General features: G+C 42.8%; 1 protein-coding gene across 1 annotated transcript; it reads right to left on the bottom strand.

Moving 5' to 3' along the window:
• Positions 1–16958: 16958 nt before the first annotated feature.
• Positions 16959–68964, bottom strand: PCBP4 (poly(rC) binding protein 4). The gene is made up of 13 exons (XM_060240002.1): positions 68703–68964; positions 32195–32366; positions 30170–30193; positions 30050–30082; positions 27765–27881; positions 27200–27331; positions 26592–26720; positions 25606–25680; positions 24601–24645; positions 23569–23644; positions 22357–22409; positions 19400–19569; positions 16959–17723 (listed from the first exon to the last, which is right to left on the bottom strand). The coding sequence occupies exons 2-13, from the start codon at positions 32303–32305 to the stop codon at positions 17420–17422; spliced, it is 1269 nt and encodes a 422-aa protein (XP_060095985.1). The 5' UTR covers positions 32306–32366; positions 68703–68964; the 3' UTR covers positions 16959–17419.
• Positions 68965–70518: the final 1554 nt, after the last annotated feature.

The raw sequence follows: 70518 nt of genomic DNA, 5'->3' as shown, positions 1-70518 counted from the left end.
CAGCACCATCGGTGCTATGTCTCTTCCCCACCCCCCAGCTCTGTAATGAAAGGGAGCAATGGCCAGATTTTTTTTCTCTATGTGTTGAGTTGGGGGGGGGGGGGAGATGCTCCAGTGCCAGAAAGGAGTGCACAAACTCTTGAAATTGAGCACTGTAAACCCATCAAAGCAGTACAGATAGGGAAGGAGAGATTTGTGGCATTCATCCAGATATTTATGGTGAACATCCATAACCCACACAATTCGCTGTTACAGTAGTTGCAGTTGCAGGATAAACTGGATTTTACCAGCAAGCCAACACTGCCATTTGAGTGCAAGGAATATTTTATTCCTCCAGCAATTTAGGGGTTAGGTGAGGTAATGTTCTGTGGATCATAGTCAGACACTGGGTGTCCACCATGTATTCCCTATGCAAGAACAGTTTTGTGTAGAAAGAACCTAATATAAGGTGATTGCATACTATGACCTTTCTGTACTGCAGAGAGGGTGCCCCCCCACACCCATGTTTACCTGCAAGTGGAGTTTGGGTTCCATATAGCACAATGTATTCCTCCTAATAATCTGTTCCTATCAACAAGATCCTACTGTATGTAATTTGGAAGAAGTTTCCCTTTAGCAAAGGCTCTGTTTCTCTTCCTTTATTTTCAGTGGAATTAATTACTTTCTGGTCTCAGGGCATGAAAATGATATTTTTAAAAAATAGCAGTGGCTTTCACTGTCTACAAACTGAAAAACAGTATTTGAGCCTCCCGTCTAAGATATGACATTTACAACTGATCTATAACTATGAAGAGTAAATCAGTCGGTTTATGAGAGAAACAGAAATTAATTAAGATGGAAGAAGAAGGCGAAAAAATTGTAAATGGACAATAGTCCTAAGAAACTTCACTGATGCTTTCATTGTTGACACAGGCAACAGTTTTCAAAGTTTTTTTTTTAAAAAAAAATCTTTACAAAGTATGCATTTGGTTGAAATATTTATATATCTCTTTTCCTATTTAATTCAAGATAGCTTACACACATTACCACAAAGCCAAGCAGCACAAGTTGTCATAGTCCCACTATACATTGCATTGGTCAGGCTGCACCTGGAGAACGGTGTGCAGTTCTGGGGGCTTCACTTCAAAAAGGATGTGGACAGAATGGGGCAGGTACAGAGGATGATTAGGAGCCTGGAAACCAAGCCCTATGAGGAAAGGCTGAGGGACTTGGGAATGTTGGGACTTGGGAGTGCAGGGAGCTGTTCCTGTTGACAGCAGAGGAGAGGATTAATAATAATGGGTCTAAATTAAGGGTGGGAAGGTTCCAGCTGGATATTAGGAAAAACTTGTTTACAGTAAGAGTTGTTCAGCAGTAGAATCAGCTACCTAAGTAGGTGGTGAGCTCTCCCTCACTGGCAGTTTTTAAGTACCAGCTGAACAAACACTTGTCAGGGATGCTGTAGGTTGATCCTGCATTGAGCAGGGAGTTTGACTAGATGGCCTGTATGGCCCCTTCCAGCTCTGTGATTCTATTAGTCTATAAATTGAAAACATTGTACAAAATATAATATAAAGCCACAAGCTCCAAACACAATAACAAACAATGCACTGATTGCCTATCCAAAAAATTTGTTCATGCCTAATTGGGCCTTCCCTTGATATCACCTATTTAAAAAGAACAATCTTGAGAACTTCAGAAAAGACTCTTTCAGAAGGTAGCCATGTTGGTCTGCTCTGGAAGAGCTAAATTTGAGTCCAATAGAACCTTAGAGACCAACAAGATATGTGGGCAGTATAAGCTTTCAAGAGTGAAATATCTCATCATTAGCTACATTAGAAAAGAGCATCAAAGATGGTTCCTTGTTGGAGTGCCTCTGGAATTTCATTCCACAATACAGGAACAATGATGGAAAGAGTCCAAGATGCTAACATTCTAGACAAAAAAGGGAGATTGGCAGGAGACACTGTGAGGAATGAATAAGTGTGGACATTGTACATGTAAAAAATGTTTTTAAAACACATAAAGTACTAGAATGTAGCGGGTAGCCAGTAACATTATCAGGACTGTTAAAAACTGAGTGAATGGTAACTCCAGATTAACTGGCTAGTGATAATATAGCAATTGTCTATATTATCAGGGCAGTTTAAAGATCAGCATGTATAGCATCTTTGTGTATACATCCGGACTTTTCAAGAGACATATAAAAAAAAGCTTGCATTTGTTTTTCATCTTAGGCTAACTTTGAATAAGGGCATTGGTGAGGAGAACTGAAGGCCCACAGTAAAGGGGGAAAGACTACAGAAATATTTTAGAATCAATGCTGCTTTTTTTCATAGGGGTTTCCTACAGTTTCTGATCAGAATGTAAGAAGAGCTCTGCTGGATCATTCCAGGAGTCCATCTAGTCCAAGCATCCTGTTTCACTCAATGGCCAACCAGTTGCCCTGGAGGGCCAACAACAGGGCATACTGGACAAGGCTTTCCCCTGATGTTGCCTCCTAGCACTGATATTACTATCTCTGAATACAGACGTTCCCCTTAGTCACCATGGCTACTAAGGACTGATGGATCTCTCTAACCACCCTTTAAAGTGCTTGTGTCCATCACTGTGTCCACTGGTTGTACATTTTACAATTACTTGCCCAGTGAAGAAGTAATTCTTGCTGGAATTTTTTCTTTATTGGGTGCCCCTGAGTTCTGGTATTGTAGGACAGGGAGCAAGCAATAGGGAATCCACTCTCTGCCCCAGCCTACTAGCTAACTGAGTTAGAGTGGGGCCATAAACTGAATGATGGATTAGGCTACAGTTTACCTGGATGATGCGTAGAGAACAACTTTTTATAACCTGTTCATATGCACACTGGTAAATTCTGCCAGTGCCACTCTCACTATAATGTGGTTGGATATGGTTTCATATTGTCACAGGTTTCCCCAAAGAATCATGGGACTGAAGTCTGTTTAGGACTCCATTGCAATTTGAGAAGGAGTACTGCCTGGTGGTGACTGGAGATCTCCCACTAATTCAGCTGATCTCCATGTGACAAAGATTAGTTTATCTGGAGAAAATTGCCACTTTGGAAATTGGACTCTATGGCATTATGCCCCAATCCCTGCTCTCTTTAGCTCCCAGCTCCAAAATCTCCGGGTATTTCCCAACTTGAAGCTGGCAACTCTAGCTATCTCCTCTAAGAGGAGTAGCTAACACTCCTTTCCTCATTATCCACGAAACTTTAAATACAGGACAACAAGCTCAGTATGCCCAAACTCTAGCAAGATGAATAAGAATCTGGGAAACTTTACTAGCCTGCATGATGATTAAAGGCACCTGAGGAAGAAAGGAAGATGGAAGTATTACCTGCTCTGGGGCAGGTATAGTGTGAGTAAAGCAAGGGTAATAGTGAAGTCCCCTTCTATGAATTTGCCACCTGAGGACACCTTCCTCTGTCTCATTATAGAGCCAGACTTGTAAGGGCTTGAGAATTCTCTTGCTTCCTTCAGAACTACAGTTCCCAGGATTCTCAAGGAAGAGGGACTGCTTTTTAAATCAGGTTGATCCCATGGAGTTAATTTGCCTGGCTTTCCTGGGGCTCAGAGTCAGGAAATTCACAGAGTTCTATCTATATTCTTAATAGTGAGTGAGTGGCAGGTGGTCAGTGATGGTTTCTGTGGAGAAGAGTGTTTCCATGGCTGTTGTGTATAATCCTGGGATGATCAGAGCTAAGGGGGTGGGGGTAATGAGGAAGTCATCCTGCAAGTTTTGTTTCACCACTGAGGCAGAAAGAGAACCAATTAATTCCAACCAAGCAGAGCTATTTGTCTTCTCTAGCTGTTTCACTGGGTGCATTGTGACCTTGGAGTAAGTGCAGATGAAATAGACACACAAAAAGGTGATTGCAGAGATGTCTCACATAGTAGGCAGCAATGCACAGTACCTGCCTGCCCGAAGGCTCTTCCAGGGAGTCAACCTTAATCTAAAGTGAAAGCGACCTTTCGATTGGTTTGGTGTGACAAATACAGGCTGTCAGAGTAAGATGGAGGATTGTTATGCCAAGGTATTGCTTGGGACTTACTCAGCTGCAAGGAATAACTGAATTTATTTCAGGGGCATGCTTAAGAGCCCAGCAAACTATAAACAAAATAAATTACAGACTAGTATGGCCTGGCTGAGTTCTGGTGAGTTTCATACAGTCATGAATTTTGGAAAGAACACAAGAGAAGCCATATTGGATCATACCAGTAGATCATCAGGTTTAATACTCTGTGCCACAGAGTGGCCAAAAACCAGGTGTCAGGAGGTCCACCAGCAGGGCCTGTCTCAGTCAATGGCAAAAATTGTAATTGTTGCCTGAGTCTCACGAGGTGCAAACAAGTGGCATTCTGAGAATCACTTTCCTTGCTTCATACATCCATGCCTTCTTATCTAGGTACAAACGTCAGTGGCATTCACAGTGAGAAAATAATACATGTGCATTTTCCTGCTTGACTAGATTGGCTGGGAAGCAAATGAGGTGGAAAAGAAGGGTCTAAGGACCAGTGCTCCTTCTAAGCTAAGCTAGTGTGAGCTAGCTCACAGTTTTTTAGCCTCCAGTTCACATATATTTGTGTTAGCTCAGGAAAAATGGCCCCAAAGCAAACTAATTTATGCAGTAGCTCACAACTTGAATGCCAATAGCTCACAAAGTAGAATTTTTGCTCGCAAGACTTCACAGCTTAGAGGGAGCATTGCTAAGGGCCCGAGCACAGAGTAGCTTCTATGCTCAGTTCTGCTTCTTAAGCACTAAACCAATTGTGCAGAATGCCGACAAGCAGATATCTCATTCTCATAGCTTCATAGCAAGACTTCTGCCAGCCAACCCAAAAAGTTGCAAGAGAATGGATAAGGTAGGTGGCTATTCCCCTTCAGAACTGCAGGATTGTTGTGCCCTTTGGATCCATGCTCAAGAAGCTCTAAGGACATTTTATTTTGTAATTTTGAATCACTGGAAAATGCTTACCTCATACACACAGAAGTACTTACAGTAGGAGCAGGGAATGGTGGAAGGACATCATGAATTTGTTCAGGAATGTACTATGTTATTATATGGCAAGTATGTCAACCTCCGTATAGATCTCCTTCCTCTACATATTAGGCCATGTCCCCCTGATGTAGCCAATCCTCCAAGAGCTTAGAGGGCAGTTAGTACAGAGCCTATTGTAAGCTCCAGGAGGATTGGCGGCTACATCAGGGGAGCATGGCCTAATATGCAGAGGAGCTCCTGCTAGAAAAAGAGCCCTTTTATTCCACTCAGTGCTTTCCACTGAACCTTTAAAACAGGCAATCTAACATCTGACAGAATCACTTAACAGAAGAGAAAAACAAAAATAAACTTCCAATTTTAAAAAAATTAATCTCAAAGTATTGAGTGATTTATTTTTAGTTGAACCCTGACCCCATTCTTTGTGAAAGTTATTCAATAAAGAGAAAGGTACTCAGTTGGGAATGTCCCGTGACACATTTAAGTCACAATGACTTCACTCCTTCCATTACTAATCAAATTAAAAATTAGATAACAAAATCCACCATATCTCTGAGCTACAGAGCATCCCAACAGATCTGTCTGTGCAAAAGAAACTAAAGTGACAGGTGGTGGTGCCCTTGCATTGAAGATCTTCACTGCCAAAGATAGAAAGGGGTTGAAGGGCAGCTACAGCATGCTGAGGGCAGAGGATATAATGGGGTGGGGGGTGGGGAGGGAAACTATCTGTCACTTTCTACTCACTGTACATAGAATGTTCTGTGTGATTGGGTATATGTGTACTTCCATTTCTTTTCATACAGTTTGCCTTCCATTTATTTATTTATTTATTTCCCACCTGTAAAATATACATGATAAAACCACATTTAAAAATAATTAAAAACCAATCCCCACAACACATTTCTTTAAAACAATTAAAACAGAGTTAAAATATATACAAGACATAAATAAAGCAGTTAAAACATTGGTTTAGAAGGAGGCATGGCTGATGGAATGACAAACAAAATAAAACAAAAACATCTTCACCCTCTGCCAGAAGATGGCAACAGAAAGGGGCAGATGAATTTCTCTGGACGAGCTTTGGTGCCATGATTAAGAAGGCAGGACCGGATCTCTGTGTTTTTGAGGAGGGGCAAAATTAAAAAATGGCGTCCCCTTATGGGCCATTCTATCTTATGGCCTCATAGAATACAGTGGACTCCATACCCAATTTGCCACCCCCTCTGTTGGTGCCCGGGGCAAGCACCCCCCTCGCCCCCCCCCCCCCTAGATCTGGCCCTGTAAGAAGACCTGAGGGTGGAGAAACTATGGAGGCAGGCAAAGTAGGCTTGCCAATCCCCAGATCCCAGCGGGTGTTCTCCCGCTTTCCCTGGCTCCTTCCCACTCCCAGTCAGCTGGCTAGTGGGTGGGAGCCCCGCCCTCACAGCCACCATGTACCTTTCCACTTCCAGAGGCTTCAGACTCCACTTGGAAAGGCTTCCTCTTGGGATGGTGTGTCTGTGTCTTTAAGGCTGAATGGGGGCAGGAGGTGGAGGCAGAAGAACATGGCTGCTCCCAGCCCAGACCCTCCATTGGTTGCACAATCTTTTCAGAGGGCATTTGCATAGGAAAGGTAAACTTGAACCTTTGGTTGCTCTGTGTTACTTTGAAGAAGTTGGAAGTTCAGCAACTCATGAGTAGAGATGCCAATCCCCAAGTGGGAGCAGGCCCTCCCCCGCTTCAGAGTCATCAGAAAGGGGGGGTTGAATGTCTGCTGGGCATTTCATTATTCCCTATGGAGATCGATTCCCATAGGGTATAATGGAGAATTGATCTGGGGTATCGGGGGCTCTGGAGGGGCTGAGGTAGAGGCACCAAATTTTCAGCATAGCATGTGATGACTCTCCTCAAAATACTCTCCAAGTTTCAAAAAGATTGGACCAGGGGATCCAATTCTATGAGCCCCAAAAGAAAGTACTCCTATCCTTCATTATTTCTAAGGCAGGGAAGGCATTTAAAAGGTATGCAGTTCCTTTAAATGTAATGGCCAGAATTCCCTTTGGAGTTCAATTGTGCTTGTCACAACTTCGCTTATGGCTCCACCCCCAATGTCTCCTGGCTCCATCCCCAAAGTCTCCTGGATCCACCACCAAAGTCCCCAGATATTTCTTGAATTGGACTTGGCAACCCTAGGGCAGAGAGAGAGGGAGAGATGTGCACATGGACATAGCTGATCACACTGCATGTTCAGCACACATGAGTGAAAGGTAAATTCAAGACTCACTTCCACTTTCAATCAAGTATACACAATCTACCAAATCAGTGTGTAAACCAGCTTTTGTTTTTATTTATTTATTTGGATTTAGGGTGTAAGAGAAGTAACAGTGAATGATAATTACGATGCTTGCCATATCGTAGATTCCTTTTACTCCAATATAACTTCAAAGGCATGCAATGATGTCTCATACTCTGTCATCAGTTTATGCTTTCACATGATATGCTGCTATTTGGAGATCCCATGTCAGAGGAAGGAGGTTGTTTCTCCCCTGATGCCTTTGATTGTAAACAAGCAAAATTGCCTTCTCTCTCCTGCATTGCCCATGAAGCCTTTTTGTTCGAAGGGATTCAAGCAACATAAGTGGTTAGATCAAAGGGGTGCCTGGCTTTCATTCTCTCAGTGACTGCCGGTACATTTATTAAAGCAGAGTGTCCAAACTATTGTTAAGAGCTTGTAAAATGAACTCTTCCCAGGACAAACCATTGCAGAATTACTGTCATAGGATGATTTTCCAAAGTATAGTTGTAATTCAAACCTTTCTGCCTACAACTTTCCTGTGAGAGATGCTGTTGAGCAAGCAGCATCCACAGACCATTTTTTGACAAGCTGGACCACACATTTTGCCATATGCATTGATCATGCATTTACACTTTCCCTAAGTATTAGAATATTTTAAGACACTGCAGTGATAAATTCTCTGGTGCAGTATTGCACATACATAATTATGTTTCCAGATACCACTATCATTACTATCAAGCATTTTTTAATCATAACTGAATGGTGTATAGGAGATGATGGGCAAAAGTGCTTCTGCATTATACCTTGGTGGGAAATATATGCACTATCAGTGGAATTTCAGCATTACTGACATTATTTCACTAATATATGGTATATTCCTGGGAAAACTATTGAGAAATCTACAAAGACAGTATGCACTATTGCTTCTTTCCTCCAGCTGAGAGCAGGAATTGGGGCCTTCAGACCAGACCATATAGAGAAGCCTGAATTAAGAAATGCATTGGTTTTCCTCAAAAGGTGCTCCTCTGTTTGCTGCTAAGAAACAAGGAACTGGAGAATGTATTCCCTTGGCATTTCCCCTTCACTATATGCATTCCTCTCCAGTTTCTCCTTCTAAATGCCTTTCATGCTTTAGCTTTTTTCCCTCTTTTTGCCATCAAGTCACAGTTGACTTACGGCAACCCTGCGGGGGTCATTTTCAAGGCAAAAAATATTCAGAGATGGTTTGCTGCCATTGCCCGCCTCTGCAGAGCAACCTTTAAATTTGTTGTTGGCCTCTCACCCAAATACTAACCAGGGCTGACCCTGCTTAGCTTTATGGGAGCTGATGAGGTTGGGATAGTGAGTCAGGGCTCACTATAACTATATTACAGATTATTTGTTTATCCTCTCTCATTTCACTGTTTGTAGTAAATTTAGTTATGTAGAACTATTACTAGTTAGTGGGAGAGACAATTATATCTTTCAGTTCCAGATTGAAAGGAAGAGACTGCCTCCCATACAAATACAAACATACACTTAGGCTGCAATCCTAAATGCACCTTTGTGAGAGCAGGCCCAATTGAACAAAATGGGATTTACTCATGAGTAGTCCTGCGCTGGGTAGCCCAGGCTAACCTGATCTCAGAAGCTAAGCAGGGCTGCCCCTGTTCAGTCTTTGGATGGGAGACTACTTACTAAGGTATTCTAGAGTCACTATCCAGAGGCAGGCAATAGAAGTCACCTCTGAACATCTCTATTGCTGTAAGCCTAATTCAAAAACCAGAAATAAACCAGACTGGAAGAACAATGCTTAAAGTGAAAAGCGCAGAGTGAAGGAAAAGATAGGGCTTAGTTCTTGCTGCATCATGTATTTATTTAAGGTTTTCTATGGTGCCCCCCTTTCTCTTGAGTATCTTAGGACTGCAAGTAGATGATAACAGTATAAAAACCATTTGATAAAACAAACTGCAATTATAAAAACATTTTTAAAAACCAATCTAAATAAATGTTAAGCAGGATGTTCCATCTTTTCCCATGAGTTTTCTTGAAGAACTGTGTTTTGTAGCTTCTCTGGAAAGCCAAAAGGGCAAGATTCCCCTGACCTCCACTGAGGGGCTTTTCCAGAGGCAGGAAGCAGCAATGAAGACTCTGAGGTCCACAGTGCAGGCAAATATGCTTAGGTAAGGAGCGGGTGGGTTTATGGATAATAGACTTTGCAGAGAAGAACAATGTTACTGCATGGAAACATGCAGAGAGAGGCAGTCCTTCAAGTATGTGAGCCTCAGGTCATGAAAGGCTTTAAAGGGACACACCAACGCCTTGAGTAAAACCTGCTCTAAATTTTTGTTGTTTTAAATTGCTTATTTTATTAAAAATGCACCCAACCCTATTCACAGATGAACATACAGACATGTGAATAAATACATGTGGATCACATCTTGTCTAGTGAAATCCTGAATGTGCTTACTAAGGACTATACGCATGAAACAGCTGGACTGACTTCATGGAGTTCAGACAGAAGCACTTGATACAACACTTATTCAGTACATCTGTAAATACAAACTGCAGGCTTGTGCATCTTTAATTTGCTTTGGGGCAATGCAGGGGAGGGAGAAGGGGAATTAACTCTTTAACTTCCACTGTTTCACTGTTCAAACCAGTTTTCATGATCTGCTATTAATGTTTTAAAGAAGAAAGCAGGCAAATTGAGGTAGCATTAGCCTACAATTTGCATTTTGCTGATGGATGGAAATAAGCAATGTTATGTCTCCTTTTGCTTAGAATTTTACTGCAATCAGCGGAAGTATAAAGTGGCCATGTTTAGCTGAAGAAATGTCAGAAGCCATTTATCCCAGACTCAGTGAGCACCAAATAGCTTCAGCAGGGGCCAGTGTGTCCACATCATATTGGCCTAGATTGGAATGGGAGCTCTGACAAAGCGTCCCACAAAAGATGTTCATCTTGATGTAGGCCGCTATTGCAAGAACAGGAATCATGCAGACAGATGCAGCATTCCTCTGGGTTAGCTCTGGCCATGATCATTTCACTTTTCGGCTAGATGTCTGCTGCTGACCCTGTGAGCACAACATGCTGGTGAGTAAATACCCCCTTTGCAGTTGCTGTGGAAACCAGGCGCATAAAGCAGGGAGACCTCCCATGTTTCCCATTCACATAGCAACAGGCTGTGCTCATTAAATAGGGGCTGGCTTAGGGCATATCAGCTCATTGCCCTGCTAGTCCAGTTTTGCTCCTGCTGTATTTTCTTGCTGCTTCCTCATCTCTCCATCTTTTGGACACCAATAACCACATCATCATGATTCATACTGATGGTGCTCTGCTGAAATGCAGTGGTGGTTGGTGAATGACTCCAGGACTAACCCTTTGTTTTCTGGCTTTCATCATTTGCAACCTTGAGTCAAACTACATTCAAAATGCTGGGGGTCCACACCTGCCTTCTTGTTGATGGAGAAATTCGCTGTGGAATAGTCCCATTGCCATAAGCAGCCCAATTTGAGCTGAGGCAGCAAAACCAAGTCACAGGAGTTAGCTGCACCTTCTCCACCATGGTTTTTGAGATCAAAAATGGCCCTTCCCCTCCCTGGGGTGCTTTCCAGTAGAAAAAAGATGAGTACTATATTAAGCTTATCTTCCCTCTGAAATTTAAATATATAGCTTTCCCCCTTGGACTACAGGGATCACCCTATGCATGTCACAACTCTTCATGCTAGTATTTATCCAGTTCCCAGAGTGATGACAATAGCAGAGGTAGGAGCCACAATGTGAGCTTCTCTCATGTAGCTTAAAGTTTTTCACATTATCCAACAAAGTGGAATGGAGCAGCCCCTATACCACTGGGGAACTCAACACAGAGTCTCCAAGTCAGGTATAAAATTTCCAGCCATGTACAGTATTTTTCGGTCCATTGGACGCTCCGGACCATAAGATGCAGGTGCCTGGCAGGCAGACAAGGGCAAGATCGCTCCCTCCACCCCCACCGCAAACCAAGCTCTTCGCAGGGAGTGATCTCACCGTTTGTCTCCTAGAAAGGCACGCAGGCGCTGGCGTGCTTCCCCCGCACCTGTGTGCCTGGCTGGGAGACAAGCAGCGATATTGCTCCCTGCGAAGTGCTGGGTTTGCGGTGGGAGCGGAGGGAGCGATCTCGCCGCTTGTCTCCCAGCCAGGCAAGCAGGCACGGAAAAAGCATGCCGCCCCCTCCGCAAACCCAGTGCTTCCTCTGTGCCTGGCTTCAGCTGCTGCTTATAGCAAGTACTGGGATCGGAGGCTTGGCTGCCTCCGATCCCAGCCCTTGCTATAAGCAGCAGCTGAAGCCAGGCAGACAGGCACAGAGAAAGCACACACCCCCTCCGCAAACCCAGTGCTTCGCGAAGCGCTGGGTTTGCGGAGGGGGGGGTGCTTCCTCTCTGCCTGGCTTCAGCTGCTGCTTATAGCAAGTGCTGGGATCGAAGGCTTGGCTGCCTCCGATCCCAGCCCTTGCTATAAGCAGCAGCTGAAGCCAGGCAGACAGGCACAGAGGAAGCACCCCCCCCCCCTCCGCAAACCCAGCGCTTCGCGAAGCGCTGGTTTTGCGGAGGGGGGGGTGCTTCCTCTCTGCCTGGCTTCAGCTGCTGCTTATAGCAAGTGCTGGGATCGGAGGCTTGGCTGCCTCCGATCCCAGCCCTTGCTATAAGCAGCAGCTGAAGCCAGGCAGACAGGCACAGAGAAAGCACCCCCCCTCCGCAAACTCAACGCTTCGCGCTGGTTTTGCTGGTTTTGTGGGAGCTTTGCGAAGCGCTGGTTTTGCGGAGGGGGGTGCTTCGTCTCTGCCTGGCTTCAGCTGCTGCTTATAGCAAGTGCTGGGATCGGAGGCTTGGCTGCCTCCGATCCCAGCCCTTGCTATAAGCAGCAGCTGAAGCCAGGCAGACAGGCACAGAGAAAGCACACACCCCCTCCGCAAACCCAGTGCTTCGCGAAGCGCTGGGTTTGCGGGTGGGGGTGCTTCCTCTCTGCCTGGCTTCAGCTGCTGCTTATAGCAAGGGCTGGGATCGGAGGCTTGGCAGCTTACATATTCCTGAACCACACCACTGATAGCTGAGTTCCAAACAAGGCACTCAAACCAGACCTGATGGGCAGAGGGATCCATATGAACCTTAGCAATGTTGATCAACCATGAGATCAGATTCAGCAGCTCCCACATTTGTATAGCATCCTTGAAATAAACTAATACAAGTGAAGGAGGTAAGACTGTTGGAGTACTATGGAAGAGACTTGGGCTTAAATCTCTACTCAGCCTTTGAACTTACTAGTTGACCTTGAGCCAGTCAATGATCTTGCAGCCTAACCAACCTCACTGTACATGCATATCACTCCAAGCTACTTGGAAGAACAGCGGATAAAACTGTGATAAACAAACAATAATAATCAGCACCTAATGCCCTGATTATGACAAATGGGAGTCTAGATCCATTGTGATCCCATCATATAGCAAGAGGATGGGCTTCATTTTCTTTGAGGTTCTTTTGGCTAAATATTTATTTAGAAAACATCTATGTCTGTTCAATAATAATGTTAAGAGGGCTGTGGTTTTTTGTTTCCTTGGCTGAAAACAGATGGGCATTCTGGGGAGGCTGGGAGGCATTCCAAATCGGGACGGCTCAAAAAGAGCTGTCCCGGAGCCTCCAGACAGTCCCCACCGAAGTGGCCATGTCCGGTCTGTGAGGCGGCTGGGCGCCTCCACACGGAAAGGCGCCCTAGAAGCTGGATTGCCTGTTTGTTCCCTGGGGGGAAGCATTGGTGCGCAGAAGTGCACCAGTGCTCTGATTGGTTGCATGAAAAAAAAAAAACAGAACAGCTTGGGGCGGCTTGGCAGCTCCAGACCGCCAAGTTGCCTCCCATGTGCCCTTCCCCTTCCAGATGACGTTGAGACGCCTGGCGGCCGGCCCCAAAATTGGCTACCACTTCCAAAGTGGTAGCTTTTTGAGCTGGGTGCAGTGGCCTGAAGGACAGGGTGAGTGCTGGATGGGGATGCCCCGCAGATGTTGCTGTCTGCAGGGATTTTTTGGGCCGACTTCAGAGGAATCTCTGAGTTGGCCCAAAGTGCCAGTCTGTAATCAGCCTTTGTTTCTCTTTGTGTGTCCTGCTGTGATTCCGATTTCAAACCAAAACAACAAAGTGTGAGCCACTATAGAAATATTTTCCTAATTGCAGTACAAAGGAGGATGTTTTTATTGATTTGCTCTTGAAAAAGTTGGAACTGCCCTCCGGCGGTTGTTTGAAACGCGCAGCAAGCCAAGTCAACGAACGCATTGAGAGCTTCTATATTCATAGTCATGCTCGGAAGGTGGAGAGGAGAGAGAAGGACTGTGCTACAGTCATCCTCTGAACATATTTTCACCACTCTGTTCATGTTTGGAACTATCTTGATTTGACCACACCTTAGTGGTTTTTTACAAGATTCTTTGAACTTTGAGATTATTTGTGTGTTGCCTTGTGGCACTTTGTATTGCATAAGATGCTTTTGTATAGAAGGTTATTGAAGTAAATTTGTTCAAGATATTAAGTGATTTGTTTGGCCACACAGTTGCTTTGTTGTTTCGGTTTGAATTTTCTACTGTGTTCTGCTTTATTGTGATTCTGATTTGCCTGGCAGGTGTCCCTTTTTCACAGAAAGTCAGCAGGGGAACCTTTCTCTAGCATGCAATGCATGAATCTGGTGATTTCCTGCTTGATGTGCACCCATTAAAATCCAGTAGTTAAAAAAAGTCTTCCCCTTTCCTTTGTAATAATCTTATAACTACGGTAATTGGCTTTTTCCCCCTGATACAAATATACAAAATTCTAATCACAATACTGCTGAATTGACAAAGTTTACATTTTTATTAAATCAGTGATAAGTTACAAAGGAGAGAAAAAAATAGAATTATATATACAGCATTTTCAAAGACAAGCCAAAAGAGGGACCATGAGCAGTGTTCCCTGTAAGCTCATTTAGCGTGAGCTAGCTCACAGATTTTTAGCCTCCAGCTCACACCTTTTTGTCTTGGCTCAGGAAGGATGACCCCAGAGCACACAAATTTATGCAGTAGCTCACAACTTGTAATGCCAGCAGCTCACAACTTTAATACCAGTAGCTGACAAAGTAGAATTTTGGCTTACAAGACTGCAGTTTAGAGGGAACATTGACCATGAGGTATGGGGAGGGAAGTTCTTCAGAGCAGCACACAAAAGAAAAAAGGATGGGAACTTTTTGCCAGTGAGTGATAGAGGGAAACAAATACATTTGCACCAGCCCCACTTGAAAGCCAGGTGTTTGGACTTGCATGCCAGAGGAGGAATTCTTGTCTCCACCCTTTCCTTGAGGAATCAAAACACTGGGGCACATCAAGTGACGCCATAGGAATAGGTGGTCCATGAGTTCCACCAGTCAATAGCATTGCCTCTGTTACTGGGTACAACTCTTTACTTGCAAGTGATCGATGCCTAAAGTGGCATAGATTATCAGTAGTTGAGGGCAAATTAGAAATTAAGATCTCCTTGCTTTTGAACCTTTGCAAAGCTATTACAAAGGTCAACATTCCACCAACATTTCCCCCTTTCTTCATCCTGTATTAACTTTCCTTTCCAACTTTTGTATGGTAACCAAGAGCTGTGTATATGATGTGATTCCACAGGAGCACAGAAAAGTACAGAATGGGGTAGTGGGTGCAGAACTCAGCTTCCTGAGAATCCTAGCTTTCATTTTAAAAGACAAATTAAACATTTAGTCTTTAGGAATATAAAGATATGCCTGAAAGCATGTCACCTACGTCTGTTGAAATCTCTGAAACTAGAGAGATAGCTGGGTAAGATTTCAGTGTCTGAGGCAGGGCTTCAATGCCCTTGTTTTCCCCTTGACTAGCAAACCTGATTATGCAAAATAGAAAAAGGGAGAATAAAGTATGCAAAATGAGATAAATTAAGCACATACACTCATTTTGTATAATTTAGAATGTTTGGAATTTAGCTTCCACCTCTTTACTTTTTTTTAATGTTGTGTTTGGATCGACCGTGCAGATAGCTTTTGTTCATGGGAAGCCAACTGGTTGACCTATGGACAGGACAAGAGCCAACAGTCATAATCCATTTAATGCCTTATACAAATAAGTGTTCGCAATTAATTAACTGAAGAAATTCAATATGGTGGTTTATTTCAGATGGCAATCTGACCCACTTAAGTGGAGCTATAACTGGTTTACACCAGCAAGGAAACTGGCCATAGAGACCTTTGCTCTGTGTTGTTTAAGTTATTTGGACAATTACTGTATATAGCGATATGTGAGTGATATGATTTTGAGATAGCTTCTCTAGAGTCCTGTTCAGTCATTCAAATGTTCCAGCCTTGCATAGCATCCTATCCTCTATCCTTCCGATGGGCTTGATGGCCATCTATGTGAATAGGACAACATGCACATTTTCCAGAATTGGTGCACACAAACATGTGTGTTAAATGCCATCAAGTCACTTTGGACTTATGATGACCCTATGAATTAATGTCCTTCCAAATATCCTATTATTAACAGCCTTGCTTAGGTTGTGCAAACTAAGGGCCATGGCTTCCTTTATTGAATCAATCCATATATCCTCAAAAATCTGGATTTCCAGCTGTACATACCAATTCTGCAAAAAAAAAAAGTCACACAAAATGATCACCACATGTATCAAGAAGATCATATAGTGTGATCTCCCCTTATGTATGGCTGGATCACCAACATCATGATAACAAAATGCCAGAAGTGGGAGTGTCAGACATGCAGTGACCAATTAGAAGTCATTAGGATGGGCATCTGTCTCAGCCTGAAGTTTCAGGGTATCCTCTTTCCACTCATGTGTGCTTGTTCTATCTAGATGTGCCTTTATGATAATAGGGAACTTTCCCAAAGAACAAAATTTCTCACCGCTCAGAATTTACTGAGTGGACTCACTAAAGGAATAAAGGAACAAAATCACTGAAGACACCAGAGCATGAGAGCAAAGCAATTAATTTAAAGATGCTTTATTGGCATGACGGATATCACAGGTTCTGCCAAAATATATGAGAAGAATAGAGTTCCTGAGATATGAAAGAAAGCAAAACATGGGGGTTGCCAAAACCTGGTAGAACATGTCACTCCCCTATAAGATGACAAACCGACTGGTAACCAGCGCTGGAAACTTTAGTCCAGGTATAGGCCAAGAATATTTATGATTAGTCAGCATTCAATTTTTCAACTCAGAAAGTCACAAGAATGACCCAGATATATCACTGTGTTTGCAGTACTAGTTCCTCTCTGCTAGAGGGGAACATAAGATGAAAGTGAATCAAATGCTAGGAGTCTCTAAGGAGAGACATAACTGAATTCTGCATGACATTTGGGGCTGATACACAGTTTTAAAAACATCCCATCTATGTTCTTATCCATCTATAAGACCTGGCTGGCTTCCTATTAGTTACTTATTTATCACCTGTATTTCTTCTATCATGGTGCTTCTCTTCATATCAGAATGCTTCATCATTTCTAGGTCCTACATAGCTTCCAGTTCTATACAATCAAATCCCTTTTGCCAGTTTTGACCTTTAAAATGCAATGCACAAGAAACAGCAGCATAGCATATCCTTTAGTGTTTTCACCAAAGGTCTAACAATATCCCTCTACTACTGCAATCAAGATGGGACAAGTCACAAGATCAGTATAGTACAAAGAATTGGGGTGCGTGTGGAGAATAACTTTTCTTTAAGTAACTGGAAATAAGATGGTGTAAAGTTTTCCCCAGAAAACATCAGATAGATTTATGGAGGGCAAAGGAAGATAACAGTTTCTAGTGTGGGGTAGCAATTGCTCAACAGAGGTAAAAGCATGAGGCTGAGATAGCCTTGCCTACCATAAACATCTCCTTAGCCAGTGTCAGGTGTAACCTATGGAGAAGGACCAGTTCTCAGTCTGACCCTTGACTATCACTGCTCTTAACAGTTGTCCAGGTTGTTCTTTCTTCCATCCTCCTGCTTTCCTACACATGGCTTTTCTCCTCACATATTACTTAGTCTTTCCCCATGTAGTCTCACTTTGGAGTGAACCAATGCTGATGGCATCTTGCAAAGCACGTGAGGATCCCTAGAGGTTTCCTCTCTCTGCCCCAAAGCCCACGTTCATGTTTCAGTATGGGGAGAACTTCTGTCTCTCAGCCTTCTTTGTGGCATTGGCTGTGGAGATCTTGGTCGTGTAGGTGGCAAGGCTGCCATTGTGCCCTGTGGCTGAGGAAGGGGGCAGAGTCAAGAAGGGAACGGGTTTCAGGCCGATGAAGTTGGAGAGGGAGATAGCATAGGGGGCACCAAGCAAGGCTGGGGGAGGAGCAGCCACTGCTGTCAGCGTTGGGGCTGGTGAAGGAGTGAGGGACTGGGAGAAGGTCATGCCGAGGTCAACGGGGGGCGTCTGGGAGGTAGATTTGGCCGTCTCTAAACTGAAGAACAAGAAGGGAGAGAGAATGAGATCTGTGCATGCACACACATTTATGCAAATGCAGATATGTATGGACATATACTTGGATGTATATGCACTGAACTATGCACATACAAGCTTACACACAGAAAAACAGGGTTGGGTTTATAGGCACAATTTGCATAATGATTATACGTATGCACACCATGTGTATATGTATTTACACTGTCATGCTTAAAGACATGTTTAAAATAAAAAGGAACACAGAAAGACTGGAGCTGGTCATCTAAATAATTTCTGCACTCAGCATTCAGATAGCTTTCTTCCCCAGAATCCTCTCCCTTTTGGACCATCTGTTCTAAAGAGTTTTGGAGAACCTCTGCCATGTTGTACTGAGCGTGCTATAGTAAGGGCATAGTTCGATATTCAAGATTCAGTCATGGGCAGGTTCTGTAGGGTCAAACCACACATGATGCTGAGGAACAGCATTGACATCCCCAGACATTTAACTGGGCAACCCATGAGGTGACATGCAGCAGGTTTGGCATTTTTTTCTTGATTGGGCTTCAAGTAGCATGGGCAGGGAGATTAATGGCATTGGGGGAAGAGGTAGCTCCCTGAATGGTACCTGCTTTTGGATGGATAGATGGATGGATGGATGGATCCCCAACATCATGTGTGGATTGGCTTTACAATGTCTCAAAGTCACCTGTGTTTACATAATCATAGTTTTTCATGGCAGTGGGGCCAGACACGCCTCCTAGGTTTCTTGGATCATGCACTGTCCCTCTTTGTGCAGAAATTTGAGCTGTAACTTCCAGAAAGAACATCATATGATTGTTTATCTGTTTACTAATCTCAGAAGGAAATAAAGGATTTTTAAAAAATTCAGGAGCTTTATTCACACTTAGTTCAGCTCCTTGAACATGCAACACATCAGCCACTTACCAGAGTTCTGGGGTTATTACTTAAGTTTCCCTTTGGTTTTAGTGGGAAGGGTTAAGATGTCCCTTTCCTCCTGCCATCCTCTTTAAGTCTAAACAAAGTCATAATGTGCAATTCTGCCTTTAAAAGGTCTTTCAGTGCATCCTTGAATGATAATCTGGCTCTGTTGGAGCTTTCTCCCTCTAATGGTAGTAATTGTGAAAAATGGATGACTCCAATTTGTCCAGACTAAGTAAGCATCATGTAAATGCTGGCTTAAAGTACACATATTTATGACCACCTAACTATGATGATCTCTTATGTTACATAAAACAGTTCCACATGCTTAATGCTGTACAGAAATTCCTGCATATAATGGAGTGGTGTTTCTATGGCTTTCAGCTGCAAAGGAAATATGTGGCGCCAGCTCAAGATGAATTCTTCCCAGAATATCATAGGTAATAGTATTAGCATGATGAGCGCTCATAAGAGCAGCAAAGCTTGGAGGTTTTCATCTGAGCCAAAGACAGTGTGAAAGGCTAGTAAAGGAGCAACAGAAACACTGCCTGATTACCCTCCCAGTATGAAGCAATAGGTAGAGTTTTTGCAAACAAACAATTCATCCAACATGGCAAGGTATTCCCACTTGGTTCTTAAGGAACAGTCCATCTAAGGGCCCCATAGCTTGAATATTAGCACAAAGGAACTACCTTCCATATGTTTGGATAACTGTTGAATTCTTCCCCTGCCCCCAGCAGTCATAATGGCTCTTACCAGGCTGTGATGAGGTATTGAGCCAAAGTAATGCTGACTGGGGTGCCTGTGATGGTCACGTGACGTTCAGCAGAGCCTTCAGTCTGATTCCCAATCTTGATGTGTGCTCCAGACATCTGCCGGATCTCACTGATCTTGCTGCCCTGGCGGCCAATTATGCAGCCTATGAGCTGGAAAGGAGAAAGGAAATGTAAACCTTTGGGAAAGAATGCCAGTGGGCTTTGTGGCCTAGGAACTCAACATAGGCTAGCAGGGTTTCCAGCTTCCAGGTGGACCTGGAGATCTCCCACTTTTACAACAGATCTTCAGCTGCAGAGATCAGCTCCCCTGGAAAAAAAGGCTGCTTTGAAAGGTGGACTCTATGGCATTGTACCATGCTAAGGCCCCTCCCCAATCCCCGCTCTCTCCCAGATCTACCCCCAAAGTCTTCAGGTATTTCCAATACAGACCTGGCAACCAGGCTAGCCACACATTCTTTCTTTGAAAAAGTTGTTCTTAAAATTGTTTCCCCACTCTGAGCCCTGCTTAGCAAAGAAAGGAGCAAGATACAAATCTAAATAAATAAACTGGTGTTAATAGCTTTCTTCTGTGTATATGCTCTGGTATGCATTCTAAACGCAAAAAGCGTTGCCATGTATTAAGATATTGTTAAGAAACAGGGGAATAACTCAACACAATATTGTAGAAAATTGTCTGTTAGATTGTTATGCAAGACCTAATTTTGAGCCAGGTCTTGTTAAGGTTGAACCAACAATCCTTATGTCTGACTGAGGTGCTAAACATAATACTCAACACAGCAGCAAAAACATGGGATCAATCATAGATCCAGGTGGAAAGCTGTGTTAGCATATGGGTGCGTTCAGGGGTGGCAGTGGCACCTTAAACCACAGGCTAAACCCAAAAATTTGTCTCTGAACCCCAAGTTGGTGGGTTAAAAAAATTAATCAGGTCATGCAGTTCCTGGTTTCCACCACATTGTGGCAGGCAGGAACTGGCCTTTGTTAATGAAAGAATTGAGTTAGTTTTTAAAGAGGTTCCTTCCCCTCCCCCAGCAAAGACCTTGAGAACATTTCCAGTTTTCATCTGGGGCTGGGGAGCAGAATAAAGGTCAGTGTTGCTGTCTGCCCACTTGTTTCCTGCCTTCTGAGATTACACAACAGAGTCTGCTGTGCGCCTGGCTGCATGTTGGCAGCTGGGCTGACTGTGTGGGGGCACAAGAAACTCTAGTACATTCCTCTCTCTAGTGGTGTGGCATTCACCCTTTCTGGGCTGTAGCTCATAGATGTAGAGAGAGCTCACATGGTGCGGGGGAGAAACTCTGAAGCCTTTTCTTCTATCTGCTGATCCTCTGTTTGGGAGGACTACCCACTATAGCCCCCACCCCCTTTTTATTAGCCTTGTTTCCCCCATCATTTAGATGATATGAAAGGTTTTGTCTTTTTAATAATCATCATGTTAAAGACCCTGGAGAAGGGTTTGTATATAAGTTAGCAACTTTTAGTTTAACAGTGGGCTACAGCAGCTCAGTTGCTGTGCTTCTGATTTGCACAGTGAAGGTCCCAGAGTTTGACCCCTGCCATTACTAGTTAAAAACAATAGGTAATAAGTATCATGTGGGAGGGAAGGTGGCATAGTATATGGCCTCACTGCAGAAGCTAAGCAGGGTTGGTACTTGGAAGGGAGACCACCAAGGAAGATTCTGCAGAGGAAGACAATAGCAAACCACTTCTACTTCTTACTTGCCTTGAAAGCCCCTTGCTGGGGTCCCCAGCAATGACAGCATTTTATGCATCACAGATAACTAGGAATAAGGCCCATTGTGAAGAAAAATACAATGGGCTCTAGAAAGACACTCTGGGTGAATGCCCCCACCCTTGCTGTCTTCCCACCCACCCAAGTGAAGGCATTTACTCCCCACCCACCTCAAGGGAAGCTGATCTCTGCCATCTGGAGAGCAGTTGTAATTCTGAGTGATCTCCAGCCTTCACATGGAGATTGGCAACAGTGATTCCCCAGGAGGAAATGGATGGCTTGGAGGGTGGAGTGTATGGCATTGTACCTGTCTGAGATCCCACCCCTCAAACCCTACCCTCTCCAGGTTCCACCCCTCAAATCTCCAGGAATTTCCCAACTTGGAATTGGCAACTGCTAAGTCACACTTGCTGTCATAGGGGGTCTGCTGTTGAACAGGAGCAAGCAGCCAGGCCTAGTTAAGTCATGCCAGTGAGCCTGAAGATCTCCTGTTATCACAACTGAACTCCAGACAACAGATCTCTCTCCTCATCCTGGAGAAAATAACTGCTTTGGAGGGTAGACTTTATGGCATTATATTCAGCTGAGGGCAACACTGGTTGCCTAGCAACAGCCTTTGGCTAGCAGCTTCCCCAGTGGGGAGGAAGGAGGAAGGGAGTGAAGGAAAGAGGTGGCCACCATGGACTCTGAGGAAATGCTTCATGAGGCCACAGTGGAGCGGCAGCCCTTTCTGAGGCGGGTTGGCAGAGAGGACACAGAGAAGAGTCGGAGGTGTGTCTGTTTCTGAGGTAAGACTATTTTCGTGGTTTGTTCAGTGTTCCTAGGCCTGCAGTAGGTGGGGGATAGGGGAGTCAGTCAATGGGAACCTTTCAAATCAAGACTTTACATCACATACAAACAGCTATATGCAGGGACTTGGTTGTGTTAGCTCCTTTTGTGAGACAGATATCGGCCGCTGAATAAGTATCTACGTCAAGAAGTTTAAAGATTTTGATTTTGTATGAATAAAGTCACTCTATAATGATATTTGTGAATGTGGGCAGTGGAACAGTATGGGCGTGTGGTGAGAGTGTAAGGATCTGGCTTTCACCACAGAAAGCTTCCACACTAGTTTGAATCAGAAAGTATCACACTGCAGTGTATGCAGCTGTGATGTACCCCTTTAAAAGCCCAGCAAAACAACTCGGTCACCTGTTTTGACTTACATCATTGGGAATCAGGAACTCCTGAGAGCTGCTCTGAGAATTTGTGTCCAACCCTGAAAAGCCAGAGAAAAAGAAAATACAGCATGATGGGCTCTTCTATCTTCTCCTGCCTGGCTGCTTTCTGAGCTGATCTTTTGAAATCCTGCCTTCCCCAAAAGAGGAGGACCAGGCTGATGGGTCCACAGGGCACAGCAGAAACAAGATGTCCAGCCTCCAGAGACTTTTTTCCAAACACAAAAGCATGGAAAGAGCAGGGAGGACTCTGGAGGGATTGGACAGACTCCCAGCTACTGAAAAACTATCAGCAGCTCCAAGAAGAGGCTTTTGTTTTATGTCATTTAGTGTAGGTCACGTTACACTGGGCTAATTTTAGACAGTCCCTGTAGAATTCCAGACAGAGGGAGCCCATCCCCACCCTCCTCTGGCTGGGTGAGGAGGTTCCCATTAGCTAATGCTGCTCTTCTAGTGCTATAAGGAATAATCCTAGGGCTTTGAGATGACTGATAAACATGCACTCATTATCTACTTTTTTAACACAGAGATCCAGCTTTGCAAGAAAGATCCACTTTTTTAAAAGTCTCTTTCTTCTGCAAGAGAGTGTTCTATGTGGACCCAATATTTTATAAAATGGATCACTGCTAAAATAACTGTTACTCAATTATGCATAAAGAAGTTTGGGAGCTGCTAATCCACCATCCAATACAACCTTTTGCAATATGTTAAATTTTATTTGTGGCCTCTTTTTTTTACCAAATGAATCAATTCATTATTTTTAACTCCACTACATATCTTGTAATTATATAAGTCTGAGTAATACTGAAAATGGAATTTTTATGCCACTTTTTAAAACCAGCATTTAACTCTCTTTATTCCTAGTGTAACTTTTTTATTCCATACTCCAAGGTACACATTTGCTACACCTTGGGCTTTTCCACATCAATTTTTCTCCATTGGTTATGACCCAGCACTGCTCTGGTTATGGCCCAACAGAGTGCCATAAACAATATGGTTGTCTCAAGCAGTGACTCCATTTTCCTTGTTCCCACTTTGCAACTATTACTTGTCTTTGAATGAGGACTTTTGGGACTACCGGCACATTTTCACTGATCTTCTGGATATTAGCCCTGAGGTTCATTTTTTTTTCCTGCTGGGATCCTAGTAGCTTAAGTGGTTTTATGGATCCTGACTGAGGGATTGCAGTAGGTTCCTCACCTGCTACTATAGATGGAGTTTGCCCCAAAGAAGAAAATGAGACAGGGTGCCCAGAAAGCTGCTGTAACTTTGTCACCTGCACAAAAGGAAGAAGTTAGCAAAGTAAAAAGAAGCCCTGCTTCACTATCTCCCTGCTGGAGCTTAATGATAGAAAGCTGATGAGTCACCTAAACCTAGCTAGCAAGCAAAGCAAGAGCAAAAGGAAACCTTTAGCTTTCCCTAAATTTGAAAGGAGCAAAAGACTGCTATAGGTAACATCTGGCAATGAGGCAGGTTCCTTCAGTATGGATCCAGCCATGTTTAGGATACTAAGAATAGCAAATTTTGCATGCAAGGGAGCACAGAAGAAACAATAGTCTTCAGGATAGTGGGCACCAACTGGTGGATTATCTAGGATGCCAGATCTGAACCCAAAAAACATTTTTATCTGGCCCCTCGTGACTGAGAAAAAATGGTAAATTTCGCTTTTGAGGAAAAGAAGCAATGAGATTGTGCATACATTTTATGAGGAGTGTATTGCATTGCTATAGCATACATTCTGGAAAGAAAAAGGGATTGCAGCAATCTGCCTTGCTATGGGGAACTTTCCTGGAAACATTCTTGAACTCTCCCTGAACCCCTCTCATACCAAACTGATGACCTCATAACATCCAAGTGCATGTGATCTATACCTGTAGAAACCTTACTGCCAAGGATTGTCAGCTTTATTATAGAACCTACTAACCACACTGAAGGGTTCCAGCCTACAGAACAAGTGCTAGAGAACAGACTGGCCATGATAAACAGAGTAACTGAAGTTTTCTGATATTACTGCCTTTTATCATGAACTTTGCCTTGTTCTGTGACCTTGATAACAGGCAGCGCAGAATAAAAAGGCAGGATGGCAAACCCAGAACAGAAAACAGGCATGAGAAATGAGGGGTGGTGAAGGCCTGGAAGAGCTACTAGCAAAGGCCTAACTAACATATGGAACCACTTAGTCGTGTGGGTTCAAAATTTAAACATTCATTTGGACAGAAATGTTGGACTTACTTCAGCTTGAGACAAGCCACTGTACTGCCCTTGCATAGAGAATCCCTGCAAGAGAAAAAAAGGATTTCAAATATGTATACCAAAGAATCTCCCAGGAAAGGGGAGAAAGGCCCATCAAATCAGATAGAAGAAAGAGCCTATAGAAATCCTATCTGCTTCATCAAGCCTATAACATCTAAGCAAATGCTATGATTTTATTTATTTACTACATTTTCATCACATCCTTTCTCCATGGCATATATCAGCCTCCCCACCTTCATTTTATCTTGAGCAACCCTGCAAAGTAGGTTAGGCTGAGAGAGTATTACTGGCCCAAGATCACTCAGCAGACTGCTGGGTGTTGGGATCTCAGCTGAAGTCTCCCAGATCCTAGTCCAACACTTTTACCACCAGATTTTCTTCCTTTATTTATAACATTTGCTATAAAATACATAGTATAGACACAAATACATACAGATGTGATTTGATTTTATTCAGCCACTTAGTACTGCAATGTCTTTGTATATCTGCATCAACTCATAACATCTTTGACCATATGGTACAAAAGTTTTAATTTTGAACAATAGTGAGCTTCAGGATGAGTAGCAATATTCATTCTGCCTGACTTTGCATGCGCCATGGATGATGGTGTAGAACGTTGCAAGAACAGCACATTTCCTCCCCAAACAGATTCCACCCCACCTCCTACCACCAAGCATCTAATGAAGTAGCCATACAGAGGATGAATATTATCTAGCACAGACTCTGCAATAAATGGGGATTCAGTTTTGCTCTATAAAGATTAACTGACTCAGTTGTTCTTCTGCCTATTTTGTAGAAGAATAGAAAGGAGAAGCATGAATTGGGAGAAAAGAGTGATGTCTGTGGTCCAGAAATGTTCTGGCCTGGATTGGCTTGGTAATTTACATGCAAAGTTTGGGGACAAGGGCAGAACCAAAGCCTGTGGGTTCATTCCCCTTTTAACCTGAACAGAAAATTCTGCCCTGAGGTTTATGTGTTCCTTACCTGATTGGCTGAGAGGAGAACCGGTCCCAAGGAGAGGCCGGGATGGTAGGGAATAGTGGCTCCTTTTGGTGGTGACTGGAAGAGATCAAATGAGGAATATGTATGCTTTTAAAGAAAGGCCATCCATCTTGATACTCATTTTTAATTCATTCATTTTTAATGTATTTTATCCTGACCTTCCTCTAATGAGCTCAGAGAGGTAAATATAATTCTCCCCTCCTCCATGTTATCCTCATTCAAACTTGTGAGATAAGGTATGTTGACAGAAAGTAACTGGCCCAAGGTCACTCCATTAAGTTCCATGGCAACTGAGGATTTGAGCCCAGGTTTCCACAGTTAACCACTATACAGCACTGGAGTCATTAGTACTCACTAAAATATTTTTAGCACTCATAATTTATAGGATATGATAAGTAATGCCTGGAAATGTGTACTGTGTTTATGAAATGTCAAATCCAGAATCTGACTTAATTTCACTCATTCACAGTTACAGGAATAAACTAATAAAACACAGGTGTTCCTATAGAAAGAAGTGCAGATGTGGTTTAGAGAGTAAGGGTTGGCGGAATGGCTGGTGTGGTCACAAAGGCACTGTTTCCTGTATCTTTGCATCCCATTAGCATGGCCATCAGGATGGGCTACAGCTGACTGGGACCTAAAAGGAAGTGGGGAGGGTTAAAGGGAGTATGAAAAAAATGGAAAGTATAGCAAAGTCAATTGAGAAAGGACATCACCCACTCTTATGTCATTCCAGTATTGGTGATGGATATTCCAATAAGATTTATATAAAATCACAGCCCTAATTTACGTTAGTGAAAGTCTGAAAGAAAATGTAGGCCAGTCTAATCCCAACACAAACAAGTACCCAGTCACTAGGTTCCATTTCTTCATGGTGATAGGAAAGGAGGGCACCATTGTTAAGTGCTCCCTTTGCCTGGTGATGATAGCAAAGCAATTAAATGGAAGGCAAGGAATAAGAACCATACCTCTAGGATAACAGCACATATCTGTCGCACACACTGGATGATGGCATCTGGGACTCCTGAAACTGTCACAGCTCTCTCAGTGGAGTTGGGGAGAAGGTCTCCAGCCACCTGGACTTGTGCTCCTGTGGTCTGCAGTGAGAATGAGGCCAGAAACAAACCCTTAGTCTGTGATGGCAAACTTTGTCCACATGGAAATATACCCAGTCAAAAACACCACCGAACAAAGACTGATCACTGTAACAACGGTATTTTAAAAGCCCATCCATTTAGTCAGAAAATCTAAGGACTTCTTCTTACATCACAATTCCCTACAGAAATTAATACAAACACAAATGAAACAATTTGATCAGACTTGTAGTTTACCTGAAATTCCAGCTAAAGAAGGAAGAACACTAAAGTGGAGTAGTTTCCAGAGCTCAGCAGACAGAGGGATAGTTTTTTAGTATTTTATAAAGAGAACTTCTGGTAGAGTTGAATTAGCAACTATGAAAAAGTGTCATTATACCAAAATCAATATAAAGGACAGCAATGTTCTTGACCATGCAAGTAAGTTACAGAGAGGAATGCAGTAACAGGAATAATTCCTAAATGGTATCTGAAGTCCTCACCTCTCGAATTTCCTTTATTTTGGCTCCTGCTTTGCCAATAAGTGAGCCACACTGGCTGGCTGGGATGACTAGCCTAAGTGTTACAGGTGGTTTGGATATAGTGCTCCCATTGGTAGGGCTTGTCCCCAGGTCCTGAAAGAAAGCAAAATAAATGAAGTGAACTGTAAAAAATGGATTCTATCACAATCACCCTTCTCTACAATCTTTCCATCACAATTCATTACAATCACTGGCATGTTAACAGAATTCTATGTTGTGCCTTCATTTAGATACTTGATGATAGTTAGTGGTCAGTGCTGTGCTGAATTCCCTTTCAACGATCTGGTTCTTCTCTTGTAGATCTCTGCTGTTATTGTTTGATTAATCACTAGACTAGGAAAAACAGTTAACAATATTCAGGCTCAGAGCACATATCACATTGCCAGAAATCCAAAAATAGTTAGGAGTATTAATTGGGTATAAGATACAATACTACCCATCTATTTTGTTTTCATCCAATGATGGAGAAAGGAGAATTTCACTCAATTTTGTGTTGCACAGAAACAGGATCTGGTGGTTACTTTACCTCTTCCAGCTTGAAAGCAATCATAGAAACAGCTCTAAAAACAGCATCAGTGGATCCTGTAATAGTGGTGATCCGCTCTGGACAGGATCCTTCTGAAATGGTGATCCGGGCAGTACTCTAGGAACCAAACCCAGGAAAAAAAATAATAGTAGCTGGAGAATATGCAACACTTTCATTACTTGTCATGTTCATGTTGAATTTGTCATCAGAGGGGAAGTTAAGCATTCACCAATATGAACATAGTAATTCACACCTTTTGTAACAATTTGTACTTTCCAATGCTATTTCCCTTCTTATGTGTTTACCCCAAATCAGTGCTTAGTTGAAGGTAACTAATCCAGCAGCAGCTAACGTGCCTCATTTATACTGAACATACATGTACAGAAAATTGTATTTTGTGCAGACCAAGCTCTGAAAAGTAGTCAGTATTCTTAGTATTCTGGCAACTGGCAGGAGATGGGGGAAGGGGAAGGATTTACCAATAAAAATAAGGCGGCCTAGGTTCCATCACCAGCATCACACAGGAAGTGATATCAAGTGGAGGATGGTAAGCTGGGCTCAGTACTGGGTCCCATGCTCTTTAACTTGTTCATAAATGATTTGGAGTTGGGAGTGAGCAGTGAAGTGGCCAAGTTTGCAGATGACACTAAATTGTTCAGGGTGGTGAGAACCAGAGAGGATTGTGAGGCACTCCAAAGGAATCTGTTGAGGCTGGGTGAGTGGGCGTCAACGTGGCAGATGAGGTTCAATGTGGCCAAGTGCAAAGTAATGCACATTGGGGCCAAAAATCCCAGCTACAAATACAAGTTGATGGGGTGTGAACTGGCACGGACTAACCAAGAGAGAGATCTTGGGGTCGTGGTAGATAACTCACTGAAAATGTCAAGACAGTGTGCGATTGCAATAAAAAAGGCCAACACCATGCTGGGGATTATTAGGAAGGGAATTGAAAACAAATCAGCCAGTATCATAATGCCCCTGTATAAATCGATGGTGCGGTCTCATTTGGAATACTGTGTACAATTCTGGTCACCGCACCTCAAAACAGATATTATAGCACTGGAAAAAGTCCAGAAAAGGGCAACTAGAATGATTAAAGGGTTGGAACACTTTCCCTATGAAGAAAATTTAAAACGCTTGGGGCTCTTTAGCTTGGAGAAACGTCGACTGCGGGTTGACATGACAGAGGTTTACAAGATAATGCATGGGATGGAGAAAGTAGAGAAAGAAGTACTTTTCTCCCTTTCTCACAATACAAGAACTCATGGGCATTTGATGAAATTGCTGAGCAGTCAGGTTAAAACGGATAAAAGGAAGTACTTCTTCACCCAAAGGGTGATTAACATGTGGAATTCACTGCCACAGGAGGTGGTGGCTGGCTGGCGGCTACAAGATAAAAATATGGAGCAGAGGTCCATCAGTAGCTATTAGCCACAGTGTGTATATGTATGTGTGTGTGTGTGTATAATTTTTTTTTGGGCCACTGTGTGACACAGAGTGTTGGACTGGATGGGCCATTGGCTTGATCCAACATGGCTTCTCTTATGTTCTTATGTTCATCATACCTGCAACTTCCAAGCAATGCTCTCCTATCTGGGCAAAAACTACTTCCAAGCAATGCTCTTGTATCTGGCCTTCTACCATAGTTTTTGCCCAAATACCAGAGAATCACCTGGAAGTCACTGGCATGATGACATCACTTCCCATAGCAACATGACCTAGTCCTTCTTCTTTCTACTGATAAGCCCCCCCAGCTGGCCAGCTGATCAGTGGAGGATCCCTGCTTCCACGAGGATGGGAATGGGAAGGAGGGTCTGGCAACCTTAATACTCAGTGAAATGTGAGCACATTCTTCAGTGAGAGATACAGCTCTCATCCACTAAACAGGCTTCATGATCCTTAAGTTTACTATACAATAGTGGGGAAGTTAGAAGGATATGTATCCATTCTTTAAAAGCGACATATAAAATTATGGAGAATAATAAGCTAACTTCAAAGAAATGCTGCCCCATCCTTCTGTCTTGCTGGATTCCCTTATGTATTCTTCATAATTATCTCTCTGGAACCTAATTTTCCCTACAATAGTTTTCTGTAGGACCAGAATTCCATATGTATTTCACACCATACCACATCAGCTGCCCTGAGCCTGCCAGGGAAGGGCAGGATATAAATTTGATAAAATAAATAAATCTGAAAACCATCCAGCTGGCAACTGTAAGATTGACTTCCCACCACAACCCCATCCTGATTGAGAGAGGGACTACTGTTTCTCCCATTGTACTTACTTGTTCTCTTATCTTCTTCACTGTCTCTCCCTTCTGCAGGATAAGAAAATTGATTAGACTCACACAGATTAATCAATATAATACAGAAACTAGCATGACACAGAGCAACATCAGCCTTACCTTGCCTATGATACTGCCAACTTCCTGCAAAACATAGACAAGGGAAGCTGAATTAGGAAAGATTTATGCACCAGCAACTGTTTTTCAGTGCCTAAAAATGGGTAACTTTATTTATTTATTTAGGATTTATATCCCGCCCTTCCCACAAGTGGCTCAGGGCAGCTTCCAACAATTAGTCGAACATAAAAATTGAACAATATTTAAATATGTAAACAGTTAAACATTTTAAACAGATAAAACCTTAAAAACTCATAAACAATCCAAATATATATAAAACAGAAGTCTGGCAAGCTACATTGAGTTCTCATCTTAGCTAGGTGTAAGCTAGCCGGAAGAGGGTCGTCTTACAGGCCCTGCGGAACTGAACAAGGTCCCGCAGGGCCCTCACCTCCTCCGGCAGCTGATTCCACCATGTAGGGGCCATAACAGAGAAAGCCCTTTCTCTGGTGGATTTCAAGCGGGCTTCTTTGGCCCAGGGATAGTAAGGAGATTTTGTGTTCCCGACCTCAGTACTCTCTAGGGAACATGTGGGGAGAGACGGTCCTTCAGGTAGACAGGTCCCAGGCCATATAGGGCTTTAAAGGTAATAACCAGCACCTTGTACCGGACTCGGTATATCACTGGAAGCCAGTGCAGGGTCCGAAGACCTGGCCGAATGTGTCCCCACTTTGGGAGACCCAGTAACAGCCGGGCCACGGCATTCTGCACCAGCTGCAATTTCCAAGTTCGGGACAGGGGCAGCCCCATGTAGAGGGCATTACAGTAGTCCAACCTCAAGGTGACCATAGCATGGATCACTGTTGCTAGGTCGTCGCGCTCCAGGAAGGGGGCCAGCTGCCTTGCCCACCTAAGGTGAAAAAACGCGGACTTGGCAGCGGCTGCTATCTGAGCCTCCATCTTTAGGGAAGGCTCCAATAGCACCCCCAAGCTCCTGACCCTGTCCGCCGCTATCAGCGGCGTACCGTCAAAAACTGGTAGGGGGATTCCCCTTCCCGGGCCGCGGCGACCCAAGCAAAGGACCTCTGTCTTCACAGGATTTAGCCTCAGCCCACTCAGTCTGAGCCACTCAGCCACGGCATGTAGTGCCCGATCTAGGTGTTCCGGGGCGCAGACCGGCTGGCCGTCCATCAGTAGATAGAGCTGGGTGTCATCAGCATACTGGTGACACCCTAGCCCATACCTTCGGGCAATCTGGGCAAGAGGCCGCATATAGATGTTAAATAACATCGGGAAGAGAACCGCCCCCTGGGGCACACCACAATCGAGTGTGCACCTACGGGATAGCTCCCCCCCAATTGCAACCCTTTGTCCCCGACCTTCCAGGAAAGAAGAAAGCCACTGTAGGGCCAACCCCTGAATCCCCGCGTCGGCGAGGCGACACGTCAGTAGCCGATGGTCGACCGTGTCGAACGCAGCCGACAGGTCTAACAGCATCAGCACCGCCGAGCCACCCCGATCCAGATGCCGTTGAAGGTCATCCACTAGGGCAACCAACACCGTCTCCGTCCCATGTCCCGGGTGAAAGCCGGACTGAAATGGGTCAAGGATGAACTTGAACTCTTCTTTCCCCAAAATGAAAGCATGGGCTGTTCTTGAATGAGGTTGACATTTTTCCTGGCCATTGGCCCTTTCACCACCTTCATTATCAGAGCCTTTTCCTATTTTTTTTTTTTTAAGAAATCGATCTGATGAATTTGCACCTTTTATCTGAAACATCTTGAAAATTTCACCAGCGTATTTATCTTCGCAAGAGTTAAAATGTCTGCTTCATAATCCCATTGAAAGGCTCACCATATACCGTAACATATAGTATTGTTGAGGGCATGTTTATGTGTGGAAGGATGTTTATAGCTCCTCTTCTGATTAGCCAGCAGGATAGTGGCTCATTTAGGTTTTGGAACTTGGAGTTGGGTAGCAATAAAATACTTTCTATCTGGACATTACAGTCCTAGAGCAGTGGAAGTTTCCTCCAGACTGCAATGGGATCAGGATGACAGCCTAATACGGCAATCCCAGTGTATTTACCTTTCCATGCATAAGCATCCGGAGAGTGAGAGTGATACTGAGTTCTGTTTCATCTAGTCCATTATCTGAGCCACTCATCCTGTCTGGTGATGCCATGGTGTAGGAATGCATGGACCTGCTTCTAAGGAAACCAACACCCTGTGGCGTTTAGGAGGTGTTGAAGCCGCCAAATCTGTAGACAGAGACAGAGAGAAATAAAAGAGCTCATAGGAAACGTCACTTGTAAATCAGCCCAACTAGCTGGCCTGGCAGGATTGCAGATTAGTGGTTGAATTTCACTCAACATCCTTTGATATTTCCTGTTCCAGAGCACTCCAGAGAGTAATGATCATGATGATGAAAGGAAGTATCACACGAACGAACACAACAGCTTTTCCAGATGTAACTCTCAAAAAACCCTTCTTAGAAACTCTGTGAAACACAAAAGGCAAGAGGGTTAAGGCTTATTCTCCCTCTCCGGTTTGGTTATAGGACATGTTTTCAGGGATCTTGGAGTTATATTATGAGGGTCAGAACCTCAGTATCCTTTCTAGCTGGGCAAATGTTCTGCCATCCATATAGTTTTAATAGATGCATGGCAACAGATATATAATAGCTCCTGATAAGAGACTTAAGCTATATTTTGCAACTTTGACAGATTATAATATCTCCTTTTCAGCTATATTATATGAGAAAGGTGGATTGGAAGGCAGAGTGATAGTTTCAGTTAGTGCTGAATACCATAGACCATTCCTTCTTAAGTCACTTGAACATGTCAGGGGTCTCTTATCACAGCTGCGAATACAGTTATTTGCAGTGGCAAAAGAATATCCACAGGCTAGACTTCCCATCATTTCCCCTGCCCCATCCCCTGCAGTAGCCTGGAGGGGTCTTTTTCATTTCTTTTGTTAAATCAGTAATTGTTTTATTGACATTGTACCACTCTATAATGATATGCCAACTACTGATTTTTTTAAAAAATGAAAAAGCCCTCTGGTGGCACCAGGATGGTGGTGGCTGTGGAACACTGAGCTTGGATAATAGCACTAATCAGTGTTCTCTCTGAGTTAGTGTGAGCTAGCTCACAATTTTTTCACCTCCAGCACACACATTTTTGTGTTGGCTCAGAAAAAATTGGCCCCAGAGCAAACTAATTTATGCAGTAGCTCACATCTTTAATGCTATAGCTCACAAAGTAGAATTTTTGCTCACAAGACTTCACAACTTACAGGAAGCATTGATACCAATATGAACAGGGTTGGGGGAAATCAGGACTTCCCCATCCACACAGTAGCAATCCTAACTTGACTGCCATCTGTTACTATTTGGTATCAGTTTGGTGGTATACCCACACCGTGTATTAGTATTACTATTTTTACTAGTTATATCCAGATGTGAATGATATTATTGAAGCCTGGTGCTTTGTTATAAGGTATTTGTAATATATTTGGTCATCCAACTGGCCTTTGTGGCTTATTATCATTTTTTACTATGAATTAAGGTTGCCAGGTCTGTGTTGGAAAACACCTGGAGACTTTGGGGGTGGATCCAGGAGAGGGCAGGTTTTGGGGAGGGGAGGGGCCTCAGGATGGTACAATGCCATAGAGGCTACCCTTCAAAGCAGCCATTTTCTCCAGGGGAACTGATCTCTGCCAGCTGGAGATCAGTTGTAAAAGCAGGAGATCTCCAATCCCCACCTGGAAGCTGGCAACTCTAGAATAGGAAGTGACTCAACTGATCATGTTTATAGTGTAAGCCACTGATGAAGGCTGTTTTATTTTTTTGTCTTGTCACCTGTGGATGTTTGTATTGTTTTGAACTATTATTATATTAAACTATCTGTGTAGTGCTTTGTGCACACTATTGAACTGGTCATTATTTGCATATTGTAATATATATTGCCCTGTACTGGCTAACAGGACTGAGGGGAAAAGCAGAGTAGATATGACTAATCTCTCAGCAGAAAAGCCATCCAGCTGTTTAGATATAAAGATAACGGGGGGGGGGGCAGCTAAAGTCATACCTCATCAGTCACAAAGGCTTGAAAAACTAAATGGCCAAATCATGTCACTTTCTCTTGAGAACAGAAAAAGCAGCAGATTTACTGTTATGGGGGGAGGGGGAGTGGGGGGAGGAACTGAGTCCTCTTTGCTTTTTCTTCACCATTCTACCTTTGACTGGGAGCTATCATAACAGCTCCATCAAAATGATCACCATGATCATGTGTCACTAAGCAAAAGGAATGAAGTCGCATCCCTGAAACAGAGGTATGAACTCATTCTGAATTCTTGAAAAAACCTATCCTTAATCTTAGAGATGCAGAGAACAGGATCAGAGGATTTACGGTTATATCAATTTTCATTTGAATTGTCGCTCAGATGTGCTGTGTAAATAGACATGCATGCACTTCTATTACTTTATTAAACCATATTACAAATTGGAGGCTGCCAGTCTGATCTCTGTAAATCATTCCACTCCCAATTCGGACATGCTTACCAGGGACAAACAAAGGGGGAGGGGCAGAGTGTGATCCCTCCATTCCTGGAGTGCATATCAGCGTCTGTTAGTCCCTGCAGCAGCTAGAGAGAGCACCAAATGGAAAATGCAGTCACAGAAGGCAGCCTGGAAATGGCAAAGAGTGCTAAACTGCTAACCCTTCAGCAGGAGATGCTCTTCTAAGACTAGAAGGTGGCAATGGCCAACAGAAAACGGAAAAAAAGGAATCAGACAAAGAGAAGAAGATGGGCTGGAGAGAGAGAGAAAGAAAAGGAAATGGGTTAGAGAGGACCCAAGAAGGCTGAGCAGCTGTTCTCTCTTACATGTATGCCATTATACTACATGGGGCATTCCAAAGTTGAGGGGAAGCTACTGAAAAAGCCCTGCTCCTCACAGATAACAGCTTACCCACAGTTAGTATCTTAAGCAGGGCTTTGCTTCAGTTTAGTGGAGATCCATGTTAAGTGACCTTTTTTGTGTATTTGATGGTATACCTTATTGTTTGCTAATTGTTAATGAGGAAGTTTCTTCATTGAGTCGAGATGGCTTAAAAGCCTTTCTGTTCAGGGAAGCATATCTGCTAGCCAACATGGGGTTGAGATTAATCTTCAGCAGTTTATATGTGTTTCTTTCTGAGTGTATGAGCAAGAAAACAATGTGAATGTTTCAGAAAGTTTTAGATCTGAGTTTTACGGATGGTGAGTTTTACCACATGGGTTATTTGGCCTGGATTCAATGCTGTTGAGAAATGAGTTTCCCCTGCCTGTTTCCCCACAGCAGCTTGGTGCTTTAATGCACATTCCGAGTATCCCCTAGATTTTCTCTGATATCTCTATCGTGATATATGGTATGGTATGTTGCTATCTGCATTACCAGTAAAATAAAATCCCTGAAAAAGCCCCCTGATGGCACAAGGTGAGGACCAGCTGCCATGGGGACTGGTGAAGAGGAAATGTGGGAAAATTCACCATATGGAAGTCTTGCTGCTGCTGCACTGTAATGGCATCTGCAGCAACAATGGGCTTCCAAAGGAAAGTGTTGTCTGTGAAAACCCCCAGTCAGGCCTGGATTTATGCACAAGCTAAGTAAAATACAGTTTAGAGCCTTAGATTATGAGGGGGTTCTAAACACAATTTTAAAAAACTAAATTACTTTTTTTTCTTTTGGTATTGCTGTTATCTCTCAAACCTGACAGTCTAAGGCCTCAGTATGTCTTAATCCATCCCTGTAGCTTTTAAGGGGCTCAGTACTGGGTCCCATGCTCTTTAACTTGTTCATTAATGATTTGGAGTTGGGATAGGGTTGCCAAGTCCAATTCAAAAAATATCTGGGGACTTTGGGGGTGGAGCCAGGAGGCTTTGGGAAATGGGGCCAGGAGACATTGAGGGTGGAGCCATGAGCAAGGTTGGAACAAGTACAACTGAACTCCAAAGAGAGTTCTGGCTATCACATTGAAAGGGACTGCACAACTTTTCAATGCCTTCCCTCCTTTAGAAATAATGAAGGATAGGGGCACCTTCTTTGGGGGCTTGTAGAATTGCCCCCCCCCCTGGTCCAATCCTTTTGAAACTTGGAAAGTGTTTTGAGGCCAGGCATCAGATGCTATGCTGCAAATTTGGTGCCTCTACCTCAAAGAACACCCCCACCAGAGCCCCAGACACCCGCGGATCAATTTCCCATTATTCTCTATGGGAATCGTTCTCCATAGGGAATAATAGAGTGCCCAGTAGACATCCCCCCCCCCTCGGTATCTAAAGCTTTCTAAAGTGGGGAAGGGCCTCCAAACCGGGGAATCCCCTGCCTCCATCTGGGGATGGCAACCCTCCCTCTCTCTCATATACACACTTACTGGGTCTGGTTACTTGCTCTAAAAATGAAAGCAAAATAAACGGAAGCTGCAGCTGACCTTCCCCATGAAGTGCTTTCCTGCTTCCTGCTCAACTTTAAAGTCACACAAACAACAGAAACACACATTTTAAAACGGAACCTGTTTGCAGGTTTCTACATTTTAAAAGTTTTATTAGTTTCAAGAAATTAGGAATAAAGAATAAGGGAGGGGGATGAAAAATAAAAGTACATATTAATCTTTTTCTGTATAGAAAATACTTTCAAAGAATACAAGTCTGCATCTACAATATTTTCTTAAAATACATAAATTGTCAGTTATTATTATATCTACATCATTAACATTATAGTAGTTTATGTTATAAATCTTTTAGTTATGTCTATTGATTTTGACAAATCCAATATAGGCAATCATATAGTACAGCTTTTGGAAAAAAGGAGAGATAAGTTCACACCAGAGAATCTTAAAAGTCTTGATTATCTAGCCAGGCATAAAACTTCATCCAATATTTTCTTGCTTCTTCCTTAGATTTTCCAGCCATCAGCTGGGACAAAAAATCCAGCTCAACTGTTTCCAGAATTTTTCCCACCAAGTCCCTTCTCGTGGGAATTCTGTTTGCAGGTTTCTAAACCTGCCAGAGTGCTAGAGATACATGGTGGCTGTGGGCGGGGGGAAGCCTGTAAAACTGGGGGATCCCGTGCTGGGACCTGGGGATGGGGAAGCCTATATTGGGAATAAGCAGTGAAGTGGATAAGTTTGCAGATACTAAATTGTTCAGGGTGATAAGAACCAGAGAGGATTGTAAAGCACTCCAAAGGGATCTGTTGACGCTGGGTGAGTGGGCATCAACATGGCAGATGAGGTTCAATGTAGCCAAGTGCAAAGTAATGCACATTGGGGCCAAAAATCCCAGCTACAAATACAAGTTGATGGGGTGTGAACTGGCAGAGACTGACCAAGAGAGAGATCTTGGGGTCATGGTAGAGTGTTGGACTGGATGGGCCATTGGCCTGATCCAGCATGGCTTCTCTTATGTTCTTATGTTTAAGTGAATTGTACTTGGTTCAGAGGAGATGCTGCCTGCTTTCCATAGCAGCAGCATCTATCTGATCCTCCATTCTCAATGCATAAATAAATAGGTATTGTAAGGTCACAAGTCTCCATGTTCTCTCATTCAAAGAAAATGAAATCCTGCATCTGGAAATTCTCATCCATCAGGAAAGGAGGTGATATGTAACAGTATTATTTGAGGTCCCGTCCGTTAAAGTACTCCATAACATGAAGACAAAGCAGAACATTGCTGAAGTGCAATGGATTTAGTACTAGGAAATCCATCTTTTGCCAGTATGTGTACTCTACCAGCACAACAAAAGCAATGCAGGTGTTAAAAATAGGACTGGTACAAGATAAAAGGCTATTTTGAAACTCCAGCCCTTCCAGACAATCTGGCTTGATGTTATAGAGTAGCCCCAAATACCATATTTATAGTCGTTCAAAGAAACTATTTTCAGGAGATTCAAAGAAGTAATCCCCTCCGGAACCAGTCTTCATTCAGCATATCCCCAACCTGTGCAATAAGTGGTAGCAAGTTGATCAGGGTAAACTGCCATTTCTTTTAAGGGAATGGCAAACATTGTGACAGCAGCTTAACTAACCTAAAAAGTCCTTATGCTGATGGATCATGATTGTTTTACAACCCTTCAGTCAGTTAATCCAAAATTCAGTGATTTAAACTAACGAGAATAAAATTGATTGATCAAATGCAAATGCTTCAGGCTGACTGAGTGACTCTATGGCCGTTTTCCCACGGACCTTACCCCGGAGCGACGTCCCCCTTCACCGCGCTAAAACCAGTTTACATCTGCGACACAAAAGCCGCGGCTCTTCCTGGTTATGCGCAGCCTTGGTGGGAAATCCGCGCAGATGCTGCGCGGTGAAGAGGGACGTCGCTCCAGGGTAAGGTCAGTGGGAAAACGGCCAAAAATTCACCTATCTGTCTAAGGCAGGGGTGACAAACATGCAGCCCAGGGGCTGAATCAGGCCCTCAGAGGGCTTCTATCAGGCCCACAAGCAAGTCTGCTTCCTTCTCCCTCTTTCTTGCTTCCTTCAGTTATCAGGAAAGGTCCCTTGTGCAAGCACCGGTCATTTCCGACTCTGGGGTGATGTTGCTTTCACAACATTTTCACGGCAGTCTTTTTATGGGGTGGATCCAAGCGCGCAGCCGTGTTGGTCTGAAGCAGTTGAACAAAGCAGGAGTCAAGTTGCACCTTTAAGACCAACCAATTTTTATTTAGAACATAAGCTTTTGCCTTCCCCAGTCATCTACACTTCCCCCCCCCCCGCAAGCTGGGTACTCATTTTACCGACCTCGGAAAGTTGGAAGGCTGAGTCAACCTCGAGCCAGCTGTCTGAAAACCCAGCTTCCACCAGGGATCAAACTCAGGTCGTGAGCAGAGCTTAGGACTGCAGTACTGCAGCTTTAACACTCTGCGCCATGGGGCTTATCAGTTATCAGAGACTATTAAATAAAATATTGCAAGATTGCTAATCAATTAAGCATGTTTCATGTAAAACTTTTTTTAAAAAAACTTTAAATTTGTTTGTCTGTGTCCTTCATAAAATTTATTTCTCCACTACCTGGCCTCACATTTTATGACACACATGGCCCAGCCTGACAAGGTTTCATTTATGTAATATCTGGCCCTCATAACAAATGAGTTCAACATCCCTGACGGGTGCATCTGACCACAGCTCTTGTCACATTTCTTTAAGACTTTACATGGGCAATTCAAGTCAACAAACTGTAGTGCCTGAGAAGGACACCAATATAAGTTTTTTTTCAGACCTTCAGGGCATGAAAAATGCAAGTAGATGAGGGGTGGGAGAGCAGTACTAGGTCCTGCTCATGACTTTAAGACCTGTTTAGATTCTAAGTAAATACTAGTATGTGGGATTCTCCATACAACTCAGAACCTGAAACATGAGGGGTCCCAGTCAATAGAAGGAACCCCATGATCTATGCAGACCTTCAATCACCAGTGCTTCTACCCCCATCCCCTATTATCATGTTTTATATATTTTATTGAAATTTTAAAGGAACAGGGTAGGGGAATACAGAAAGAGAAGGGAAAAGGGAATAAGTAAAATAAATTTGACAATATATACTCAGCATCATTAGATTACAAAATAGTACTTTTAGTCTTTAAAGGTTTATAACCCATCGATTATAAACAGATAATTTGCTTGTCTGGTCTTGATCTGGCTGGCCTCCCCAGCAAGCACTATCATCTGTGCTAGGAAATGGAATAAAAACTGCCATGATATGAGACAGCTAGGCTGGGCAATATGTGATGACATGGTAATCTGAATGCTGTTGAGTTGTCTTTTTATAGAATGTTTTTATTGTATTTTATTGTTTTATCATATGTTGTACTCTGCTCTGAGCCTTATGGGGAATGGGCGGAATAGAAATATACTAAAATAAATAAATAAATTTTGTGATATTAAAAATGAGGAAATTACAAAAAAGTGCAACAGATCATGTACAAAATCATATTTATGCATTAAGGAAAGGAGGAAAGGTCCCCTGAGCAAGCACCAGTCATTTCCGACTCTGGGGTGATGCTGCTTTCACAACGTTTTCACGGCAGACTTTTTATGGGGTGGTTTGCCATTGCCTTCCCCAGTTATCTACACTTTCCCCCCAGCAAGCTGGGTATTCATTTTACTGACCTCGGAAGGATGGAAGGCTGAGTGAACCTCGAGCCGGCTACCTGAAAACCCAGCTACCACTGGAGATCGAACTCAGGTAGTGAACAGAGCTTAGGACTGCAGTACTGCAGCTTTAACACTCTGCGCCACTAAGCCACTCATAAAAAGGTTTCCAAGGATTATCTTCATCATGTATTAGTTTGCCCTTAATACAAAACGCGAGTACATCTGTTTCTGCTATCGATCAAGTCCTGCTTCTTTGGAGCTTCCTGGTGTTTCCAGCCTTGAGCTATTAGAAGTTTTGCTGCAATAATAATGTGTATCATCAAATGCTTATTCTGCCTCGAAAGGTCCATCAGTAGTATGTTCAATAAAAATAATTCCAGTTTAAATTTGTGGACATGAATTTTCAATATCTTTTGTAACATGTCATGTACCATAATGCAGTATTTTTTCATCACCCCACAGGTCCGCTACATATGAAAAAATGTACCCACATGAGAGATACATTTCCAACACTTATTAGAAAAAGTGGTATATATTTTAGACAATTTATCAGGCATTATATACCATCTATAGAACATTTTATAGATATTTTCTTTAAGGGTAACTTAAGGGTGACTTCCACAATGTTTCCCAAACCCCCATGTCAATATTGCAACCTAGGTTCTGAGCCTACTTTATTATAGTGTCTTTCACTTCCTCATCTTGTAGCTTCATCTGGAGGAGCACTGAATAGATTTTTTAAATTAAATGTTGATGTGGTCCTAAAATATCTTATCAAAAACATATTGTTCAGTAGCAGATCCAGCTGTCTCTATCATATCTTGATTCTATCTGAAGTCTGGTCCACCAATCAAAAGTAGCGTTATAAGCCATTAACTCTTCTTGTGATTTCAGTTCATCATTGTCCTTTAACAATTCTTCATATGTAAGTATCATATTTGGGGACAATAATATTGGTTGAATAAGGCCCACTTCTGGACCTTATTGTAGATTTTTTGGTTTTAACCAGGACCACACCTGATTAAGGGACCTTCTTATTAAATGAATAAAGCATTTTTGAGTGTCCATTTTCTGATACTACAGGTAAGAATGCCATCCCTTAGCAACATCATGGTCCTCTAGTATTAACAATCTCCTTTTTTTTATAGTATCCAATCTCTCACCCAAGTTAGAACACAAGCTTTATGATACAGTTGCCAGTCTGGAAAGGCAAAGCCTGCCCTTTCCTTAGAGTCTTGTAATGCTTTCGACTTTATTCTTGGGTTTTTGTTCTGCCAAATAAAATTAGTAGATAGCTTATTTAGCTCTTGAAAAAACACTTTTGATAGCACTACAGGAATGGTTTGAAAAAGAAATAATATCCTTAGTAATGTGTTCATTTTAATTGTTGCTATTCTTCCCATTAAAGAAATGCTCAAATCTTTCCATGTTTCCAGATCCTTTTTAATTTAATTAGCTTTTCATAATTCTCTTTATATAGGGTACTTACTTTGTTAGTGAATTGAATGCCAGGATAATTAACTTTCTTCTCATATGCAAACCCTGATTCTTGATGAGAACTTTTAGTTTGTTCTGTGGTCCTATTTTTTGTTAGAAATTTTGTTTTTTAGTAGTTTATCTTTATACCAGCCACTTCTCCAAATTGCCTAAGATTTAAGACTAGATGTTTGACGGAGTTGATAGATTGTTCTAAAATAAACACCATATCATCCGCAAATGCTCTCAGTTTAAAATGTTCACCTCTAAATGAAAGTCCTTTGATAGTAGAATCTACTCTAATCCAGTTACTCAGTGCTTTCAACGTAAAAATAATAGCGGAGATAGAGGACAGCCTTGTCTTGTACCTTTTTTGATCTCAATGGTATCTGTTAAAAAGGTAAAGGTAGTTCCCTGTGCAAGCACCAGTCATTTCCAACTCTGGGGTGACATTCCTTTCACAATGTTTTCACGGCAGACTTTTTACAGGGTGGTTTGCCATTGCCTTTCCCAGTCATCTACACTTCCCTCCCCCCCGAGCAAGCTGGGTACCCATTTTACCGACCTCAGAAGGATAGAAGGCTGAGTCAACCTCGAGCTGGCTACCTGAACCCAGCTTCTGCCAAGATCGAACTCAGGTTGTGAGCAGAGTTTAGAACTGCAGTATTGCAGCTTTACCAGTCTGCACTATTTATTACCACTTTTGCTGTTTGGTGGGAGTAAATAGCATGAATTATCTTTAAATAATCTGTTCCACAATTCATAAATTCTAATTGTTGCTCCATAAACTGCCAATTAAGGTTGTCAAAGGCTTTCTCTGCATCCAAGAAAATTAGTGCCATCCCATCCCCTATTATCATAGTATACAAAATGGGAGCATGAAAAGGATTTATGCATATAAATCTGATTGGGATTGAGTTGGAGCTAGACTAGTTTGCCCAAGGTGACAATTGATTTTATAGCAGAGTAGATTTGGGGAACCAGGTGTATTACCTAACAATTACACATAGGGATTCTGTAGTTTAACTTGTAATGGTCAATAGGGCTGCCAGCTCCATGTTGATATTTGGGGTGGAGCCTATGTGGGGTAGGGTTTGGGGAGGGACCTCAGCTGGATATAATGCCATAGAGTCTACCCTCCACAGCATCCATTTTCTCCAGGGGAACTGATCTCTTTCAGAGTTACAGCTGATGTCCATTCTGGGAGAACACTAGTCCCCCACCTGGAGGTTGGCAACCATAGTGGTCAGTAAAATTCTACAGTTTAATTCTAAGTGGTCCATAAAATTTAGGGACAAACAATCTAAAAATAATTAATACATGTAGCAATGAATAAGAGATTAATCCTGGCAAGTGCCAAGGAGAGAGGGGCTGTGGCTCAGCAGTGGAGCATTTGCTTTACATGCAGAAGGTCCCAGGTTCAGTCTTTGGCATCTCCACTTAAAGGGATGATGTGCTAAGTAATGTGAAAGCCTTGAACTTGAGATCCTGGAGAGCTGTTGCCATTCTGAGTAAACAATGCTGACTTTGATGGACCAACCAATGGCTCAGTATAAGACAGCTTCATGGGTGCTCATGTAAGTGTTCATGTGCTCCTAAACTGGGAAGTATGGGTGCTTTGGGCAACCCCTCTTCCCACAGTAGGAGCCTGCTCTGAGACATGCTGGCCCAATCTAAGCAGCTCTCATAGTAGGACATGTGGGTGTTGTCCTCCTCACTCCAGGAGCAGTGATGTGAAGGGATGCATGACTGCTTCCGGGATGTGGAGAGGATGGATACCCTGCCAGGAGAAAAAAAAAATGCCCTGCCCCTTTAACAGAAGCTGAATGAAATGTTATTTACCAGGTGAGGTTATGTACCTCTATGCCATGAAACGTTTCATCTGCCCACCTCCACGTTAAGGTTGTCAGCAATGCTATGGCCTGTACCCATGGGCTTCCACACATGAACATCTGGTTGCCAGTTAGGGATGCCAGCCTCCAGGTGGGACCTGGGGATCCCCTGGAATTACAACTCATCTCCAGACTACAGAGATCCCTTGGAGAAAATGGATACTTGGAGATGGACTCTGTGGCACTGTACCCCACTAAGGTCCCTGTGCTTCCCAGGCTCCATCCCCAAATCCCCAGGAGTTTCCTAACATGGATCTGGCAGCTCTACACCCCCCAGCCCCAGCTGGTGGTCAGGGGGAACCAGCAATCATTCTGAGTCAGACCATTGGTCCATCGAAGTCTGCATTGTCTACTCAGACTGGCAGCTCCTGTGCAGGTCTCATGGAGAGATCTTTCACACCACCTGCCACCTGATGCTTTTCACTGGAGATGTCTGGGATCAAACCTGGGACTTTCTGCATGCAAAGCAGAGGCTCTTCCACTGGACCATGGCCCCTCCCCCATGCACAAAGGGCTACTCTCAAAAACAGAGCCTCTCAAAAACACATAGGCTTCCTTAGAGCAGCCCTTGTGCATGGAAACCGGCTGCAGTCTGGGGCACACTTACTTTTAGGGGAACCTCCTGGATTTCAGTGGGCCTGGATTTTGAGAAAACATGCATTAAATCAGATAAAAACAACTCTATGACCTGACTAAATGGTTGTCAGGAATATTTGGATACCAATCAGTGAAACAAAGTCTGTGTAGGCTTTGGCTTTCTTTTAAATCTGTATATTTGCAGGGCTTTTTTTGAGCAGGAACACACAGGAATGCAGTTTTGGCTTGTTTGGCATCAGGGGTGTGGCCTAATATGCAAATCAGTTCCTGCTGGTTTTTTTCTACAAAAAAGCCCTGTGTTTTTTTTAAAAAAGGTGCACTTAATGTAACTGAAGCTTATATTTAAATTCAAAATCAGTTACTTTTTAAAAATCCTCTTTTGATCTACCCAATCAGTGAAACAAAGGCTTTGGTTCCTTTTAAATCCTCTTTTGATCAGCTGTAAACCTAATCTTACATCTTACATCAAAAACCAATGGTTACTGTATCAAAGTGAGAGGTAAGTTTATTGTGGAATGAATTAGTTTACATAGGCAAAAAGCCTTCTCAGTATGTCCTATTAGTTTTTTCTCTAAGCACTGTCATTTTGCTATGATGAAGTAACACAACTGTTCATGTATAACTATGTCAATGGGAGTTTAGTAATTAACTGGTAAGACCTACAGTTATAACAGTATATTGATATAATGGTATTCTAATGCCACTTTAAAAAACAACAACGCTGTAGACACCATGGCTGCCACTGGAAGACTGGCAGGGAAATTGTGAGGAAACTTGCCCTGTGGAAGCCCCATTACAGATGTATTTTATTTGTTGCTGAATCAGTAATGGGAAAGCCACAAAATCCCTTCCCCATGTGAAAGACAGCAGAAGTTCAAATACTACGATGATAACTTAAAAGATAAAAATAATTTTGTGTGTTATTATTTAATAGATAAGATTGAAGATAGGAAGCACGCAGAATAGCCTGTAAGCTAGTGAGCATTGCAGAGAAGAGAGAGAACAAGATACTAAACACTGCAAAATATCTAAACAGAGAAGTATAGCTAGCCTCCATTTTCAACAATAAAAGTCAAAGGAAGAAGTTTTGCAGATTTATCTTGTTCTCTAAATATTGATAATGGTCACAACATGAGCATAAACATGTACACCACAAACTCTTCTGAATATAATCCTTCTAATGATTAGAAACAATTTCAGTGCTTCTTCTCAAGCAAGCCTAGCAACTTTCTATTCTAGACCTGCCTAGCATAGGTCAAAGGCAATTTAAAAACTTGTGGCTATTTGATTTTCTGCAGTTAAAGTTTGACCCTAGGCCCAGAACTGCAAAATCTGATGCACATTTCATGTCTTTCCATTTGTGAAAAAACATTCTATCATCCAGGGACATAAAGGACTATTCAAGCATGAAACATTCACATATCATAAGAAACCACTTTGCCATACAAGATGCAGCAATCTTCAGTTAATGTCCTATGTACTCCATTTGTGCAACAGATGAAGGAAATGAAAGGAAAATGTTCAAGTAGTTGGAGGCTCTCTTCAATGCATCCTACTATACTGCTAAGAATAGCTAATAATTTACAGAGCTCAGGGAACTAATTGGACTTCTAAACATATCTGAGATATAAATAAGTGACCAGTATGGAAATGATATGAGAAGCAAGATGCTCCTGGTCCTCAGGGAATGAGTTCAAACCCTTGAGGCCAAGGTGGCTGACCTGGAGAAGGTGAGACTGTCAGTTAGGCACTCAGAGAAGACTCCTGGGGACTTGTTTGATGAGCCCCACTCTGAACATGGCAGCCCCGTCGCTGCCAGGGAGCATGAGGGTCGAGAGGGAACAGGGCACCATGCTGAGGATAAGGGGAATGCACCCTCAGAAGGGACCTCTTCTTCAGTTGGTGAGCAGGTATCCTTTCGCGCCAAGGAACCATCCCTGAGCAGGGAGGGAGGGGAAGTCTTGGTAGTTGGTGATTTGATCCTTAGGCAAGTAGATAGCTGGGTGGCAAAACTGCGTACTTACGACCGTGTGGTGACTTGCCTGCCTGGTGCGAAGGTAGCAGACATTATGCTTGTGGTAGATAGGCTGATAGACAGTGCTGGGGTCGTGGTGCATGTTGGCACCAACAATGTGGGGAAATGCAGTCGTAAGGTCCTGGAGGAAAAATTTAGCCTGCTAGGCAGGAGACTCAAGGCCAGGACCTCCAAGGTAGCCTTCTCAGAAGTGCTACCTGTTATACATGCAGGGCTGAAGAGACAGGCACAAATGTGAAGTCTCAATGTGTGGATGAGACGATGGTGTAGGGAGGAAGGGTTTAAGTTTTTTAGACACGAGGATGCTTTTGGAACAAGTGGGAGCTGTACCAAAGAGACAGTACAGAGTGTTGGACTGGATGGGCAATTGACCTGATCCAACATGGCTTCTCTTATGTTCATGGAGATTATCAGCAGCACAATAACTATACTGAGAAATAGCATCACCAATCTCTAGTTGGGGGCAGGGGATTCCCCAGTTTGGAGGCCCTCTTCCCCCTGTTCAGGGTTATCAGAAAGCAGCAGAGGGGGGAATGTCTGCTGGGCACTCCATTATACTCTATGGAGATCGATTCCTAGGGGATAATTGATCTGTGGATATCTGGGGCTCTAGACGGGCTTTTTTTGAGGTAGAGGCACCAAATTTTCAGCATAACATCCAGTGTCTCTCCTCAAAACACCCCCCAGTTTCAAAAAGATTGGACCAGGGGGTCCAATTCTATAAGCCCCAGAAGAAAGTGCCCCTATCCTTCATTATTTCCAAATGGAGGGAAGGTATTTAAAAGGAGTGTGGTCCTATTAAACGTGAAGGCCAGAACTCCCTTTGGAGTGCAATCGTGCTTGTCATATCCTTGCTCCTGGCTCCACCCCCAAAGTCCCCAAATATTTCTTGAGTCGGACCTGGCTACCCCACTGAGAAACGAGCTGGTGTTAGTAATCAAAGAATATAATCAACTAAACATCTTTTTTGATAGTTCCACAAACAAGGCAACTACACAGGAACTATGTGAGGTATCTCAAGTAAAGGAAATTTATTTGTATTTCTCTTAGAACAGCAGGTATTACTTTAGATTAGGAAATGGAAAAATTAGGAAATTAGATCTAGCCTGGCTAACAATAGAAAATGGCTAGCTGAAGTCAGGATAGGTTGGGGCTGTGATTGCTGACTCAGAAAATGGACTGGGTACAAAACATAGAGGAGAGTTGGGGGTTTCAACTTTCAAGTAAGTTAGGTGCACTGGAAACATTAGCAACTGTTTTGCACTGAAAAGACACTTTTGAAGGGATAGCAGCAGACAAAAATGCTGTGAAATGACTACTGAAGTTATTGAAATTGCCCAATTTCAGCCCACTTCTAGGCTAACTTTCTACGACTTTTAAAAAACTGTATCTTCAAGCGTTCAAAGGGGAAAGTTGTAATAATGGGGTGGATCTAATGCTATGCTTCTGCAAGGACAAGGAGCAGAACTTTCTTGGTTTTCCCCTTTTGCAGCAGTCAAAATGGCCCATGAAATCGTCCTTCTTGGGGTCTACCCCACAAAGTCAAAACGAAGTCCATATTTCTGGTGCTTTTAGGTCATTACAAGATCTGAGGTCAGTTCCAGCTCTGATGAAGAAAAAAGAACTCTACTTGAGAAATTAAGAAATGAAGACATTCAGTTGTCTATAAATCATCTGCTAATTTTTGAATATGATGCCAAAAGAACAATTGAAAATGCAATACTATTTTTTCAAACTAGATTTATAGATATGTCTAGAATTACTTTTCAGTGTCAGTTTTTGACACATTTTCTTGGCCAAGAAGAGAGACTGTCCATAAACATGAAAAAGAAGAACTAAATATCATAACTTCATACTTTCAAAACAACCAGTGCAGTATAGTGGTTAGACTAGGTTCTGGGACACCCAGGTTCCAATCCCTGCTGTGCTATACAAGCTTGTTTGGTGGCTTTGGGCCAGTCACTCACTTTCAGCCAGCCCCATAGCCAGGATTTGAAAAATCCTTTTATTTTGGGGGGGGCACTTAGTGGCCCCACGCCCCATGGCCTTCCCTCTCACCACCACTTGAGAAGGAAGGATCCTCACAGGCTGTCCCATGGCCTCCCCCCTCAGCTGATCAGCAGGGCCTTTAAATGGGACAGGAAAATGGGTGTTTCTAATATGAAATGGTGTGATTTTCTTTCTGTAGAAGAAATGTCTATGCTTGTGAAGAAAATCTATCCTTGAAAAAAACTAGCAATTTTCTAGTTTAGACTGAAGCTTGCTGTTTCTTCATTCAAACCGTTTTTGGGGGATGGGCTGAAATATATATAATTCTTTTTCAAACTTAAACTTACGCTAGTGTTTGAAGAGTATAAAATGCATTATTCATAATTTTAACATATGAAATTGAGTTTTGCGTATATTTATAAAAATTAATACATAAATACTGTATATTTGGTTCAAATGAAACTGCATGTACCATATATGTGCAGAAATGAGCTTGGTGGTGAGGGATTTTTGTCTCAATAAAAATGCACAACTGCATAGGATTGCCAATCCCCAGGTGTAGGCAGGGGATCCTGTTGGGTTTTCTGATGCAATTTCACTTCCTGTTGTCATGAGTTAATTAAATGTATGTATATGCATGCTGATGCTTAGCCAGTGAGAGATAGAGCCAATGAGAATGTGTGCATGTATTTCCCGCTCAGGCTGGGTGTCAATATGTATAGTGACCATTGAAGGAAAGCCCTAATAGGCTAATCCATATATTTGGGAGGTGGTCTGGGGGAAACCATTTGGTCAGTTTTTATTGCCCTTTGTGTAAAGCCCTCAGATCTCCATGCAGTTAGAATTTGGACTCCAGAGAGTCGAGATGTAGTCTAGAGACTAGATAGGATACTGAATCCTTCTTTTGTTTTCTAGAAATCCCAGTAACCCTTTTCCTCATAGTAAAAGTAAACTACTTTATTCTTAAACTAAACCGTCTGCCTGGTTGTTTATGTGTGGTTCTCTCCACACAACTCTGCTAAAGTATCTCTAAACCCTAACAGATCCCCCGGTTTGGAGGCCCTCCCCCCACTTCAGGGTCATCAGAAAGCGGGGGCGGGGGAGGGAAATGTTTGCTGGGTACTCCATTATTCCCTATGGAGACTGATTCCCATAGGGTATAATGGAGAATTGATCTGTGGGTATCTGGGGTCCTGGAAGCGGCTGTTTTTTGAGGTAGAGGGACCAAATTTTCAGCATAGCCTCCAGTGCCTCTCCACAAAATACCCTCCAAGTTTCAAAAATATTGGACCAGGAGTCCAATTCTATGAGCCCCAAAAGAAGGTGCTCCTATCCTTCATTATTTCCAGTGGAGGGAAGGCTGGAAATACAGAGAGGGAAGGAGGAAATACAGAGAAAGTACCTTTAAGACCAAGCACTAATGTTTTAAGGGGTTTTTTTTTTAAAAAAAAAAAAGAAAAACCTTTGTGTTTTTCTGTGTCCTTTATAAAGTTTATATCTCTGCTACCTAGTCATAAATAGGTACACACATGACCCGGCCCAACCCAACATGGATCGGCCCGACAAGGTCTCATTTATGTCAGATTCGGCCCTCGTAACAAATGAGTTTTACACTCCTGATCTAAAGCAGCCATTTTCTCCAGGGGAACTGAAATTCTGGAGGATCCCCGGGTCCCACCTGGAGGCTGGCATCCCTAGTTTCTGGCGATTTCTAGAGCTACCATTGATGCTTCCAGATTTCCCCCAGAAATGTCATCATCATGCTCATGATGCAAGTATTTTTATCCCACTTTTCTCAAAGGCACTCACAGAAGCAAACATCTCCCTTCCCCTCCTCCATTTTATCCTCATAGCTATGCTGTTAGGTAGATTAGGTTGAAAGAGTGACCTGTCCAAGGTCACCAAGAAAGCTTTTGGGGTGAGAAGAGACTTGAATCTGCCTCTCCCAAGTTTGTGACACAAACTCATACCACAATGGCCAGAACTGAAATATCAAAAGACTTGTTTGTACACTCTCAAGTTGTACCTCTTTAATGAAGTTCAAACTTTGTGAGTATGTGTGTATGGAAAATGAATTCAAGATGTGGCATACACACAGGAACAAATCATGGGATATTAGCTAAGTTATACTAATTCATCGTGTAATTTTCAGCAGCAAATTGCATGAAAAACTGTCAGTTTGGATGCATCTTAAGCAATGGTCCCTTGAAACTGTGGAGTCTTGTGAGCAAAAATTCTACTTTGTGAGCTACTGCATAAATTATTTTGTTCTGGGGCCATTTTTCCTGAGCTAAGACAAAAATGTGAGAGTCAGAGGTTAAAAAAAATGTGAGCTAGCTCACACTAACTCAGCTTCAAGAGAATACCGATCTTAAGTATATTAATGGCAAGCCTCCAGTGACATGAGAGACAACAGCTCATATCTGCTTTTGTGCCATGACTATGTCAGTTTTCTCAGTGGCTGCACATGGAACACTGTACAGACATCACTTTTTATCCTTTGCTTTTGATGGAGCATCAGTGAGCACAGCTGCCGTGAAGGCTTTTTTCGTTTCTTTATGTAACAGCCCACTTCAAACTGCTACTCAGCTTAACTATTTTAAAACCCAAGCAATTGAAATATGTCTATCCCTCAGATACAAATGGGGAGGACCTAAAACACACTTAATATTAAAAATGTTTACAAACAGTTCCTGCTGAAGCAATTATTACAAAACAGGGAAGCCAACAGACAAAACACACACTCTTACCACACTAGCAATCCTAATAATAAACTCAATGCCTATGGGACATAATAGCCTCTATAATCCCCAGAAAGGGGAATTGCTTGGCACCTCTCCATGTGTGTTCACCCCGGTTCACGCAATCAGTTAAATTATCAGGCATTGCTTTTCATTACATTTGTTCATTAAAACCACAAAATATTTTCAATACAGGGAGGTGCTGCATGTACAAGGAATAGCAATGTTTGTCTTTAGTCTCATGTCATCACAATGTTGCTAACAAAACAGTCCAAAACTTTTCAATATGCAATCCCAAATTCAACAGGCATCAAAATAATTTGACATTACATGGAGTCATCGTGCTTTAAAAACCATGACATTTTCACACAGATATTTTGCTCCATCTTGCCTTCCTTATGGCAGCACTGTTTTGGGAAGCATCTCCTTTGTTTGTCCTGCTTCTGTGGCCCAAACTTCACATTGCAATTTTAACACTAGGGTCGGGATTTCCCTGACTTTTCTGTGACATTCAGATGTCAAGAGAGTGGGAGAACTTGTCAAGCACTCAGGGCCCTTATTTGGATTGGACCTGTAGCACAGGGTTGAAAAAGCTTCAGCCCTAACCTCCCCCCTCCCCATATTCCCAACCACCTGAAGTATCCCAGGGGAAGTTTTTGCCCCAATACCATTAGTGCACACACAGTACCTAATGGAACAAAGAACCTGGAGCCATTTGAAGTCAGGAAAATGGCACATGGAAAAGGCTGGAGTCCCATCTCCCACTGCACTGTAGTCCTGATCAGAACCATGGCCCCAGGCACTTGAAAAACTATTGTCCCCTCTCTTGGCATCTGACTGTGGCCATCAGTCAGTTTAGGGGAACACTAGTCCTACACATTAAAAATGGAAACACAGTTTGTGTGTATGTTTCCCCTTGTTATGCTGCAATCTTCCCCCAACTAAGTTTGGTACTACTTTTTGGAAAGATCTCAGTCAGGCACTGTGTAGAAAGTTTTTCCAGGTCCTACTGATTTTCCTTGTTTCAGCCCCCTATGGCCACCATTTTACCTCACCCCATCCATAAGAGATTTTAAAAAAAAATTGATACTAGATTGCTATCTTATAACAGTCGAGTGTGGGCTAATCTGAGACACCTTCAAGTTTGTAGAAAAACCTAAAAATATTATATGGCGTTTTTTTAATCCTCCCCCACCCCCCCACCGATAAAGAGCACTGTCTGCACACATGTAGACAACAGGCTTTCCTGTTTTCTGGAGAGGTAGTGGCAGAGTCCAAACAACTCTCCAACTTGGCTGTGGCAGAGTCCAAGAACTACTCCAGACCCAGCCATGTTGGCAGTGGTGTCTGGAGCTGCTCTGGGCGCAGTGGTGGTGAGTGATGGTCTGGGCCTGGAGCAGCTCCCAGACACTGCTGCCACTGCAGCCAGACCTAGGGTTGCCAAGTCCAATTCAAGAAATATCTGGGGACATTGGGGGTGGAGCCAGGAGACTTTGGGGGTGGAGCCAAGAGACATTGGGGGTGGAGCCAAGATCAAGGCAGTGACAAGCATAATTGAACTCCAAATGGAGTTCTGGCCATCACATTTAAAGGGACGGCACCTTTTCAATGCCTTCCTTCCATAGGAAATAATGGATAGGGGCACCTTCTTTTGGGGCTCATAGAATTGGACCCCCTGGTCCAATTGTTTTGAACCTTGGGGGATATTTTGGGGAGAGGCACTAGATGCTGTACTGAAAATTTGGTGCCTCTACCTCAAAAAACAGCCCCCCCCAGAGCCCCAGATACCCACAGATCAATTCTCCATGATTTTCTATGGGAATAAATCTCCATAAAGAATAATAGAGTTTCCAGCAGACATTTCCCTCCCCTCCTCCTGCTTTCTGATGACCCTGAAGCGGGGGGAGGGCTTCCAAACCGGGGGATCCCCTGCCCCCACCTGGGGATTGGCAACCCTAGCCAGACCTGGGGGTGGCTGCAGAGACCTGGAGCTTTGCTAGGCTACATAATGTGGGGGAGGATTGGAAGGGAGCCATGCCTGGGCTCACTGGGCAAGGGGAGGGGATGGGATTTCCCTCTGCAAGTCTTCCAGACCCTCAATTATAGTTTTAAAATAACAGCCTCTTGCCACAATCTACTAGTTAACATCATTCAATTTTTTAAAATGCCTTTCTCCTTATAGCTCTGCAATAGAAAGGAATAGAGACTTACTTGTTTTTTAAAATGGGAACTTGAGAGAGCTAAAAGATAGATTATAATGCTATAGCACTACAGTGGTCTAGCAATTCCCATTTTAAAAAAACCTGTCAGATAGAGGAAGAATGGTAGCCATGGGATACTGAGACAAGGAAAGTGCATGAAAAGCTGTTGTACTCCATTGCCACTGTATATTTGCAGCAGCAACACCTATACAGAGAATCATCTTTGTGTGAAAACATCTCATGCTGCTAACCATGTATAACTTACCAGACCCAGTGGTTGACTTGTGTTGAGGGTGGTTAAATCAAGGACTTACTTGGGGAGTGATAGGATTTTCTCCTTGCTAAAACATGTCCACTCCAGAATAAAGTCTTTTGCCATAGGCAACAACACATTACACATATTAAATATGCTTAAATTGAATACATCTGATTCTAGCAATAGATTGCTCTGTAGTGCTAGAGTACTCCTGGGTACAAAAAGTGGGACAGAAGATCTGGTACTCCTGGGTACAAAAAGTGGGACAGAAGATCTGGTGTCTAGTCAAGACGCATCATTTGGCCTAAAGTCCACCAATTCTTGATCTAGCTACAGATTTGAAAAAGACAATCTTGTGAGCAATTTGGAATTATCTGCTGAGTGATGGCAGATAGATGTTGTTGCAGAGAAATCACTGAGATAGTAGGCGTGCTTTGGAACAAAAGATAGCTAGTTCTGGAATTTGAGTGCATTTAAGAACAGTCTTTGCAATGTGAAAATGGAAAGGAAATGAATCTAAAGCAGCTGCTCTCCATACAAATCTTAACCGCAGTAGCTGCCTGGTTATCAGTGATGAATGATGAGACCTAGAGTTTGATATTTTAATAGCCAAAGACATCTTGCTATAGAAGTTAAGCAACTGCCAAACTCTGCAAAAATGTCTCAACTCACATAAGTGCAGAAACTGGGGAGGGGGGGGGCGGAGCCATTAGATTGCAGAAATGGAAAATTAAGATGTGTTTGCTCCAAGTAGATGATGCCTTGCATGTTGCTTTTGGCCTGTCTAGTCCTGCTTCGTCAGTAACAGATGCGTGGCACTGGGCAATCTAACAGAACAAAAAAGAACAATGTCCTGATTCTCAGATATCCCTCCCAGCAGAAAGGAAAACATCACCCCAAAGGCCTCAATGTAATTGTGGATGTTTACCAATCGGAATTATGTTTGCCAGCTGGGGAGTGATGGACTGACAGGTTCTTCAAACTGAGGGGTCAGACTCTTCCCAGTTAAGTTTAGGTAACAAGGTTATCACCAATGGTGAAGTCTCAGGTTCCTGAGTAACTTGTCTGGTAAAAATCGACCTCCAAGTTGTATATGTCAGTCATCCCTACACTAAATTATCAATACTGCAACACCTGAACCATTCAAAATGACTGCTTTATCCAATAATACCCATCTTTGCTTATGAGCGATCTGTTCTTTAATTAGTCTGAGCTTTCAGCTTTGTTTTCCCCTCCTCCATTCTGGAAATTAAAAAAAGAGGTCCATATCTTCAGATTCATGGGGTTTCTTTCAGGGTTCCACATGTGTTGCTTGTCCCTGGAGAGGAGCTGTGGTTCAGTGGCGGAGCATCTGCTTTGTATGTAGAAAGCCTCAGATTCAATCCCTGGCATCTCCTGTTAAAGGATCTGGCAGTAGGAGATGTGAAAGACCCCTGCCTGAGACCCTGTGGAATTGCTGTCAGTGTACACAGACAATACTGACTCTGATGGACCAAGGGTCTTATTCAGTATAAGGCAGTTTCATATGTTCATGTTTGGCTTAGAACTACCCTCTGTGCAACCTCTACAATGCTACCTCACGTCTAACTTTACTGCTAATAATCTGTGACTTTCTCTTCAAGCACATCAAAAGCATTTGTGGAATGCAAACCCACACAAGGATGCCAGCCAGTGTGTGTCCCCTCCTCCACCAGGGATCCTAGTCACTTGCTTCTAGGAGGGACGTGGAACAAAGGTGAGGGCTGTGTTTTGTTATTTCATTAATAATCTGAGCTAAACTGTTATGGAGTCCCTTCTGAAAATCCAAAAGAAAAACAGGCTGAAAATTCTAGTTAACTCAGTGTTGAGGCGAGAAGTCAACAGCTGTGTAAATGCAGACACGGACACCCCCTCCTTTCTGATCTCTCTCAGCTGTCCCAGGCGGCAACTGTCCTATCAAAGAGTCTCAGGGGGCTTATTTAGCCTCCCTCTTCTTTATTCTTGCCTGGGAGATTGAATGTCAGGAAAACCTGGGGCTTTGTTTGGGAGGACAGCATGTTTTGGCAGGCAATACAACAGAAGAGAAGCCATTAGACATTGTCTGAGTCCCACTTTCTACACCCTGAAAGAAACCCCATGAATCTGAAGATATTGCTATTACTTCAGTTGTCGTTATGGGCCCTGGTAAAAGTTCCTGTCCCTAGAAGCACAGGCCTTGCTGTGCTTCTATAATACACAACAACAAATAAGAAGAATCTAAAATGGTACAAACTAATATTGATGAAGATATCTGGCATCTTGGTGATTTCTGAGGCTATAACTTACAAAAAATCCTATATATTTTAAAACAGCAACCACCCTTCAAGGAATTTTCCTCTGGCCTACACAGTCTACTATAGGCTTGCCAGTCCCCAGCTCCCTGTGGGGGATACCCTAGTTTTGCAGGCTCTTCCCTGCTGCCAGCCAACTGGCAACAGACACAATGTGCCTTTCCAGCTCCAAAGGCTTCACAGGGGTGTCAAACTCATTTGTTATGAGGGCCAGATCTGACATAAATGAGACCTTGTCCGCTTGCATCGGGCCAGATTAAGTAGCAGAGAAATAAACTTTATAAAGGACACAAACACAATTAAAGATTTTTTTAAGGCCCTTAAAACATGTTTAAAACATTAGCACTCGGTCTTAAAGGTGTTTTCTTTCTGTTTCTCCCATGGGATCTGGGGAACTGGGCAAAGAAAGCTCTGGCTCTTTCCCTCCCTTCCCTGGGGACTAGTACAGGGAGGGAGAGAGGCTTGCCTCAGTAATTCTGCTGTGTGATTAAGAGAGCCTAGCATAGCAAACTCTGCCTTCCCCCCTTCCTTCCCATGGGAGGAGCCTCAGCCAATGAAGAACACAGAAGTTTTGCTCTGAAGCTCCTGTGAGACTGAGCCTAGCAAAGCAAGCTCTGCCTTCCCCCCTTCCTCCCTAAAGGAGAAGTCTCAGCCAATGGAGAACACAGAGGTTTTGCTCTTTAGCTCCTGTGAGATTGAGCAAGCCGTGCAAAGCAAGCTATTATGCAGAAGGCAGGGGGGTTTTTGTTGAGAAAGCCCAGCAGGAATTCATTTTCCTATTAGACCACACACCCTGACATCACCATGGGGTGGGACCAAAGCAACTTACATCATTCTCCTCTCCCCCCTTTGATCTACACAACAATCCTGTGAGGTAGGTTAGGCTGGAAGTCTGTGACTGGTCTGAAATCACCCAGTCAGCTTCCACAGCAAGAACCTGTGTCTGGCAGACCCCACTCTGAAGCCCAAACTCCTAGGCAATACTAGCTGTTATGGAGGGCTGCTGCTGAACAGTAGCAAGCAGCCAGGCGTAGGGTAGCCAATCCCCAGGTGGAGCCTGAAAATTTCCTGGGATCACAACTGAACTCCAGACAACAGATCTCTCTCCCCAACCTGGAGGGTGCTTTGGAGGGTGGACTCTATGTAGGGTTGCCAAGTCCCCTGCGGCCTCTGGTGGGAAACTTTTTTCATGTGCACATAGCATGCATGGTGTGATGGCATCACTCATAAGTGACATCATTGTGCAAGCGACGTCACATGCCCTGTATAATTTTATGAAATGTTGTTAGCCGCCCTGAGCCCACCTCGGCGGGGAGGGCAGGATATAAATAAAATTTTATTATTATTATTATGCTAGCCACTATAGGAGCTTCTGGGAAAACTCTATGGTTTTCCCAGATGCTCTAGCAATTTGGGAGGGAAAACTCTAGTTTCCTCCCAAATTGCTAGAGCATCTGGGAAAACCATAGAGTTTTCCTGGAAGCTCCTAGAGTGGCCAGCACTTATGAGTGACGTCATAGTGCCAGCGACATCGAGAGGGGATCTCCCTGTTGGCCCACTGCAGGCTGGTGGTTTGGGGACCCCCAAAGTGGGAGAATCCCCTCCCCACCTGGGAGCTTGGCAGCCCTGACTCTATGGTATTCTATTCACCTGAGGCCTCTCCCTTTACTGACAAAAATAGCCTGGGTTGCTGAGCAACTGCCTCTGGCTAGCACTTCCCAGATGGCAGTCAGCCTCTAAGCCATCCCAGTAGATACTGGCCTCCGTAACTATTTCTGTGGCCTTTGGAGGCTGTGTGTGCTGGGAGGCCTTTTGTGAGGCTGCAGTAGCTCTGCAGCCCTTTCTGAGGCTGGTTGACAGAGAGGACACGGAATATAGAGTTGGTGATGTGGCTCTGTCTCTGAGATAAGACTGCTTTTGGAAGTTTGTTCAACATTCCTAGACCTGGGAGGAGAAGAGCAGACTCAGCTGATGCGAGGCCAGAGGAGGTGACAAACGTGTGATGAGCCAATAGCTGATGCCCCCACAGTTTGATTTTGCCACCATGATACCATGATATGGGCTTTATTACTAAAGGATGCCCCATGGTCATTCCCACTCAGAGATTTCATTTCTCTTAGTTGAATATTCAGAGGAGAGGGCTTGAAGCATGAAGAAGACCACTCTGGGGCACCAAAGAGTAAACATAACAATTTTTTTAAAGGCAAAATCTCTCCCCAAAGGAAGATCAGAACAAAACAGGTTGATTTATCAAGGATTATGTCATAAAAGAGGAATTGTTGGAGCATATGTTCATTGTCCTGAGGTTCTTGGAAGAAAGGCAGAATATAACATTGTGCCATCTAAGCAGAGTTACACCCTCCTCAGTCCGTCCAAGTCAGTATAACAGCTGTTATAGTTAAGTATCAGTGTGAAAGATGATTAGTTTGCAGTTATTCTGGAACAATAATTTACAAGGGGCTTTTTAAAAATTATATTCCACATATTCCCAACTGTTGACTCAACTAAATCAGCCTCTAGTTTTTTGACAGATAGTAAATCATAGTGGTGAAAGAACAAAGTTGAGTCCAGTATTTTAAGATCAACATTTAATTCTGGGTATAAGCGTGTACACAAAAGTTTATACGCAGAATTAACCTTTGTTGGTCTTAAAGGTACCAATGGACTCAAATGTTGTACCATCACTTTCACTTCAGATCAACTCGGCTACCCATCTGAATCTGTAGTGGCTAAAGTTCATGACATTAGGTATGAACGCTCCATGGTCAAAAAAGTAGCAGTTATTGTTAACAGCACAAGTAATTCACCTTGAATCCCAGTGAGAAAGATGGACTATTAGTTAATTAAACTGTTCTACATAATCATCACTAACCTCGTTGATGGAAAGGGGCACTGTGGTCCTCTCTAAAGGCACTACGAACGCTTTCCCTTATAGCATATCTATGGAAGCAAGGGAAAGTGGTTGTTGGATGCACTCAATGAGCCATGTGCTCTGTAAGCTGATTTTCTGCCAGTCTACATAACAATGGCAGGCAGGCGCATGAAGATGCTGGAAATTGAGGTGTAGGGATCCCCTGTCCCATTTCTTTTATAATCTAGATCATCAGACTGAGTGTTAAAGCATCAAAAAAGGAATCAGATACATAGCTTCTTAGAAAAAAAATGAAGCCATGAAATTTAAATATATACAGATAATCAAGGTCTTTATCAATAATTTCACAACTTTAAAACAAAATTACATATTCTTGAAACATGAAATCAATACAAATATCAAATCATAAAATTTGCCAAAACCTAACAAAAATTGTATCTGAAGAAGTGTGATTATATCTGAATGTGACTGTATCTGCAGTTGATACCTTGAATAAAATTTTGTTGGTCTAAAAGGTGCCACTGGACTCAAGCTTTGTTCACCTAAAAAAAAGACAGTCTGTTCAACTCAAGTTTTAATTGTTTCCACGAATTTCAATATGAAATTTATTTTTTACCCTTAACAGTTTCTCAGAACTTCATAAATGTGTTCCATATCGCTAATTCTTCCACAGGGAGTAGTTTTCTATATTTATATTGAATATAAAAAATAATACGTTGTTTTCCATCTTTTAATGACCTATAAGCTAACTGGCAGCAGTGATGTCAGTTTCCAAAACTGCATAAGTACTCTAGCTGCGAAAATAATTTCATTATACCCTTTGTATCCTAGCCAAAGATGATCTTAAATAAATAAATTCTGCTAGCATTAGCATTCTTACTACACATATCACTTAAAGAGGTTTCCACACCACCAGGTATTTGCAATTATTATTGTTCAACAAGGGGGTTGCAAATCAGGACTGACATTGGCAGGAGAACAAGAGCAGGAACACCAGAAACTGTGGAGGAAAGGGAGCATATCTTAGATGTGAAGGACTGTATTTCAAGGACCATCTCCTTCCATTTGTCCCTTTGTGTCAACTATGGTTGACAGGCAGCCATCTGTTGGGTATCCCACCGCTTAGCGTGGCCCATCTGACATCAACCAGAGTTCAGGCCTTTTCCATCATGGCTCCAGCCCTGTAGAATGGGCTTCCTGAGGAGGTGATGAGGACCCCTTCTTAAGAGATCTTCAGGAGGCACTGCAAGGCCTGCCTATTTGCCAGGGCTTTGGAGTGGTTTAAATGGCAGCCATCTTTAAAGGCAGGGGGGAGATTTGTGGTTTGTTATTTTATTTTTAGTTTTAACTGTGTTATTAACTATTATTTTGAGCCACCATGAACCACATAGAAAAGCAGGATGTAAATGCTTCAGTAAATAAATAAATACATAGTTAACTCTGGCTGAAATGTTTCCAAGCAGAGACCTGAACTTTCCAACCTGTATTTTCATTGATGAAGACAGAAATTTCTTATAAAATAAACAGTAAAAGATAATGCTTTGCTTGTTTCATATTTCGTAATATCTGGGAACTGCAAAACTGTCTATATCAGTTTACCACATACAGACATGCCTCAACCATAGCCTCTCACATGGTCCACTCTAACATGTTTTGAGGAGAAAATTCCTCCCTTCGTTTCTTTAGAGCAGGTGATCAATTTAACTCTGTGCATGTGACTGAGACACAACCTTATTAAGCATTTAATCCCGTTTATACCCTGATCCTTTGTTGGTGACCACAGCGACTAGGCTGAGATCTGGCTTAGTTTGGAAGTTTCTGTAGTGAAGTCAGTGATGTAACAGCAGTGAGAGTCAATGTGGAATCTGGCCTGTTGTGCCTAGAATTGGGGGTGGGGAGGATGGGGGGGTGTTGCACTGTCGGAGTATCCTGTGATGAAAAATACAGGGTTCTCAGTGTGTCACAGAAGAATGACTTTTTATTTCTGTCATAAAGCTGAAGAGCTACAATTTGATGAGAACTGTGGCTCTGTGGTTACAGAATGAGGAAACTGAGGAACTGAGCTTTCCCTTGGTATCTCTCTAAAGCTATTGGTTAGATTTTAAAAATCAGAAATAAAAGAACATGAGGAAGATGTGGTTGGAAGGCCACTGAGGTGAGAGAAAGAGAGGTGAGAAGGTCCTAAATAAGCAGTCCTTTAAAAAATAAGATACGCCAAGGAAGTGATGTCAGTCAGAAATCCTACATAAGCAGTCCTTTAAAAAATAAGATAAGTCCCTCAAAGGAAGTGACATCAGTCAAAAACCCTACATCTTAAGAAATTCAAGAATCTGTGAACATCCAAAATGCCAGACTTTGAATTATGCCACGAGGCACTATCCAAAATACCAAGATCGCAATTCTAAATATATTTACTAGGAAATAAATCTCACTGACTTCAACAAGATTTACCTCTGAGGCAACCTGCTTAGAGATGTGCTACACCAATGGAAAGTGATTAGATTTAGCTTCTATTTTGATACTGATCTATACACCCTTGCAGAGAGAAGTTTCCTGCTTCCTGAAACTGGGGCAAAGTAGGCTCAGCTAGATGAAAAGTCCCTGTGCTGGCTGTTGCTGAGTTCTGAGAGAGCAGAGAACAGGGAGGGCAAAGATTCTGCACATAGTATGAGCAACTGGCAGCTTGAAAAGAGAACAGATGGCATGAGTGACAAGATCTGCCAATGGAAGGGATCATCAACCCATGCCACTTATTAGAGACTGATCCATTGGCAGCCCTTTGGCTCCCAGGGCTCAGTGCAGCTCTCCATCAAAGCACTCAGCTTACTGTCAGAGGCTAGGCAAGCATGAGGATAAAGCTATATTTTATACAGCTGAAGAGACAAATAGGCCACACTGGGCATCCCTCAAAGCTTTATACAGCCTGCTTAAGTACTAGTCTTGAAGCCTCCAGGACATAGTCTCTTTCCCCATCAAAATGACACTGAATTATTCTAATTAATTTATTGCTAACACACATTATAGATTTAGTGTATTCACAAACTTATGCATACTTCATACATCCACAAGGAAGCCAAACCACAGCTCCCAGTATATTAGCGCTTCAGTATACTAGCACTCCAGAAGTGATAGTGTACATATTTATTTATTTAAATTTCTGTATCCTACTTTCCTCTTCAATGGAGACCCAAAATAGCATCATTTGACCCTTCCTCAATTTTATCCTTATAACAACTCTGTGAGGTAGGCCAGGCTGAGAGAAAGTTGTTCCAAGGTCACTCAGAGAGCTTCCATGGCAGAGTGGGAATTTAAACCTGGGCCTACCAGTACTACAAGAGGCTGGCTACTATATGTTCACTCTCAGTCCTAAATACATGCAATATTATATGCGTCCAATTAGACAACTTTCTGATATGGTTAAATAAAAAGAGGTTAAAGGAGAATGGGGTGAGAATTCTCATATCCAATTAAGAATTTATTTTATAAGAATTGCATTTGTCCCCAGAATTAAGGGACTAAAATTAAGGGCTCAGTTGCTCTTTATATCAAGAAGGAAAGGAGTCAACATCAAGGTTTTGAAGTGGCTTTTATTTTTAGCTTCATTCTGAAATGTCCTCAGTAACCTCCCAGAAAGAGTACGTATCTTTGCAGAAGGTTCATTAAACTACTGGTCTGCAAGCAGCAATTTAAACAAATCCCGAATGCCAAAGGGCAAGAAATTTAGCTGCCCAAACATAAACATCTGCAGAATGTCCCCAAATGAAATATAGGTGGGATCCTTTGTGGGTAACAGCTGTTCACATTGTAGCAACATAATGGTATGGCAGCTATAGCACCTGAGGCCGCTGGTATTAAATGTTTCACAGGAAGCCTCTGTAAACCTCTGTGACGCGAAAGCATGGAGGGAATGCTGGATGGAAATTCCTGATCATTGCAGGGTCCATTACCCCTTCAGATGTTCGGCAACCAATAAGCCCTTGAAGGGCAAACCCTGGCAACCTCAGCCTGAAGGGCCACAGAGACTGGGATATTTGGAGGGCTGGGAGGACACTGCATGGAAATTCCGGGACTTTTCCCTTTATTGTCATGTGGTTTTTTAAAAAGATTTTTAGCCCTTTTTAATTGAAAAACTGAGCAGGCAGTATTCTGCTCAGTTGCAGGCTCCATATACAGTAAATCTTGTAGTATTCTAGCCAATGAGTGCAAAAGAATCCAAAGCACTGACAAGCAAAGGAAGCAGTCATGTCCTGATTATTTCCTTTCTATTGCATGTGCTGTCCACAGGAGAAGGGGGAAGGATTTCTGATCTTCATTGGCAACTGCAGCAGTTGCTGTCTCTAAAACAATTTCATAATTTTCCTGGCTGAGATGGTGGTCAGTGATTTTTCCAATCTGTGAACAAATCTGGTTGACACATGGAGCTGGAGCTCACAGATCCTTTCCACTAATGGTGATACCTTTCTCTGGCACAAGTAGCCTCATCCTGACTCAAATGACTTTTTGACAGAACAGTCTCTGTCATCTGTATTGTGTTCAGTTTGAGGCACCACAATTTAAGAACAATATAGATAATCTGGAATGTGTCTAGAGGAGGTCAACAAAGATGGAGAGGGGTCTGGAGACAACGTCCTATGAGGAAAAGTTGAAGGAACTTGGTATGTTTAGCCTGGAGAGGAAATGACTGAGAGGTGATATGATCACCATCTTCAAGTACATGAAGGGCTGTCATATAGCGTAGAGCTGTTTTCTGTTACCCTAGAACCAACAGGTTGAAATTAACTCAAAAGAATTTCTGGCTAAACATTTGGAAGAACTTCCTGACAGAGCGGTTCCTCAGTAGAGCAGGGCTCTTGTGTTGGAGGAAAGCACCATAATTATGAGAACAAATCCACAGTATCCAGCCCATGATTTTTGCTTTTATGACTCAGGGAGGGCACTTAGTGTTTTTGTTCCTGGCTTAAGAACAGAGTGGCAGGTTCTTGATATATACATTTTAATGTTACAAAAATGAAAAAAAATACTAGATTCTATTTACATTTGTATTTAGATTTTGATTTATGCTGTTAAACAGACAATCTGCCTATTGCCCGGCTCACAGTTTCCGATAATAGGTCTGCTCTGTTCTTTGCCTATACACTTTAAACCAACACTCCACTGCTATCCTCCCATTCCTTCTGTTATAAGACTGTGGTCTAATACTCTGGGAAGGACATGAGAAGACAGCTCAATTTATAGCATCACGAGAAGGGGAAATACTTTAAAACTGAATTGCCATGCTTTACCTACCCCTCTCTGTCCCCCCTTCAGTTCCTTGTGACCACTGGAGAATCCCTCCTATAAGAAAGTTATCTAGCAAAAAAATAAGCAACAATTCAAACTACACTTGGCTGATGTTATTTTCTGTCCTAATTTCCATAGAAAGCTCTGTTTGTTTTTTGTTTACTTAGCATTTTTGTATGCCATCTCTCAATATATTTCCAAATGGATAAAAAGTTTAATATATTTAAAAGCAGTACAGTAATAAAGCAATATCCCTGAAAGATTTATTTCTGTAGTCTGTCCTGCATACTTTAGACCTTAGCTCCTGTCTTCTAGGATGGATTATGATACATGGAGAATTTAAAAAATGGTAACAAATTAAGAACAAGAATTAAAAGAACAAAATAGGAATGTTTCTTTAAAATGCTTGGGGGGGTTGCCTTTTTAAGGGCAAAAGAGAATCTACACTGTGAAGAAATTTGGAATTTGCAAAGAAAGTCTGGTCTTCATTTAAGAAATTTATTGCTAGGGAATAACAGGATGATATATTAGGTATTTTCCTGTGTGTAGGCATAAAGGGCTTTTGTTTGGTATTTTTTCCTGTAGATTTTTAAAATATTTGTTTTGATTTTGCTTAATTTTTCCTTCAGTGTAATCCTAATTTGTTTTGTTCCTTAGTTTTTTTCAATTTTCAGACTTTTAAAATCTTAGCTCTTCTCAAGAGGTTAGAACTCATGAGATTCATAGAAAAGCTCCATAAAACATACCAACAAAGTCAGAAGATGACATAATTTGGAGCTGTCAACAGTAGCAATATACTCTAGAAATATCAATCTCAACATGTTCACCTTTATTTAATCATATTAAAGCAGCAGCATTACGAAAAAAAATATTAAACAACTTTGGAAAGTTACCACTAAGCATGGTAACTGCTTCTGAAACCTATTAAATCCTGTCCTCAAATAGCTGAGTCCAGTAATATCCAGATTCTTTCCAAGAGGAAAAGCCAGTATGATAGCTTTCTCTTCAAAAGCTTTCCCCAAGGCAAGAGTTTTGCTAATGTTATAAGTGTAAGTAATGCTTTCTTGTGCCTAGAGCTAAAAACTGACACCCAATCCCTCTCTGGTCTGCAACTCTTTTTTAGTGACACAAGGAGACAGATGTTAGAAAAAGGAAAATGGAATTTGTTACCTCTGGAATCCAATGCAAGTATTTCACATTCTTTATAATAGAAGGCCCAGGATGATTCCCCTATCTTCACCTCAGTATTCTGCAACTTGATTATTTCACTCCATTCCTGAGAAAACTCCACCCAGTTTTATGACATCATCAATGTCATCACCATTCGGCTAGTTTTCTGTGAATAACATCCTTATATCTTAAGTGCCTTACAAACTTTTAACTCATTCTGAAAATCTTCTCCTCCATGGTACAGATGAAGAAACCGAGGCACAAAATTGGAATTGCTGGTAGTATAGTATTGCAGTGGCAGGACCGTGAGTAGCTTCTAGCTTTCAGCTATTCATTTGCTACTACTAAACAATGGATGGTTTACAAATTATTCCAACAAGAGCAATTCTGAAGTACAAATCAAATATGAATCCAATGGCTGATTTTAAAGCAATAAAATGGAACTTCAGGGGAAAGTGGCAATTTATAAAACTGGACATAGCCATCAGAAACGTACGGTACCCACAGTAAAGTCTTATTGGCTTCCTCCCTGGTTGTTTGCATTTATTTGTTTGTATGTTTATGTCTATATATAGATGTATTGTTAAACATTTATATATACATTTTAAATGTTGTTTTAATGTTTTAAATATTTTAATGCTTTTGGGAGCCTATTTGGGTAGGAAGGCGGCATACAAATGTTTTAAATTAATAAATCTGCAGTCAAGGATACAAGTTCTGTTCATGGCTATCTTCAAAGCTCTTGGTGACTTTACTTTGGCTGCAAATGCTATTGCTGAGGTGCCTATTTTGTTTCTTGCATCACAGCTTTGTTCAAATATTCTAAGACCCCTTATTTCATTTCTTACAAACAAAGCTGGAGTGTACAAAGAATAACATAGTTTTAATAAGCTGCCAGTGGAAGCTTGTGTGGGTAGTATTCTTATTAATCCTCCTCAACTCACCCCCAGCTTTCACATGAGAAGGCTCTCTTACTGGGGAACAAGAACAATTCTTGGTGTGTTCCCTGAATGCTAAGGAGGAGAGTAAAAGCCCTTAAAAAGCTGACCTCATAGCTGCTCTGAATATTGATATTTAGGTCCCAGAATGCTTGGACAGGATAGGGTAGAGGGTGTGTGGCTTTAAAAGCACAAAGAACAAAAAGGAATTTTGACAATTCAGCCTAGGCTGAAAAAGCCCCATTGCAGCAGAGGGTGATGAATCTGTTGGAACAGTGGTGTTACTGTACAGAATGCCCTGCAGACTTTCCCCAGAGACGCCATTATGGAAGATCCTGCTGGTCACAAGGAAGACACTGTCTTAAAACGTTCTCCTTAATTAGGAGGGTCGATGAAGACGGATACTCACTCTGTTCCTAAGAGAAAGGAATACTTATCAAACTTTTTCTTTCGAGTTGTTCATCAGTTTCTTTCAAAATTGTCTGCATTTGCAAACATCTGCTGGAAAATTCTGCTTTTAAGCTAAGCATGCCTCTTTTAGGAAGATTATTTTGGCAGAGAATAAGGTCTTCCTTTGGAACCTCTCAGCATGACAGTGGAGCTAGAAGCACTGTTATGTTGTCACTGTTGCCTCAAAAGTATCTACTTCAATCTGAAGGGAAAGTGATAAGACTGTAATGAATCTATATCTTGAAGGTCTAAGAATAATATCGACTTCCACCCCTCTTTAGGAACCTTTAGCTGAATGAGGACATTAACAAAAGTCCATCCAACCCAAACTCTGAATCAGGATGTTGGTTTCTCTTAGTTTTTGCCTGGAAGACTCATACACCCATCTTAAACATGTTCACGTTACTTATCTGCAAATAAAATGCTTAGAATTACAGCCTAAAATCTGGGATGCCTTCTATAATACCCCCCACATCCTCCCCACACACACATGCACCATCTTCGGGCAGTCATATGGGCATTAACAGTTACACCTCACAGAATTCTATGGAGTTGCCATTGTGGTCACATGATTCTATGGCCCCTTCCACAAGATAAAAGGAATGGTTCTGTGTATCTAGAGAATAAAGATTTTGTATTCTGTCTTGGAAAATGTTCCAAGAAGCTCTGAGTAGTATAATAGTTTTGACCTTTTCCACCTTATTATCACAACAACCCTGAGAGGTAAGTTTGGTGGCTAGTGACTAGTCCAAGGTCATCCAGAAAGCTTCATGGCCCAGTGGTGGTTAGAACCCTGGTTTTCCCAGTATTCTTTGTCTATTGCATCACACTGATTCTGAAATAAATTTTGAGACTCTTAAATTGTGGCATTTCTGAGGCAATGCCCATCCCCCATGAGCACCCCATGTCACCCACATCATTATTTTTGTATGTTGTACGTGATGCTTGGACCCTGTCATTAAAGTGGCCAGAAATGACTGGGATAAGAATGGCATTCAGTAGCTGTTGGGAACAAAAGGATGCATGTGTGTTGAAAAGAACGAATGCAATCTGCTGCCAAAGAGAAGCAGGTGCTGGAAACCAAGGCTATGTCACAAATGGAATGAACTGGGCAGATTCATCACCCAACCAGTCCCCAAGGACCTTACCACAATAGCAATCTGAGCTCAGATGTAGGCTGTGCCAGTCTGGAGTCGGGCTAGGAAGATGAATGGAGCACAATAAAAATAGGGAGCATGCACAGACCCAGTTATGGAGAGCAAGAGTCAGAATAGCAGGTCATCCCCTGAGAAGTGCCATCTTCAAGTGGTGCCATAAAAGATAAAGGCGGCCAAACTTGAGGTGTGTAGACACACTACTAAGGATTAGAAGCGCACAGGGTGCTGCAGGTCTAGAAAGGCTGCCCTGAGTTTACAAGGGGAGCCAGAAGAAACAAAAGGAAGGGGGCAGGTGGTGAAAGTCAGAAAAAAAATTAGGGAATCGAGCGGAGAGAGAGAGAGAGAGAGAGAGAGAGAGCTGCCCAGCTAAGACTGATAGGTTTAGCGGAGCCGCAGCTAAAAAGGAGACACCCTGCATAGTGGCTAATTTTAGGAAGATAAACGGGACTCTTGTGGCAGCGTTTTAATTCAGCATAAATGTTCGCGTCCTGAAGTCGGAATTAGCGGGAATAAAACGGTGTTCGTCTTTAAAGTGCCCCAAGCCTGGCCCTGAATGAGTTCTTGCCTTTTAACTTGGGCTCAGCGCGCCGCCGAGGGATTGGGGCGCGGGTCATTCTGTCTCCGCCAAAAGTTCAGAGGCAGGCAGGGAGGGAGGGAGCCGACCGCGAGTCTCGAGGCCGCCGAATGTGCAGTGTGGGCGCCCCGCGGGAGTCCGGAGAAACCAGGTGCCGGAAGGGGGTGGGGGGGGGCTGATGGGGCTGGGAAAACGCGGGCCGGGCGACTGGGAGGACGAAGGAGGAAGAGGAGAGCATCCCGCAGCCGCTTCGCAAGTCCCCTCCGCCTGGTCCAGGCTCAGCCGCCCGCAGCATCCCGGCGCTCCTGAAGGAAGGAGCCTTCCAACTTCCGACGCATGGCTCAGACCGACGCGGAGCGAAACTTTCTCTCGCCCTTTCTTTCTTTCCCTCCAATTCCCGCCGGCAGAGCGGCGCGCCTGGCCGTGCGTCACCCTCGCTGCGAAGCGGGGCTGGGGGGCCCTTTCCTCAGACCCTTCGGCGCCAAGCGAAGTTCGAGCCGGGACCACGCGTAACGCCCCCTTCCCGCTCTTACCTGCGGGCGACGTCCGGAGAGCTCTTTTGTGCCTCCTAGTCCCACATTGTCCCCGGGAGAGGCGTTTGTGACAACTGGGAGTGACATCAGCCCGGAACAATGAAATCAAATGCTTGACAGGAGAGGGAGGCGCAGGCCAAAGCCTCGGGACTACGTTACCCGCCTCAGCAACCCCGCCCAGCCTCCCTCGGTCCCTCCTTTGCGCGCTGGCTCCCTCCAGGATCCAATTACAGCGGATAAAGGAGACACCAGAGGAACAATGCACACTGGGTAAGACCATCTGCCAAGGACAGGGACATTCCACCCCCCACCCCCATCCTCCTCCCCTTGCAATGAGGATCCCTCTCTCCCCGTGTTGTGTTTTGCATTCTTTTCCTGGAAACCGATCGGCAGGCAGGGCCGGCCGGGCTGCAGTCCACCACCAAGGGCAGAGGAGGGAAAACGGCTGGACTTGGGCGGGGGCTGTGGTACTTGTGCTTCCTCCTTTCCCCATCCCATGGCCGCCTCTTTTGATTTATCCCCAAATCCAGATGCCATTGAATAGCTTGCGGCCTAAGAAGAAACCTGCATTACTTCTTTTGCATAACCAGGGGAGCCTCAGGTAGGTGGGATCACTCTCAGGTCACCCTGCCCAGTTCTTCCAAACAAGGAGTGTGCTGGTTTATCTCAAGATGAAGAGTCTTTGTTTATCCAGGGACTAGTTCACATCCTTTAAACTTGCCTTGGCGTTACCTCGTGATCATGTACAGTTTTGAGGACAAGACAAAATTAACAGCAATTTTACAATATTAGGTATCATATATTGCTCTCTGAGATGCCAGTGATCTTGTCTAAACGGGGTTGTGTGCAATACACAAATGGAGGCATTGGTATTAAGCTTATTCACCTTATGCCACTGTAGTCTTTTCTATCACAGAAGGGGGGATCTGTCTATTAGTGTGCTGACTATGCCCTCTACATGAATATCTTTTTGTTGCAAAGAGAGTGAAAAGCTACTTAGTAAAATCATAGCTGTGAGACTGGTCTAGTGGTACAACATTCAATTAAGACGAGGTGGTGTGAGAGTGCATGTGAGGAATATTCTTTTTCAGTTTTAAAAGTTTTATTAGTTTCAAGGAGTTAGGAATAGGGAGTAGGAAGGGATAAAAAATAAAGATTACAAATCAGTCTTAATCTGCATAAAAATACTTTCAAAGACTACAAGTCTACATCCGCAATACTTTCTTAAAATACATAAATTGTCACATATTGTTGTCTCTAAACTATGCATCATCAACATTTTGATATTTTATATTATAAATCTTTTTGTTAAAATAATTATTAAAAGTGACATTTCCAATAAAGGCAATATTGTAATACAGAATACAGGAAAAAGGAGATATAAATTCACACCAGAGAATCTTAAGAGTCTTGAGTATCTAGCCAGGCATAAAATGTCAACCAATATTTTCTTGCTTCTTCCTTAGATTTCCCAGACAACAGCTGGGACAAAAAGTCCAGCTCTGCTGTTTCCAGAATTTTTTCCACCAAGTTCATTCTCGTGGGAATCTCCTGAGATCTCCATCTCTGCACCAAGAAGATCCTGGCTGCTGTATTGAAATGTGCCAACAAATGTCTCATCTCCTTAGAACAGTCCTCAGGAAACATATTCAATAAAAATAGTTCTGGTTTGAATTGAATCCGTGTCTTCATAATCTTCTGTAGTAGTTCGTGAGCCATTTTCCAGTAGTCCTTCACCATCTCACGTGTCCACCACATATGATAAAAAGAACCAACCTGTTTAGCACATTTCCAACATTTGTTAGACATATTAGTA

The sequence above is a fragment of the Heteronotia binoei genome, chromosome 5, assembly GCF_032191835.1.
Source record: "Heteronotia binoei isolate CCM8104 ecotype False Entrance Well chromosome 5, APGP_CSIRO_Hbin_v1, whole genome shotgun sequence".
Classification (NCBI taxonomy): Eukaryota; Metazoa; Chordata; class Lepidosauria; order Squamata; family Gekkonidae; genus Heteronotia; species Heteronotia binoei.
Note: the sequence above shows the minus strand (reverse complement) of the source record. Positions and strands in the feature narration are given on the sequence as shown.

Coding starts and splice junctions, on each gene's coding strand:
- PCBP4 (XM_060240002.1), bottom strand. CDS start 32,305: ATGCATTCCTACACCATGGCATCACCAGACAGGATGAGTGGCTCAGAT. Junction 27,332..27,764: donor TTGCTTTCAAGCTGGAAGAG/GTAAAGTAACCA, acceptor GCTTTCTTTCAG/GACCTGGGGACAAGCCCTAC. Junction 26,721..27,199: donor AAATAAAGGAAATTCGAGAG/GTGAGGACTTCA, acceptor TTCTCACTGCAG/ACCACAGGAGCACAAGTCCA.